The sequence below is a fragment of the Anoplolepis gracilipes genome, chromosome 3 (genome assembly GCF_047496725.1).
Source record: "Anoplolepis gracilipes chromosome 3, ASM4749672v1, whole genome shotgun sequence".
NCBI classification, from domain to species: Eukaryota; Metazoa; Arthropoda; class Insecta; order Hymenoptera; family Formicidae; genus Anoplolepis; species Anoplolepis gracilipes.
In genome coordinates, this window is record NC_132972.1 from 13,928,836 (window position 1) to 13,981,424 (window position 52,589).

The following is a 52,589-nucleotide window of genomic DNA, read 5'->3' on the forward strand; positions in this document are numbered from 1 at the left end:
ATCGGAATCAACAACAGGAGTCTGTGCCAATAAAAAAACGTGCAATTGATCTTAAAGTAGCGAACAACATTGCGATACCGAGTACTGTATTTTATAAACGAATTTGGGAATACATTAACGGTACTCGTCCTCATTCCGATATTATCAGCGACTACAGTTTTTTGAAAAATAATTCTGAAAATAATAATTCAACATGCACTGACAAAAATCAAATTACGGTTTCACAATCGAAGGATAAATTACAAGTGATAAATCCTAACATTAAACCGGAACGAGAATTTTATAAACGCATCTGGGACATAATCAATGCAACTCAGTCGACATATGAAAGTCCAAAAGTTCGTTCTAAACGAAATGCCAATATTCCGAAAAGTAATACTTCGACTCAATTATGTGGACAAGAAAGAAAAGCCAATTATGCAGAGAACAAGCAGCTACAAGCGATAAATGATAAAATAACACTCGATACCGCGGAAACGATAAATTCGCGAGAAATATCTGATCCTTATATATCAAGCTTTGGGAGTTTTACTAATAAGACTCAACAGCAACCTAAAACTACAATTCCGATAGTAAACATGATAAAATTAAATAATGATCTTCTCTCGTCGCCATATATAAATACTGCAAGCGAAGTAGCTGACTTGAATAAATTCCCTGATAATAAAACTCACATCGATTATTTATCTTCCGATAATTCAACGCAATATGAAAAACATAACAGATCACAAAAAATTATCACTGAGCCAAGATTGCCGTATTCTTCTCAAGGACAAGAAAATTCTACCATTTCGTCATCCTCCTCAATCGAGCATACGATTGATAATACTCCGGAAAAGGAAGATCAAACAAACTATACAGAAAATTATTCAATCAACACGACTCCGATTTATGATCTTTTAAAGATACCTTATGTAGAGATACCAGATTATACCGATCAACAAGAAGATAATTTAGATAAAGGTAATCAGAATTCAACTATAGAAAAGTATAAAGAATACGATGATAGCGATTATGCTGATTTGGAAAAAAAAAGCCACTATAATCCTGATAAATTCTCCTTGAAGTCTCCAAATGCTGAGATTAAAGTATTACAGAATATTCAAACCAGAAACGAGCCAGAAATTTCATTGAATTTAAATACCTCGCATTCACGTTGCACAAAAAATAGAGATTCTATTGAATGCACTGATAAGTACAATGATAAAGATACCAAATTACGCAATAATAATAATAATACCGAAACAAGCGACGACACTTCTATAGAAGATTCAGTAGAGTCTATGTTATCCAATGAACACGAAAATTCTACAGACTTCGTTGATTTTGATATAAATGAATATAGAAAACCATTCAATTTGGATGATTTTATTAAAAACGATCCTATATTTGAAAGTATACAAACTAATCGTAGCGAGGTAAACACGAAATATAACAGTAAGCAAAATCCCGCAGATGGCGACGAGGAGTCTGAAGATTTCGAAATATACGCCACGGTTCCTAAAGAAGAATCGTACAATTATTTCAGAGAGAACGGGAATTATGACGATAGAATTGTTTTTGATGACAAAGATAAGCCGAAAAAGAATACGCATTCTTCCGCGAAAGAGAAAGCGGAAGACAGTGACATAATCAGCGAAGATTACTATCATTACGACGATAAAGATTTCCTTAGGCATATTTTCGGCGAGAACAACGATAAAGAATCATCCGAATCAGTCGATACAGAGGACGAATTTTTATCTCGCTATTTTACAAAGGATGTTTTGGATCAATTGCGAGATAACTCAACAGCCGAAGAAGAGAGACAAAGAGAAGAATCGAGAAATAGAGAAGAAATACATAAAACATTGTCAAAAATTTTGGACAAAAAGAATCGTTTCTCCAGATTAGATGAGAATCTCAACAAAATGATTGAGAAAGGTGAAACGACGCCGCTCAAATATAAAAATTTCTGGAGTTTAGAATATGATTTGCCTCGTAAAAAAAACGAGACGACTGAAGAAGTAGAAACGTAAAAAACACAAATTATATTAAATCATATCATGTTATATTATGTTAAACTTATATGTTTGTGTTATTGTGTTATGCTTTGTTACATATTTATTTGTTTATGTTTTTCAGAATTAAAAAAAATAAGCAATTAATTGTATTATTATTCAATTATTATAATTTGTGATTATTATGCATTATGTTGTATAATTGAATCAAGTTATATATATATACTATGTAATAATACTCTACTATTATAATTTAATTATACTTTAGTATTTTTCATTTTAATCACACGATTTATTATATATTAAATAAATATAATGTATTAAAAATTTATAGAAACAAATATTTTTGTAGTAAGTGTATCCTTAAAACAATAATAAAAAATATATAAAGACATATAATATCATTTATATGAAGTTATATGTATATTTAAAAGTTAATAAGGTATTTATTTGTATAAGTACCTAAAACATATACCATACACGGAGAAAATTTTACAGTACAAATTATATAAAAAATACATTTTCTTTTATAACATTTATTGTAAAGTTGAAATATGACGACACACATATCAAGATATATTTATTATTATCAAATTAGAAATTACGCATTTGTGTTTTATTATTTGTTAACAATTATTATTCGGAAGTCCTCAATTTAGACGAATTATTATGCATTTGTTTGTACAATCAAAATTTGAATAAATATATACTATTCCTTTGTAAAATATAATATGTATATAATATTATTGAATAAAAATATAATATGATTTCTTTTATATATAATGTTTTGCAATTACAAGAAAATTATATTGTCATTTTTATTATAATATTTTCTTCGTGTATAAATCAAATATTATAGCAAGTGTTAAAATTTTATATTACAGTAATAAAATAGATTGCATTAAATAGATTGCTAAAAATAAAGAAAATATAAAATATATAAAAAATTACACATAGAATATGTCATATATATACTCAATTACTAAAGCAATTATTTTAAAATTAGAGATAATGCATAACTGTAATGTAAAAACACTAGTAACTAAAATAACTTCAGTGCACTAAGTGCAGGAAATTAAAGAAATCAAATTAAAGGAAGATAAGCAGCGGGGGTTTCCCTCTCGCGAGGGTTGAATCCGGCATTGGCGGATATATAAGACCGTGGAGTAGTCTGTTCGAGTGTCATTCGTTGGTGTTTAACAATTCCAACAGTTTCGCCTTCTCAAGTTGCTGTATCGATCAGGTAAATGTTTCGTATAAAGAATCATATTTTCAGAACGTTCCTTTCGAAATGCATAAAAGTTTTTTTTTCATCCCGCAAAAACGCACATTTTTCTATCAAAAACTGCATCAATTTGTTCTTTTACAAGTCTAGAAAGATTCATTCAAGCGTCGATCGATCGCATTAATCGATCAACGTCGTTGTTCGTGCAACATGTGTTAATGTCGAATGCTATCTGCGCGATCCTTGGTCTTGAATCTTTAAGTGTTTCCTGGACGGCGAGAAAGAAAGGGAGATGGAGAGGAAGAAAGAGGGAGAGAGAGAGAGAGACAGTAATGACAGTACGGAAGAGACCAAGATATCTTCCATCCATATTTATTATTTTTATGTGTTCATAATGTGGACATTAAGACGCACGCGGAAGCGCGATCAACAGAAAGATACCGGTTATAAATGACTGTATCTATTAAAAAAAGTATGACAAGACGCACCTCTTTTCGGATACGAATTATGAGGAAAACCTGGCGGGAGACATTCGACATCGCGGCAGAAATATCAGTTAAATCACGATTATATATCATTTTAATCAAATAAATAATATCATGTATCCGGTATTGAGCTTTCTTTTTCTTTTTCTTTCTCTTTTTCCTTAATATCAAAATGCAGGCCGATACAACTTCACAATTATGCGAATACGTGTTTTTAACGGACATTTTTTAATCAATTTTTTATCAATTTTTTTCATTTTTTTCAAAAAGAGAAAAACACCCGAGTTATCCCTGAAAGTTCATCGAGTTCAACTGTGGTCGTCTCCCTCTCTGTCCTTCCTCTCGAATGAGCGCTAATTGCAAACCGGAAATGCAAAACGGTGCGTATGTACGGCGAATAAAACATTTCTCGCGCTGCCTCACTCTTTTCAAAATATTTTTTTATGATATGCATATTGGCTTTAAATGAAATTAAATTGCTACACATAATGAAAAAATTCTTTAGCTTTTTATAGAAAGTTAATAAATTCTTTTCTTCTCGGTATTTGCAAATATGAGTCTTTATTGTAATATTTCGAAAGAAGCAAATAAAAAAACAGATAAATACGTATATAAAATATCAATAAAAATGAGTTATATAATATTTTTAAGAATTATCTTTTTAAAGAATTAGAGATATATTTCTCTGACGTCTAACATTATTTAACTTTGATGTTTATCTTTGGTATCATTAATATATAAACAATAAAAGTATGATAATTCCAGTAATACACCTATAATAATATATATATAAATAAATAAATAATAAATAAAGATTTATTTAGAAGAGAGAAAGATTATATATTAGATTATATATTAATATTCGAATGACATAAAGACAACTTGAATAGAATTCAGAATAGTTTTATTTTCACATCGTATAGTGTTGCAAGACGCCCCTTTATGTATGTTCAGACTCACTTTCTATTCCATCATCTGTATGCATGTATGTATGTGCGCGTAATATATTACAATTTTTATATTTTTATAAATTTTTATGTAACCTTTAACAACCTTTAAGTAAACTTTGATTGCAACAATAACATTAACACTTTGCTTAAATTTATGTTTAGAGCAAACAATGTAAGCAGTAATTTTTTATAAATTTAAAAAATAGAATTGTATCAAAAAATTGTTTTTAAGGAACTTTGATAAAAATATCTTTAACTCTTTAGCTGTCATATGCAATAAAAAGTCTTTTTCATATCAATAAAAAATAGAATTATATTATCATTATATCTACATTGACCAAGAAATATTTTATTTCTACATTAATTGACAAAATTTTATTTACTTTGCAAAAGTTTGTATCCTTATTGAACATGTACATTCATGACTACCAAATTTAAAGTATATATATTTATTTTTGTTTCAGTCATGAATTCGTCAAATCGAATCACAATTGTATTGTTCGCCGTTGTTTTCGCTATTTTTTGCTTCACGATTTCTACGGCTGATACTGATCGAAATATCGGTAAGTAAAACTTTCTATAAAATTATAGTGTCAAAAATACTGTAATATATTTATAAATCGGTTTTGTGCACACAGGTGTATGTATTCGGAACTGTGCACAATGCAGCAAAATGTACGGCACATTTTTTATCGGTCACAAATGTGCTGATTTTTGCGTGAAATACAAGGGGAAACTCATTCCGGACTGCGAGGACGAGTTTTCGATTCGTCCTTTCCTTCAAGTGCCTGAGAACGATTATTAATCCTCAAAATCAAAGTTCTCCGACTCTCTCATCTTTGCATGATAACAATGGACCACGCAATTGCAGAAAAAATGAAAATTTCGAAATAGATTTTTACTATGCGTTACAATTTATTATGACAAATAATATATCTACAAATTTTCATTATTATTTCGCGAAAAACATTTTTTAAAAGACGCATTATCGTGAGCATAATTTAAAAAATTGAAGAGAATTTGAGATAAAATCTTTCAACTTTATCACATGATAAGCTATTTAAAAATTACTTGTACTGATAAACAAAATAATTGTATAAAAATATCGAGAGATAGAGGTTAACTAATTTTTAATCAATTAGTAAATTATTAGTATTATATTAGCAGTTGTTACTATTATATAATTTTATAATATTATTTATTTACTAATGTACATATTTGTCAATATATATTATATGCAAATATTTTTTTTAATCAGAAAGAAATATTAGATATCAAAGATATTAACTTAATAAGTTTATGTATCCAGCATCTTTGAGTATTATCTGAACGAAAGATTTACTGATTTAATGATTTATAAAACAGCAAAAATAAATTTGGTTAACAAGTTTTCCCAAAAAATATATGGTTTTTATTTTGAAAAAAAAAAAAAATAACTATGAATCTTTTAATATTTATCATCTCTCCGTTCATTTAACTAGTCAAAAATATTTTTAATGCATACATTAGATCTTTGATGAAATTAATTATTTATTGCGTATACGTTATCTTTAAGGTATTATTTGAAAAAATGTTTAATCATTTAGATAAGTAAAAAAGGTTTTAGTATTTAGATAAGAAAATTAATCTCTCTTGAAAAATTGCACGCAATGCAAAAAATATATAATTATTTTTCGTATCAAGTAGACCAGAACCAAGCAAAATTGGAAAATTTCTATATTGCTGATTGTCAATAACATTGTAGTAATCAATTGATAATACAGTATGCATTGGTTCAGATTCAAGCTACATACATATATGTATATATATATAGATGTATGCGAAATATGAATTTATAATTTTAATATATATTAATTAGAATACTCATGCTGTATATTATATATTAATCTTATATATATATATATATATATATGTATATAATTAATTTTAATATATAATTTTATAATAATATATTATTAATTTTAATATATATTAAATCGATATAATATTGGAATACTCATATATATTATATATTATTTGCCCAGTAATATTACAGTATATATTAAAACAATATATATTCAAAATAAATAAGAAAATATTGAGTTTTATTTTCAAACATAAATGAAGTATATATATAGTCGTTACAGATATTAGCAATGTATCTAAATAAAGATTTATATATATATTATTATATATACTCTGCTTGTAAAATTATATATATATATAATTAAAATATATGTATGTGTGTATAAAAAATAGCGATTCGATAATATTATTTTTAATTCTTTGCGCATAGATATGCAATAATGCAAAGGATCGTATATATACTGTTCGCTCTCACAATTAATTGGCTGAACTACCACACCGGGTTCCAATTATTACGAATTACAAAAATTTAATAATGAAAATGCAAAAAGTGTAATGATAACGTCATAATTTATCATTAAATAACGTATATATCAACATACCTGGTAGTGATTAGGTATCAATCGCAGCGAGCAATCTTTCGTGGCATTTTGGCGGGAAAATAACGGCGCGAAAAAATATGCAAGAGGATTCCCGCCTATTTTAATACGCGCACACACACACACACACACACAGAAAACCGAATCGTCAACCGAAATCGCGATAGCGGTATAATAGGGATTGATACTTGGTATACTTTAGGCAACACCCAACACTTTATAAAACGTATTCCTAATAGTTTTTCGTGCAGTTCGGTCAGAAAATAACGATGGGAAATAAATATGAGTAAATTTCCACCTAATCCAGACACACGTACACATACGCGGCGAACCGATCACCGATCACCGATTGAAATCGCGACAGCGGTATATAATAACGATTACGCGATGTTTAATGCTTTAGACAAGCGTTCGACACTTTAGAAAAGATATTCGTAATAGTTTTTCGTGCGCAAGACTCTTTCAAATAGTAAAAATCGCGCAAGAAATACGGAGCGATTGGAATGCGACTTTACGATCACTACGACACGTACTGTTTGAAGTTTCTGCGAAACTTTAATTCGAGATCTATCGAGAAGAGATGTCTTGAAGTCATAAAGTATCGCAAAAAGCCGCCAATATAAGAAATAATCATTTAATCTAGAGATAAATCTCGAAATATTTTATGTATTAGAAAAATTGTATGTGTTTGAAATAATAAATTAATTGTACTGATTTATCTATAATATATAACGTTTAATATTTTAAATGTCGAGACATGCGATAGAAAAATACGGATAGCATGATTTTTACTTAGATATAAAATTGAGATTGAGTCTCTCTTTCGTTACGTAATATTGTTTTTTGTCAAAATTAGTTTTATTTATATTTATTATAATAAAATAAAAAATTTTATTTTAAATCTCTTTGTTACACATATGTAATACATGCGTAGAATATATTAATAACAGTATCAGTACGAAAATAAATAAGAAAGAAATGATATTCTTAAGACACTGTGTTATATCGATAATTGTGATGAACATTGTGCACCTACACGTACAAAAATTGATTGACAATTATATGAAATTCTATTATAAAATTATTACGTGATAAAAGTACTGAATGAATGTAAAAACAAGGCTTTACATCCACAAATTCTCTTAATGTCAAAGAACATATATAAAATAAATGCATTTGTCTCAATACAAAAATGCTTTTTTTAACATAAATCCATAAACAATTTACTTCCTGTCACCCATTATTCTGGTGTAGGTGGAGTCACATAACATTCTGGAATTGTTGATAGCGCTTGCTTCGATTCTAGTTGTTGCACCTAATAATAAAATTATATAAATAAAAATTTCTTAATTTTATCTTAAATTACGTATTGTTTAATTCTTACACGTTGCCGCAATGTTTTTTCATTGATAGCTGCTCGTGTCAATAACTGTTTCACTTTTTCTAAAAGTTCAGATTTATGTATTAATTGTTGTTTCAAAACACGAAAATCTCCATTATCATCATCCTTTTGAGCCTTTTCTAACATAATTAATCTCTGTTCAGCTAGTTGTAAGTCTGACTCCAAACTTATCACACGTTTCTGAGATTCCTCATATTGTCTTTGAAGTAAAATATTTCCATCAATAGTATTTATTTTTCCCTGTATTTAAAATATAATAACATATACTATAATAATGTATATAAAAAGACAAACATATATAATATCTGAGAATAAATTAATTTACTTGATTGATTAAAAAATGATTTTTCTTAGAATTAAGTTTCAGTCTTTTATTCTCTGCCTGAAGTTTCTCGATAATTCGCTTCAATGTAAAGATTGTTTTCTCCATTTCAAAAATAGATTTTTTATTGCCTGACTCTGGTAATTCTTTATCTGATGATCTAGGAGTAGAATCAGAAGATTTTTCTGCTTTTAATAACTTGATATATCTGTAAAAATAAAAATACGATAATATTAATAATTTTTTTCTATATTCTTACAATAGAGGATATTATTAGAGATTATTAATAGAGATATTAATAGAGAATATATATTAAACATACTTTTCCAAATGTTCAACTTTTTCTCGTAATCTCGGAGTATCCGAATTCGCTTTTTCTAACTCGAGTCGTAACTCGAAATTTTCACTTTCTAACTTAAGATTCATCTTTTCAAGAATATCTTTAGTTATTTCTAATTTCTCCAATTGACTAATTACACATGTATTACCCTGTAAGATAACATCTAATAAATATAAAAAAGTTACATATTTATTATTATATATTATTACATAAACTTGCAAAACATATTAACCTGAGAAACTGCTTCTAGAGCTGCGTTATGCCGTTTTAATTCTGCTATCTCTAGTAACAAATGTTCATTACTTTCTTTCTCTAAACGATCAGTTAATTCTTTAACACGTTCTCTCAATATTCGGCATTCTTTTTCCAAGTCTTTTTCTATTGTGTTAAGTTGGATAGTTGAAATAGGTCTTGCCGATGAATTACCAGGTGTCATATCGCTCTCAAGTTTAAGCTTGCTTCTCAAATGCCATTTTTCTCTTTCCATACACGAAACGACAGCTCGAAGTTTCTCATAATTTGTCAGCAATTTTTCATATTCATTAGTCTTCTCTTTAAGTTTTTCTTTTAATTTTTCCGCTGTTTGTTGCCACTTTTTTTGTTTTTCCCACAATGAAAGTTCCTCTGCAGTCTATTCAAAGAAAAATTAAGCTCAGTATATATTATTAAAGTATTGTTTCGTTATAGCTTATCTTTTTTATACCTTAGCTTTTTTGATTTCCTGTGCCAGGTATTCTCTATCTAATTGTGTCTTTGCTTTATGCAACTCTTCTTCTAAAGATGTTACTTTGCGTTCGAGTTGCGCTTCACGTTGCGATATTTTTTTCTCCTGAGTTTTTGTCGCCATATATCTAAAATAAATTAAGTATTATTCTTTGTCACACAATTATTTATATAAAATAAGATTAAAAAAAAAATAAAAATTAGTTAATTATATTACTTAAAAATTAATAATTTACTTGCGACTGAGTTGCTGCTTTAAATCAGTTATTTCCGATTTGTACGTTTTTTCTTTTTCCATTAGAGACTGAAGCTGCCGACGTAAAACATCTACTTGATTTTGTTGTTGCATTTGATCACGATGACTATAATGTGCTGTTTCATTTACTTTTGTATCCCGTATTGTCATTTGCTGAGATCGATTTACAGACTCTATTAATTCAACTTCATTCTATGTAAAAAAAAAAGTAATTTTTAAGAAATAGAACAATTATGTACATTATTAATTCAATACCAAATCTAACAAAATTATACCTGTAATTGTTGGCATGCAAGAGTTAGTTCATATATTTTGTCATCTTTTTCTTGTAACTCCTTCATCAGAGAAATATTTCCTTTTGTGAGTAACATACGATTTTCAGACAATTGCTGTCTAAGTGTGTCGGCTTCAGACTGCCACTTATTTGATTCGCTGCGATAACTTTCCAATTCAGTTTTATGTTGTTGTTCCAGTCTATAAGAACATAAATTATTTGTAATACATTATACAACCATTTTCCATGTTCTCTCTTATTGTGCAAAATGTCATTTATTTTCAATATTGAGAAGTTGATTAAGAATTTATGACTGAATAACATTTTATATTATCACGAAACAAACCTTTCTCTCATGCGATCCATATGCTTCAATCTTTCTTCCGCTAATTGATGCCACCGTTCACTCAGTTCCTTACTGATATTTAATTCTGCTTCGAAGGTAGACACTTTTTCACGTAGTCTTGCAATTTCTTCTTCTTGCGCGGCACTGTTTCTCGGTACTTTCGCTGTGGTTTCATCGGCCTTCTCAAAAATATTTTTCACACTTATAACTGGTTCTTCATTTTTTCTCATTTCACTTTGCATAGCTAAAATGCGATCATGCAAACTCTTAATCTCATCCTGAAAACAACTCGCTGCCCGACTATGTTCGTCCCTGTCCTCTTTCAATAAATTTTGATATCTCAAAATAGTCTCTTCTTTTTGATTAATTAATTTCTGTAAACTATTTATCGTTGATTTTAGAGCCAATTTGTCAGTACAATCGGTATTCGTGACACGCGATTGGCTAATTAATTCATCGAGTACATTTTGTTTTTGAACAAGATCCGAATCTTTTTCCTCGATCGCTTTGTTCAAAATGTCCACTTTTGTTTGATACTGTAAATCTTTCTCTTCAATCACTTTGTTCAGAGCATCCACTGTTGCTCGGTATTGCGAATCTTTTTCCATTATCGTTTTATTTAAAGCGTCCACTTTTGCTTTATACTCTGCTAATTGTGATTCACAATTGACTAGCATCACGGAGCGTTCCGATGCGAGTTTTAGCACTTGATCCAACTGCTCGTTAGAAATTACTGAACTGCCGTTCTTTTCTGTATTATTTTCCGTTTCTTGGAATGTATCTTTTATAATTTCAGTCGGTTCAATAGCTTTTGGAATGTCTTTAAACACTACAATTTCTTCCGTTATATCTTGTACTTTTTGATTCAAACAGCAAGTGTAGGTATCTGTTTGAACACTGACTACTTGACTTTCCGTTGCTGCTTGAATAGATTTTGTCTCAACATTTGCTGCATTAATTTGAGGCTGATTATCTTGTTGAGGATTCCAAGCTCTCTGAATATTTAACATGTCTTGTTCCATATTTGTTATTACAGATTCATATTCATTATATTTACTATTAGCAATTTGCAGTTCATGCTCCAAATGAGTTATTCTCCGTTTATATTTAAAATCCTAATTAAAAGGATACAAAAAATATATATAATAAAAACTTTTTATATAATACAGAAAGAATTCAATTTGAAGGCATTAAAGGCATTATTAAAATATAAACCTTTAAATAAAATATTAAATTTATATATAATTAAATAGTTCAAACACATTAATAAAAACTGTAGAATTAAAAATAAAAATTTTTTAAATGCATATTGCAATAAAAATTTTTTTGCATGTATATATTGCAATAGCTTAAATTATTTTGGTAAATTTCATTATTATAATAATTTTTTATACTTATTGTTAGTTATCATATAGAAATTTACACTAAGAGTCCGTTGTGAAGATTCAGCAAAACGTTCCACTAAAATTTGGACGCTGCCAGCGCCGATTTGTTGTTCTAATATATCCTTTAAACGTTCGATAATTTCAAGACGAGTAGATAAGAGTTGCTGTTCGTATTTAACATCTTCATAGCATTTCTTGGTTTTTTGCACTTCTGTATCAATATTTTGACGATCTATTTTCAATTTTGTAGCAAGTGTGATTACTTTATCTAAAGTGCTAATGGGAGTTGATCCTGCATACTGGCATTGTAGAAAATATATAATATCTGTGTAATACCTGTAACACATAAAAATACACACAATGTAATATAGTTCTAAATGCAATATTTAATAATATTTAAGTGTAATTTTTAATCATACATGCAACGATTGTCACATTGTTTCTGATAATCTTCTACATAATTGCGCATCTCTTCATACTTTTTTTTTGAACTATCAAGTTCTTGTTGCATGGAAGATAACTCGTTTTGCAATCGTGTTTTCTGCGTAGTTAATTCCATTTCTGATATCTTCTTACTCGTAAGTTCGAAATCAAGTCTCGAAATAGTGGCTTTGTCTTCACTTACAGCCTGCAAATCTAATATTTGATGCCTAAGACTATCCAACTCTAATGTTTGTAATGAATTCAACGAATATTGCAAACGAGCTTCGTCTTCAGAAATTTGTAACATTTTTTTTAAACTTTCACTCTCTATAACAAGTTGTATTTTTTCATTTTGCAGTTCCTGTATGCGATTATCATCTATTTGTGTAGCTTCTTGCAATACTATTTCTTTAAATAATTTTTTATGCATTTGAATCAATTTTTCTTGATTTTCAGAATTAACAATGGAGAGTTGTTTAATATTATCTTCACACTTTGCTAATTGCGTTTGTGATATTTCATATAGTCTAGCAATTTGATCAGCTCGTTGTCTTTCAATCAATTCCCTGGCTTCTATTTCTTTTAATTTTTGTTGCAAACTGTCATCGTTGTTATCATCCGTTTTTCGCAAATTTTCCACAAGTTGATACTTTTCTTGCCTTATCGTTTCTATTTCAGCTTTCAGAGATGATATTTCGCTGGAATCACGAAATATTATTGCATTTTCTAATAAAGCATAGTGACGTATATTTAATTCTTCATATTTTTCTTTCAATTCATTATGTACAGTTATGCTCACAGAATTGCATAAATTACTCTGCAAGAGCGAAATTTCTGACTGCAACATTTTATTGTATTTGTTTGCATCAGTAAGAGCTCTATTAAAATCATTCTCCTTTTTAATTATATCTTTTTGATATTCATATAACCTGCCAGTTTCTTTATTAAGCGACTGTCGAAGACTCGCATTTTTTCTATTGATAATTATTAATTTATTAGCGACGTCCGCATATTCTCTTGTTTTTACTGCAAATTCTTTTCGAACTTCGTCATCTCCGTTTTCTATAATTTGCCAATTTTCCTTATAAACTTCTAATTGCTTTTTTAAACCATCTATTTCATCTTTTAATTCATTACTCTCTTGAATTAACAAATCTTTTTGCTTTTCCCATTCTTCTGCTTCATTTTTATATGCCGTTTGCAAAGCTTTCATTTCTGCAAGGTATGTCATTATCACTTCATCTTCGCTATGTCTCTCAGACAATTTTTCTAAATCTATATTTTTAATCGCTGCTAAGTCTTGTAATATATCATCCTTCTTTTGTAATTCTTTTCTATAAATTATGAGATATTAGAATATGATTTATTAATTATAATAAAGCTGACAACAAATTGTATGTCTAGTTGTTGTGCATTCATATAACATTTAACAAACTTTATAAAATACCTCAGTAATCTAAGCTGTGACCTTAATTCAGTATTACTGCCTTGAATAACATTAAGATGTTCCTGCAATCTCATAGCTGGATGATACCAACCAGCTAAATGTCTAACATCCAGAGCTTCTAATAAACGTTCCAATGTACTGGATTGTATTTCAACTTCACTCTTTCCTAAGATACAAAAAAATATCATTTTCATTTTTAAAGCAATTATTAATAAAATTACAAAAGAATAAAACATTATTCATTGTTTGCCAAAACACAAATAAAGAATGCAGAGAGAAATTAAATAGATGTAGTGGAGAATTTTATTAATATTTTATATTTTAGACAGAAAGGGAAAAAAGAAATAAAAGAAAATTTAGAGTGTCATAGAAATGGAAATGTGTGCAATACTAAAGTACCATTAAAATTAGCGAAAACCATTCACCATCTTGATTGCGTATACTGTCCATAATCTCATGCATGCCTTTTCTAAGAGCCTCATTTTCTTCTATAATTATCTGAATATTTTGATCAACATCGAAAATATCAGTTTTAGAAGATACTTGCATATTTTCCGATTCCATCAATTTAGTTGAATGTAAAAACTGATTACTACAATCACCCAAGTTATCTGAAATATCTAGTATTTTTTCAGACTTGCTCAATTTATATTTCAACATCCTTATCTATAAAAAGAGTAAAAATTTGTAATAAATGTTCTCTTAATATGTATTACAAATCATATATCTTAAATAAGAAAGATATATATATTGTGTGTGTATTAAATTTCCATAACTTATCTTACATCTGATTTTAATTCTAAATTCTCTTCTACGAGGCTTTTATTTTGCTGAATAAGTTGTTCCATTTTTCTCGATTCCTCTTTACGTTTTGCTACAACACTCTTAATTGATATTGATTCATCTTCTGGAATCCCTAACTTTTCTCTATGATATAAAAAGGTAATATTAATTTTCTCATTTCACACAGGCCATAAATAAACAATTTTGAAAATTTTACCTAAGAGTTAAGATCTCCATTTCTTGATACGAATTTAACATTTCCAATTTATTAACAACATTGGCTAAATCTTCAATATGTTCATTTTTGTGATTCATTTTGATTTTTAATTCTTTAATTTCATTCAATGCTTTAGTTAAAGTTTGATTTCCATCTTCATAATTTTTTAAGGTAGATAATACCTCACATAACTATGTAAAAAAATATTAAAAAAAAAAAATTATTGTTTATTATATATATAATTCAATAAATTCTCTAAGTAGATTACTGTAGTATTATTGTCATTCTTTTATTTGCAGATTTATTAACATAATTAATTTGTAATTGTTTACCTTAACAAGCTACGAAACTACAAATAACAATTAAAAACCTTTTTATTCATTAAGTTTCCAGAATGCAAATTTATAACTATACTTATTTATTAAGTAATGTTCAAAGTATTTTACCTACAAAAAAAACGATAGTTGTAAAAATGAAATATTTAATAAAATTTATAATTAAAATTGCAAGTGGTAATAACTCTACAGTAATCTATAGAGTTCTTTGTAAACCAGATATGAAAATATGAATAACTAACTTTACTACTTTGTGATTTGGCATCATCCTGTGCTTGAGACAATGCATTTTCTAAATTAGAGATCTTTTCATTTGCAATTTGCATTTTTTTCAATAAATTTTTTTGCTTTTTCCACTTGTCACTTTTTACAGACCTATAAAATATAGAAAAATTGTAAACATATAACTAAAAATGAATTGTATAAAATTATAAATACATATATAGAAAATATTACTTACTCTTGGACTTCTTCCTGTGCTTTTAATTTTTCTATGAGTGCAGCACTCTCATTTATTTCAACAATTGCATCAGAGAGTTTAGTTTGCAATTCGACTATAATCGCATCTCGACGAGCTATTTCATCATTTAGAAGATTAATCTGTGATTTATTTTCTTCTTTGGCTGATGTAACAGATTGCATTAAAGACTGTGATACACTTTTTTTTAACCGTGCAATTTCCATATCTTTTTCATCCAATATACCCTTATAATATAAATAATATAAATTTATATAAAAATGTTCTTTTATTTTCTAATGTAAATGTTTTATTAAATTTATATAGTACCTTCCATTCAGATATTCTAGTATCAATAGCTACTCCAAATTCATCTAACATTTTGTCTCTATCTATTTGCTGTGCTGTTATCTCTTCAATTTGAATAATCAAAGCTTCATTTTCTTGTTCTACTTTTTTAATCTTATCTGTAATGACATAACATTTGTTTATTTATAAAAAGCATACTACATATTATATATACATATACACATATGTATGTTTATGTAATACAATGTAATATATTTCGATAAGCACCTTTATATTCTGTAAGTTTTACTTGAGTTGAATGAAGTTCTTGTGTCATCTCAGTCATTTTCTCTGTTGCATCCTCCATTTCATCTTTCAATGTCATTAATTGTCTTTTGAGAATCTCATTCTCCTTGTCCAACCCCTAAAAAATGAGAAAAATAATAAGAGAAAACATTAGTTTTTTATTATAATAAGAACACTCTAGTTTTTATTATGTTACCTCTAATTCAACCATGAGTGTCTTAACTTTTTCATTTGTATCAGTATGTTTGGGTTGTGTATCTGAATAAGCAGTGTATTCTCTTGTATCCTTTGCACAAAATAAAATTATTAATTGTAAAGTATAACATTTTATTAATATGTTATAGATAATAAAAAAAAACTTACTTTAGTAAAACCATCATTTTCTTGTTTTATTGCAGATGTATCACGATCTGTCAAGAAAATTATATAATATAAATATGTATAGAATAAAAATTGTACAAATTATCAAAGTAATTTTGTCATAAAAAAATCTTTATAAGTTTTATGTGAAAAGTGTTTTAAAGTCAAGACATATAAACAAATTTTGACAACATATACCTTTAATTTTTCGTTTCGCAACCTCTGGACGTAAAGAAGATATTGTTTCTTTCAATTCACCACACTCAAGAAGTAAGGCTTCAACCTAATATCAATAAATTAATTTTACATACAATATATTTTATGTAGCAAAAAAAGAGAGCTTATAAAAACTTCTTCCTTATATATATATATATATATATATATATATATGTAATAAAAATAAGGAGAAATATTATCAAATAAATATACATAACAATTTCTTTACTTGATTATCTTTGTAAGTCAACATTTCTTGTGATAATTTCATGAGTGTTCGCAGATTATACACATCGGTGATTTCGTTTACATCACATCGGACAACTGTTGGGAAGAGATCCTCGATTTCTTCATCTGTTAAAGACGAAGCATTTACAGATAATATTCGATCCCAGTCCGTGCGAACCATTTTTCGCGATAATAATTAAGCCAAGATAGTAAAAACAGTGAGTCATATAATCTTTATTTGCTGTAGCTACAAATTATTATTCCACATCCCAGATCTTTGTTGACAATTCTGACAATGCGTTAGTCTTAGACTAACATTTCATGTAGAGTTGCCGTCAACGAGAAATATGGACAAATGCCAGTCGGAAACTGAGCACATACAGTGGACTCTACCGCTTGCTAGCAATCAAATGTGATTGGCTCTTAGTTTTAGAACCGACAAATCAACGTCGAGTATTAGCGAAAAAATCTAGTAATATTGCCCAACTGTAGAGTCCGCCGAATGAAGTTTCCGGGGTACCCACCAAAGCAAGCGACACCTTTCCCAGTTCTCAATTTTTATAGTTCCAGATTCCCGGTTCCCGCCACTAACTGCTGCCGGACAGCTGATTGTATGTATGTACATGATTTTAATTTAGCTTGAAAATTTACGCTGAGTTAGTTAAAAGTTTTATCTAAATACAATAGTCTTCTTATAATTGTGATGTACTATCGTAAACAGCATAAATAAGCTTTTCATGTGTTATTTCACTTTTCAGATTTTTTTTCTCTCTTGGATTATTTACGGCTTGTAGAATGGAAACTGTTACGGACGATAAAACGATTACCACTTCTGAGGTTATTATATTTATTCTTTCTCACGCGTGTGAAAAACTATTAAGAAAAATGCGATGCTATAGTATGATAGTTTAAATATTATCTTTCCATTTAACTGATGAGCAAAATTATTCAATATATATATTATATATGTATATATTCTCTCTTTCTTTTTCTTAAGTATACCGTTATAAAAAATGAATATCATTTGAAAGTCATTTCATGTCCAATCTTATCTGATATATAATTTATATGAATATTTATGAGAGGTAAAATAGCAGAAAAGAGAATTTAAAGTTTAAATTACATATCTTAAAAGTAGGTTTAAAAGTTAGACTTGTTTATATATAAAAATTTAATTATGTTATTGTTATTAGTCAATTATAAATGTGTACTTAACAATTTATAATTAATTTATTGATATAGAAAATTCTGTTTTAATTTAAACTTTTTATTACTTTAATTATTCTTATTATTACATCATTTTCTGACACTATATATCTATTTATATATATTACCTATTTGATAATAAATATATTATTATTATTTATTATTATATATATTATTTTCAATTATTATGTATGATTAGAGTTAAATTTTGATACATCTATCTATATATTAAATAATAATATATAAATCACTCTTAGAAAGTATATATATATATATATATTGTGCTGTAAATAAAATAAATGAATAATATTTTTCATTTTATTGAAACAGGATAAGATTAGAAAATCTTTACATGAATTGCAGCCATCAGCCACTGACAAAGAAACTTTAGTTGGTGCGGATAGGATGATAAAATCTACTCAACAATCAAAAAAAGTAAAAACAAAAAGGTAAATTACTTTCAAAAAGTATATTTTAAAAAAATTGTAATAAAGTTGATATAAATATGTTGCATGTTTTAGGAATGTATCTCAAACGACAAAAGACAATTCTAAACACAAAAATCTGAAAACCAAAGACAAGTCTGTTCAAACTACACGAGAAGAGAAAGTACAAATTGAAGTTGAAGACTTAACAACTGAAGATTTTAAAAGTAACATTTTTCTCTGTATTGTTTGTACTTTTTAAATCAAATATGTATAAAAAAATTTTAATTTTCTTTAAAATATTCTTTATTAGATGTAGCTGGCCCGAGTGAAAACTATTGGCAACTCCTAGCTGAAAGGCGACGAATAGCACTTAAAGATGCTTTAGAGAAAAATGAGGAACTTGTACAATGTATTGAAAAGTTAGAAGAAAAAAATCGTATTTACAAAGAGATGTTAAGTGAAACAAGGTCACTTGTTGAGGTGCTACAGGTACTGTCTTCTATATTGTGAATGGATATTGTACTTAACATAGGCATAATTACTATTTTATAACTATCTTATTTTATTACAGGAGATGATTGAAGATGATGGGAGTGGCATAAATAATTCATTAGAAGATAGTACCCTTTAACATAGATATTTTAATAAGAAAATAAAAAAAAAGAATAATGTAAAAAATTTTAACAATTTCTATTACTAAATAATACTATATAAATACTATATTACTAAATAATACTATAATACTAAAATTCTTTAAAATTATGTATTTTGGAAAATATTCATATATAAAACTTGTTTAAATGAAAATTGAAATTTTATGAACACATTTACAAAAATTCACAAAAAACTTATAAATTTTTTTACATTATTCTTTTTTAAACTTGTATTATACACGACTCATCTAGGAATCATCTAGAATACATAGTTAAGAGCATTTACTTATAAAAATTAGAGATTTATAATTTGTGTGCAAAATAATAAAAAGAAATGACAATGTAAAAATTTAGATCAAAGTTGTCATTCATACAAACAAGCATTTGCCGCTGCCGACTTGTCGAAACATTATTGACGAATTAATATAAGAATGTAATTTCAAATATAAAAAAAACTATATAAATATTAAATCTTTAAAGTTAATAAAAATACGTATATATCTGCTGTAAAAATATTGCATTTTATCAATTACTTTGCGTTGTCTTACGACACATAATGTCAAACTGACATTCTTCGTCGCGATCTGGATATATCGCTTTCATAATAGATATTGGACATGGCATATTATTTGGACAACCTGCCAAATATACTGGTCGTTCTTGAAGCATGAATAGAATACTAGGACCTTGAGATGCACAACTAGAAAGAGTGAGATTAAAGAATTACATATATGTATGAATAACACAATTTTATATAATTTCAAAATAAAAACATACTCGTATAAAACAAATGCCATGTTAGATGCAAATGTATCAATAATACTGCTTCTCCAAACTCTTTTATCTTCTTTGTGCAGTGTAAAAGAATCATGCATCAAAGGATGTTTGTCTTTAGCTACTCCAAGTAAAGCCAATAATTTCAGAATAGTTCCAGAATGTGTAAAATAAGCTGTTGTTGTTGTCTTTTCTTTAGATCTGTAAAATAAAAATAATGCTTTTTTAATATATTATTTCAATGTATTACATATTTATTGACAAAACTCTTTTATTCAATAAGGCATTGGCTGATTTTTTTTTAGATCCTACAAACAAAGATCTGAACAAAATTGAATATATATATATATATATATATATATATATATATATATATATATATATATATATGCTCTTTGTAATATATAAAATTATATATATAAATATAATTATAAGCTCTTAAATTGTATTTGTTGTAGCAATATGTATAGATTTTCATACCTAAAAAAATCAAACATATCTTTTAAGGCAGGGCATGCTTGCTCATAAGTTAATGGATAACCATATCCATCAATCCAATAGAATTCTAGATCTTCTGCATATTCAAAAATCTATAAAACAAATTTAGAATTTAATGTGCAAGTAAATTCTATTATTTAGTAACTTAAACACATCATTTTACAAGGTATACAAGAGCTTTAAGGAGCAAATAACTAAAATAAGTAAATAAATAAAGTCATAATTTAAAAAAATTAAAAACGAACGCGAAATATAATACGTTAAAATGTTATAAATTTATAAAAATATTAAAATTTAATTTTATTTTAAGATCTTACCCTGAAATCATTCAATGAAAATATTTTACACCAAGGAGATACTATACTCTGATTCCAAGCAGTTTCGAAGGCACACATTGTATGCATTAAATGTACACTTTCTGGAAATATATATAATAATCACATTCAATATAATAAATAGTAAAATCTTGACAGTATAACATTGAATATTTACATGCATATGTTTAATAATAGCGCTAACCATAATCAATATTGTGGCCAATACGCTTTTCAATATTATTTAACATATCTTTAACAATTTTGCTATCCAAAAATTTCGTTTTTTCTAATCTTGCATTTGAATTTTTATCAACTTCTTGGCGCCAGCGAGGACAAGCCTTGTAAAACTAAAAAAATATATGTCAAAATAATCATCTAGAGAGAGAAAAATAGAAAAGAGTGACAAATCACCTGAGAATTTGAAAATAATACAAAATTTAAAAATTACTCTTATAACTGGATCTCGATAAATCGGCGCTGGAAACCAAATATTTTTACTATTATGCCAACCAAATAAACCAACAGCAAAGTGCTTTGCGCTCTCCTCTGTACGTTGAGTGGAAGTATATCTAAACTAAAATTCACAGTTGGTGATCAAAGGACATGAACACATATATAAAATGATTAAATATTTTATCATACATACTTTATAGGTTTGATTGTTGAAAGTTTCCGGCATCAGAGATGGAAATCTTGCCTGATATCTTTCTCCAAGATCAATCATTTCATTCTCTCCTTCTAGTGTCAATTTCATCATGTCTCTTTCAGCAAGTGACATTTTCCATTTCTTAAATAAAGCTGCATCATTTGCTGACAGACTTGTTGTATTTTGTTTATAATTTTGTAATATTATATGTTGCCACTCTGGTAACTCATTTATCATACGAGGTATATATTTCTTGCCTGGATAACGAGTCCCATGACGCAGAATTAACCAAATCTTTTTTTCGACACAATCTATAAATTATATATCAATAAAAACATATATTAGTACAAATTCAATCATATTAAATGTATAAAAAGCAACTAGCAATATTATAGAATACCTTCAAATTCCAATGCAGAATCATCATAATTAGCTACACATCTGTAAGGAGTTTTTGATCCTAGTTTACATTCATAAGTACCATTACGCCTGAGATAATTACAAGCATAAGAAACATCTATAGTTATACAAAAGATAATAAATTTAATAAACAGTTTCCAAAACATTTTGTCAATCTTGTAACTTTTCTAATCGAAAATATACATAGAAATTATTAGTATCGTGCGCATAGACATCTTGCGCATATATATATACGTATATACATATCAAAATAAAAATAAATTTTTATAACAAGAATTTGTTTTCCACATTTTCCAATATAATGTTATTGTTCATGCCGAAACACTTTCCATTTTCCAATGCTTCAAATTTAATGTACTGTTATTCCGTAAGTGGCGTTGTTGTCTTATTGGATTGATTAACAGAACTAGCACGCATATCTACTAAAGGTACAGTCATTGACAGTTATGAAGAAGGATTGGAGGTTAGAGTTGAAGGTTGATTTACTTTAAAAAAAGAAAAAGGAAAGATAGGTAAGAATCGAAAGTTTATTCAATTTAATGCTCGCTTTTTATCTGATATTTTGTTATTATATATTTAGTGATATTTAATATAATTTGTTACAGATATATAAAAGAAAAAAAATGCATCTTAAGATTTGGATGATTGATTTAAAAAGCTGATTAATTTAAATCTAATGTAAGTACTTAATTATTTTTAAATAATTGTTTTAATATGTAGTTCGAATATAACGCATTACTTTTTAAATTTATAATATATATATATATATTCTGTATGAAAGGGAGATTAAATTTACTACTGATTAAGTAGAACAGATTAATGTTATGCTAGAAATTATTTTAATAGCTTGTATTATATATTACTTTATATTTTTAAATGAACTTGTATTAATATTAATATGTTAACTTTAATAATTTAATTTGATGCTTTGATATGTAATCAGATGGGGAAAAAAAGAAATGTTCAACCTCCGCCAATAATGCCAGGACGGATAAAAGTAGAAATAAAAGATGAAATAGGTAATAATGCATGAAAATATGATAATAACTTTAAGAAAAAGTACAAATTATTAAAAATGAATAATTATTTATGTCAGTGAATACAGTTTCGATTATGTTTATGTAGGAGATAGTGATGTCTTAGTAGCAAGAGATCGTTTAAAAGGTGCTCTTCGAGAATTATTACAACATAGTGACACAGGTTCATCAGCAGACTCAGGCGAAGAAAGTTCTGCTCAGGATTATAAACATTCAATGAGAAAGATGTAAAGTTCAAAGTATCTTGTTGCAAATTCTTTCTATTCATAATGATTAATCTTTTAATAAATATAATACACAGGACCAAATCCATTACTCTCCAACAACCGCGGAAAGTCAGACGTCGCCGACAAATACAGACTGATACAGCATTTCATCATACATATGTGATGAAATTATTTGATCGCAGTGTTGATTTAGCTCAATTTCGAGAGGATACACCACTTTATCCCATATGTCGTGCTTGGATGGCCAATCAACCAAGGAATCCAAATTTGGTTCCTAAGTAAGTAAAATTATACAGATATTGTTTATTTGCATTATTTATATTCATATTACTTATATTATTTATATTCATATTTGCTTATATTATATTTATATAAGAGTAATACCTTATTTTAAAATATATTACATCACTCTTATAGCTGTTGAAAATTATTGTTTTTTTTAGTATTACAATATTTTGTATTATATGATATTCTCTCTTAAGATTCCATAGGTATCTCATTATTAATAAGAAAAATACACACAATATATATGTACACATATACACACATATATATATATATATGTATATATATATATATATATATATATATATATATATATATATATATATATTTAAATGCAATTGGAATACATTTATATAATAGCAATTCAGTTAAATTATTACAGGAGTATTTTAACTTCTCTCTTTCTCTCTCTCTCTCTCTTTCTGTGTACATAATTCCATATTCTTTTGCAAAATTAAAATAGATATATTGATTTATATACAGAGTGCGTAGCCCAAGTCCAGAAATAGTGAATGAAGTTAACATAACAAATAATTTAATTGATGCTAATGGAGAGCTAAATGATGTCCACTATTTGCCTGCTCCTTTGCCTCGTGAGGAGGCTATACCAAGAAATCGTATTCCATCTCCTATACTTGGAGAGAAAGAAGAATTGAACTTAGATTATGTGAGTCAACAATTTTGACAAATGTATAAAGTTCAAATTTTTTAATATTAAAACAGTATACACATAAATTATATTAAACTCTTAAAAGTAAGAAAGGTGTAGTGTGTATATATATATATATATATATATATACATGCACATATTGTCTATATTATTCACATATTTTAATGGATATAAATTGCATATATATATTTACAGGAAGGACAAACTCTCAAATCGCGGGAACAATTAATGAAGGAACACATCACATGGTGGAATGCTATTCGTAAAAAATGGCATCAGCGAGCACATAAAAATGAACAACGTTATATACAAAGTGCTACTATACTTAACACTATTTTTACAAAGTTTGTATACAAATTTGTTTGTTAACATAAGAGAGAAATGATCTCTTTGATAAATTATATTGATGTTACTGATTTACTAATTTTAATTACTTTAGGGCGCAAGCAGAGTTTGAATAGCAGAGATATGGCAGTCCGATGACTGCCAGTTCTTGCATCATTGATAATTTCGTTTCTGATAATTTTTATTACGTCATCAAGGAGTAATTTCTTATTTTTCTATATTCATTGGTAAGTGAATGCATAAAGGGGCTATATTTATACACGTCTTATATGTGAATGCAGTTTTTATTTATAATGCCCAGAAGAAAGTTGTAATCATCATGTTTTAATAACATTACAAAATATTGAATTCTGACTTTAATACAAGAGAACATTGTAATACTTGTAACTTTATTCTTTTAATAAAGGTAAATGCAATATATAATAATTAATTTTTTTCCTTAAAACACCATATTTTATCAAGATATGCATACATAATGTAGTATGTCAATTAAATAACATATAAAAATAAAATTTACTCTTATATCAAATACAAATAATGTATTATTATTAATTTATACTATATATAAAATCTTTCATACTCAATTTGTTTCGCATAAAACTTTGGAAGGGGATGAACACACATTGATAAATGCTTATTATATATAATTCCTAATAGTTCCTTATGTATGCCATTGTATTGAAATATTACATACAATTGTTATTGTAGATATGAAAAGGGATTTTTGTAAAAATGTTTGATTAAAGATGATGGTTATTTTTTATATTATCCTAGTTGCAATTATTACTGTGCACTTGTAAATTCATAGAAGTAGAGATTAAAACTAAGGAGAAAGGACCAGATGAATAATTTTTGAAGACTTGAGAATTACATGCTTTTTATTATAGATATTAACAGTCATAACTTACATTATTTACTTTCAATTAATAGGATTTACACAAACACTGTTTGATTGTTTGTCAATTGTGACTGTATTTTTTTTTAAAGAGCAATTGTAATTTTCAAGACTTCCCTATATACTTATTAAAATGTCTAGATTTCATTAAAGATTTCATTTCGTTTTATATAAAAATGTAGCTAAGAAATAAATAACATAATTTAAATTATTCACTTGGTTAACTATTACTATATTATTTTTATTTTTTGACCTGTATCAACTATTATACTCCGATAACAAATGTTCATAAGCAACATTATTATTCCTTAATGCACTTTGCAATCTATAAATTGTATATGAAATGATTTTTTTCGTACAGCCTCAAGAGATGAGACTGGAAGATTTTTCACATTTCTGGAAGTATGCTGTAATAAATTTGTTTTTATCACCATTGCACACACACTTTGGAAGTTTACTTTTCTGTCAAAGATAATTCTAGCACTTGACGAAAGGTTTCTTCTTCTAATAATCGCCGTTGTTCTTCTTCTATTTGTTGTTGCTCGGAAAGTTTTAACGCTAATCTCAACTGTTCTGCTGTGCCTTCGAGAGAATCACTATCTTCATTTTCATTTATACCGGCCGAATTTGTAGTACCTTCGGCAGATCCAGCTGTTTCTTGATATAATACCAAGCTAGCCTGAATTGCCCTGCATAGAAAAAAAAAGATTGTTATTTAAATATAATTCAAATTTTTATGGTGCAATTTGACGTAATTTTTTCTAGGTTTTTAAAAATATCTTATAATTTAAAGAGTCTAATAAATAAGGTTTATATTAATTACGGTACGAATAAATCTGCTGAATAATTTACCTGGAATTAATATTTACAATAAAATCACCCACCTGTCTGAACATTAATTGTAGCACGAAAACACATGCACAAAATTAATAATAAAATATATTTTCTCAATGATAACATTTACTAAAAACATAATACATTCATAGCATTCTCTTTACTATATGTTTATTGTATACCTTTGAAGTTGTCTTTCTTCTTCTGTGGTCATGTTAGGTGTAGTTGGTCTAGATGGTTTTTGCGCTCTTAATGCTTCCCATATATCAACCTGCGTAAAATAACATTCTTAAAAAATAGGAAATATATCACATATATCATATATATTACAGATACAAGAAAATTTTGAGAACTGTACAAAACAATACAGAAAAACGATACCTCGTCACGTTCACTGCCAGCTTCTAGAAGACTTTGCTGAATAGCAAACTGCAACAAATCATCTTCTTCTTCAATACTAAATTGTGTTCTGACTTCTGCACCTATATTCAAAAATAATGTGCATTAAATACAAATTGATATATCATATATGCATCAGTGTTAAACAAAAATTGACAGATTATATATGTATCAGTATTAAACAAAAATTTTACCCAATTTCGCATATCCACTAGGTGCCTCGAAACAAACATCATCGACTAAGCAAGTTACACGATTAGTTTCTTGTAAATGGCCCACATGTGGTACTTCTTGATCCAAACCAAATATATTTCCAAATGTTATTCTTGCATTGAGAATGTGAAACAGTGGAATTTCTGGAAAAAGACTCCATTATTAATATAGTTTATATGCTATCATATATGTATTCGATAATGTGTATCATATAATGAATTAAAATCTTACCAATTTTAACAGGAAAACCAGCTGGAAGTTGCATTTGAATAAAATCTTTCAATTTTGCAAAATGTGAACTAGATATAGCCATCAAATCTACAATTGGCATAATTTGTTCTTGAAGACTTAATGGATAATCCTCACTCAACCATAAAGTTGCCTAAAAATAAAAATTAGTTTAAATTAGTATAACAATTATACTAATAACAATCATAAGTATATATAATAAATTTATTGAAATAAATCAAATATTATATTTTATATATTATAGTAACCCATAAATAAATATTATAGTAATTCATAAAATTATATAATAAATGTTAGATCTGTATTTTTATCTAATTTTGTGTATAACATATTTTTATATCAGTTTATAATACCTTAAATTTTTGAATTTTTGTATTAATTTCTTTTGGTCGACCTATATCTCTTCCATTTAAATCAACAGTTGGATCAAAGTATTCTTCAATAGTAATGTTAGAGGGATTACCTACATTATTAAATTCTTCCTAAAATGTATAGTTTGATTAAAATATGTTTATATATATATATATATATATATATATATATATATATATTATTATTGAGAAAAAGATTACACTGGTGGTAATAGCGCTGCAACTCTCCTGTTGCTGCTCTGCAATACCAAGAAATGATTGCAAAGGTGTTCTCGGTGCTCGGGCTCTTGCTTTGTCTGTTTCAGATAGGTGCTCCAATCGAGTTTTAGTTATTAATTCCACATTGCTCGCGCTAAAAACTTTACATTCGTGACCATTTATTACTTCGCTCTTATCGGAACGCCATCCCCAAAGACCTGCTTTATTGCTATAAAAAATTTAACATAAATAATATTTAGAAAAATAACTTTGAAATATAGAAATATCGTATCATAAACTATTATAATTAATTATACCGTTCAAAACTAATTTTATCCGTGTCTATGTATGTCGTAACTATAGGATTAGTAAGCCGAGCTATCACGCCTTCTTCAGACGGTTCCATTAGTTGTATATTATCATCTCCTATAAGTTTCATATGTTCGATATAAACTTTTCTTGTTTCATGGTCTACTTCCATCATTGTTGCCCCATCATCTATAAAAATATTATATAAATTTCGTAGATTGTGTTATATTATATACTACATGGATAATTCATAAATGTTTAGTTTTAAAAAGAGAATCCATATTAATGTTATATTGTATACTATACAAACATATTTGATACAAAAATGCTTTATATTATTTACATATACGTGTGTATGTGTGGGTGTGTGTGTGTGTGTGTGTGTGTGTGTGTGTGTATGTGTGTGTGTGTGTGTGTATATATAGTCAATCTATTAAATTATAATTAATTCAATTAATGAAACAAAATGAGAAAAAAACGATAGAAATGAAAATTGTATAATGCTTATATCAAAGGAAAATCTCCTGTGTTTATGTATAATAACATTTTTATGTTTATACAAAAATTTCTAGTTATACAATGCCTAAATTAAATCTTTGAAACATATCACCTGTGTTATGACCACCCATACTGAACACATAACTGCGTTCACATCTAATTGCCATAGGTGGATTTGATGCAGCTTGCATTAACATATAGAACTTAGTAAAGAACAAATAAAATTGTGGCATTTCCGAAATATAATAATTAATCGCAATTTAAAAGAAAAATAAAGTTATAGAATAATCATGCACAATTAGTAATATTACAATATCTATTAGATATTTATATGCTTACTCTGTCCTTTGAAGACATAGCTACGATTGCCGCGTTGCCAATTTGCATGATCAAAGCCTAACAAAGTAGTATCTATCCTCACATTACTACCTTGTTTATAAACTTTATAGGTATCACTTGGACACATCCGAGATGCAAGAGGAACTAGTCAACAAAAATAATGGCAGTTAATCACATGTGTTATTAAAGAAGAATCAAAATATATGTTAAAATTAAAGTATTAAATTCAAATTATGGATACAATAAATTAATTAATGAGACAGCAAATGTTGAAGATTACGCACAGTTACAAAAACCAGTATTATATATAAATTATCATAAATCATTAATCATCTATTTCTCACCCCAACTTGTAAACTCCCACTTCATTTCTACATAAAAATCAGGTGCCTGAAAAGAATTTTTGTTATTAGGATCATTAAATTAACAATCAATAATAAAAGTAAATCAATATCATAAGTTCTTACATAATAATTCACACAAGTTCGTAAGTTAATATTATATAGCTTACATAATTTCTAGAAAAGAAAAACTCTTTAATCTTATTAAAGAATCTTTCAGTCATCAAAAAAGTAATATTTGTGAGAAATAAGTATATATTGAATTTCAACAATACTCATTCTATTCTTAATTAAATTATATATACACTGACCTGTTTAAGTTTGTGAAGTAATTCTGGTATACCAGCAACTCGATTACAATACCTCTGGTAATCTCTTCTAGCAAGCACCAATTGTAGCAATTCAGGATTCCCTGTACCCACCGCTTCTTGGACCACTGTTTTAAAGCAAATTAAACTGATTATTTACTGATATTCTCTAATAACAATAAATATAAATTGATCAAAAATACAAATGTTTTATTATAAATAAATAAAAGCAAATTACCACTCCATCCCTGAGTATTTTCTGTATTAACATTGGCTTCATGCTGTAATAGAACTACAGCAGAATCTGTATGACCTAAAGTTACTGCTAGCATGAGTGGTGTCCTTCCTCGATTGTCATGTTTTTCTATATCGTGCTAGAAAATATTTAAATATTACGTAATTAACATTTCATATTATATCAATATGTAGTTAACAAAAAGGCAATTTGACATGTATCTCAAATATAATTTAATCATACTATCTAAAATAATTATTATAGTGATATTACATTTTTAGTTTTTTTTAACATATTTTTTTGGTCAATATTATAAAAAATTAAAATGATATATTAAATATTAAAAATATGCCATGTTATAAAGTATAATATATTGCCTGTTGTTGTTTCAGTAATGTAATATCAAGAATTCCAGGTTTTTACATATCTAAGGTTTCTCTCTTTGTATGAAAGGTTTCAGATATTTCTTTTAATATAAGTTACTACACAAACTTGAACCAATTGTACAATCATAAATTAGAAAAATATAATTATAAAAGAATTTTTTTAAACGTAATAATATATTGTACAAAGCATTATGTACATAAATGCAATACTTTGTCACATTATAAATTTATAATTGATAAAGCTACCTCTATAGAAAATGCTTATATATATATATATATATATATATATATATATATATATATGATTTTAATCTTATCTATCTTATCTTATCTATGTATGTATAATTCAATTTATCTCAAAAGAAGTGTAGAGAGTTAATTACAGAAACAATTTTAATTTGTATTAACACTAATGATACTTCTTGTAATATCTTACAATATTATAATATTTGATTTGCATGTATGACTATTTATGACTATTTTTATCAAAAATTGATATTTATGTATAAAATAAATACATTAATTTCGTCATAACATACAAAATAACATGACTGTAAAGACAACATATTATTCCACATAGTATCACACAAACAGTACAAAAAATACCTGCAATAGCCTGACATTTATATTGCATACTTTATAGAGAGCTATAATTATCGTAATCAGCTGACAGATTCACATAGAATCGTTATTTTTAAAGTGTTGTGACAATCTGGATAAATATGTAAAAAGAATGCACTAAATATAAAACACTATGGCGTGACAAATATATTAATCAAATTATTATTATTAACAGACGAATAATATCTATCACGTGCTATCCATCGGTAGTGAAATAATTACGCAATTTTCGCTAGGATATTAATGAACGAAAAATATTCGTTATCGTTGATAACTAAACTATTAATATGGAAAAATATGCGAAAATAAAAATCACGATTGGTAAATGCGATTAAACCACACATATTTCGTTAATCACACATACACACACATATTGTACCATCTCATATGATTCATGAACAATTTAATGTCAAATGAGACGAGTTGCAATTAAATGGCAAGTCTGATGCAAACCTGATTTGTGGATAGTTCCTTGTCGAGTTCTACATAGCTGTTATGCCAGACGAGACAGTGCAATGGATAATTCTTTCGTACAGTATCTATATTCACCATTTCTACGAGATTTGATTAACATTAACATACAATGACGTTTATTATAACAAATACCACGAGTCGAGCGCGCGATACGAAATTTTGACAGCGGAATACATGACATTAGGCGAAAGAAGTATAGGTCATTGAATACACGGTGTTTTAAAGAGAGACGTCAATATCTATATGTCAGACACTGAATTTCAATTGTAGTTTAGAATTGCATTCAAGAATCTACCTATCGGATAGAGTAGCGTTCGATTGGCCTATCAGGATAAGAGATCTTTGCTTCTGATTGGTCATTTCAATGCTATTCTAGCACGACGAGTAGATTTTCGAACACAACTTACGATGTCTGAAGGATGGTGCAATGAGCGGGAAAATTTAAATATTTAAACATATATTTATAGATTTTTGCTTATAAAATCTGCGTCAAGTATTGCGATCTAATTTTAGAATTATTCTTTTAAATGTCATTTTTGCATGTAGAATGATAAATATATGCATATTTGAAAGATTTGGAAATTAAACAGAATAATCGATAACAGTAATTAATAATTAATAGCAGTATTTCGATCATAAAAATTGTTTTTTTTTATTCATAATGCCAAAATTTATATTACGGATGTTTTATAAATTTATCTAGCTTATAGAAAGCCTAAGTTTTCACAAAACATCTACAAGATTTTGCTACATCTTTCTGTGAAAAAAGAATTGATTTTGCAAAAAGCTTGCATTACATCTACATATACGTATATTTAATATACAATCGTAAAATTATTACGACAAACAATGAAAATTTGTACAATATATAGTGCTATGGAAAAAAGTGGGACGTGTATATATAATTTTAACTTTTATTTTTAGAGGGAAACAAAATTACGTAATTACACATAATAATCATGGAAATAACTTATAAAATGAAATATCACATGTATATATCTATATTTATGGGCACGTGTTGTTCAATGAGAAAAAAAAAATATTTTTACCCTCCTAGATGAAGGGTGAAGAAGGGGTGAAGGTAACAGCAGGAGGAGAAGGAAGAGGAGGAGGACGGCGATTTACAACACGAACTGGAAAAGATTGCCTTTACGAACACTTACGAGGGAAGTTACACGAATGAACGCGCCGAGCTCCCGGATCGCCGGGCAGCACCGATTGACGTCACCAATAGAGGCGGCCAAGATGGTTGTCAATGTTGATAAGTGGTTTGGTTACGCGGAGGAGCAGCAGTGATAACGTCGCGTCTCGACTGTGGAGTTCCGGGCCTGGCGGCCGGCCAGTTATGCTCGTGAAATAAAAGGGGCCCGTCCTCACGGTGAGGATCCGCGCGGTTTTCGGGTCGAGCGTTGCGCGCAAGGAATGGCGGACGGCGAGGAGGAGATACGACGTGCCCTGAAGGACGTGCAGTCTATGATCGACGTCTGCGCCGAACGACTCGAGGGCCTGCGGACCCAATGCTCCACCAGCGCAGAGCTCACCCAGCAGGAGATAAGGACGCTCGAGGTAACCGTCGCTTCGGTGGCTCGTGAAAATCAGGCCCGATTGCCGCCCGATAATCGTCCCCTCCCGGCGCTCTCTGTTGATGTATCGCGACGTGTTGATTGTCAACAAAATTGTCAAATTGTACAATCGTGACTGTATCCTTTGTACATGGTGAATTTTTAGATGCTCCTTTTTGACGGGGAGTTTGATGAAAATTTAATTTCATCTCATTACCCTTTGTCATACGCTGTATCTTGTATTTGAGAATGTTCATCCCTGCTGTTTTTGCAATCTACGAATGAGAAATTGGAAATTTGTAATGTTATGTTTTTATTATAATTTTTCTTTTTATCGAAAAACATGATATTAAGAATTTGTCTATAATTTTTCTACGTTTACAATATAATAAGATTTATGGTATATATAATCTGGAAGTTTATAATATGAAATTTATATTGGCAAATTTATTTGATTTCTGCATTTATGTTTAAACATTACATGCTTATCTTGAAGTATTATAATTAACTGATAATTATATCAGAATAAACAAACTTAACAAAATATGTTTAAGAGAAATATATATATATATAAATAATGTATATTATAATTTTCTTTGTGAATTGTGACAACATAATCTATGGCATAATAGCTAGAACACAGAGAGTAAAATCTATCTATATTTATTATTTATAGGGGAAATTAATAAAATTATACTCTAAACAACTTGTGACAAAGGCCAAATTGGCCCACTTGGCAGAGATGAGACAATATCCATCATTACAACAATGGTTGCGGGTAGTTGGTCTGACCCAGGAATCAATTCAGGTAATAATACATGAGAACATGTGGTAATATTTCCAACAAGTTCTCATCCATGCAAGAAACATCAAATTGGTGTGCAAAGTAGCACTATACAACCTGAAGTGTTTCCATTAAAGTCATAATTTTTCTTTTTAATATCTTATTGTAATAATTTTAGATGATCTGTAACAAAACTAGTTCCCTTGAGGCCCTGAAAGAGAAATCTGAGCATGAATTAAACAGCATGCTAGGTGAAAATAATGTACGCCGTGAGGAGGAACATCGTAGGCTCTGCAGAGCATTACATAATTTACGGCGATATATGGGTGAATAGAACTTATTTTAGAAGAATATATATATATTCTTTTTTTTGTTGTATAAAACTAAATAGCATTATATCTTTGGTATTACATGTTTTGTCAGATGTTCTTATAAGAGGAGATATGGAGAATAGTGATATGAATTTATATTGGGATTCTTGGGATAGACATCACTTACGCACGGGACCCTCTCCTAGGCCCATTCGATCTCGCACTACACGAAGTTCCGTTCCATCAGAAGATAGCATTCCGTATCATAATAACAATAATGTCAACAGCGATATATTGGCACAAGCTTCTTCTGTAATATCTTTGATGTCAACTAGTCCTCCTTGTACCCCTCTATTACAAAGACAAAAATATGGTAAGTATAAAATAACCATCTTTTTAACTATATCTTGTGCTCCATTATGTTTTAAAAATTATATTTAGTAAATTTTTAATATGTAACATAAATACTTTTGAAGATATATATTTGATGTTCAGGCATCTACGAAATGTTTTTTTCATATAAAGTTAAGCATTTGAAGTATATTTGAATTCGTTCATTCACATATTTTCTTCTCAAATATATCTAACTTTTACTACATGGAAAACATTTCTGATATCTAGTGTACTTCAGTATCTAATTTGAAATATAAGCAATCATATCTTTATACTGTACAATAAATTCTTTTTTATTATAGGAACTAAATTTCCAACAACTCCTCCTCCATGCAAGAAACATCAGATTGGTGTGCAAAGCAGCACATCACAACCTGAAGTGTTTCCATTAACTAAGTCAAAATCTCATGAATCACAATTAGCAAATCGTCTTGAGAATATACAGCTTGATAATGATAAAGATGATACATCATCTAGGTAATACTTTACTATATCTGTTATAATCTCTTTTATTAATTTAATATTAAATATTGTTATTTTATAATATATAATAAATACTAATTTTACAGAGCTAGTTTAATATAAAATATATATAAAAACGTTAAAGATTCTAATATATTATCTTTTAGTTCTGGAAACGACTCTTCTGCAGGAAAAAAAAGTGATTCTACTATAAAAGGAAGAAATCGTCTACCAACAGAACCAAGTTCATGCTGTAGTACGACAGATTTTGTGAAAGCAGAGAGTCTCTTGCCAAACAGTAATAGTCCTATTAAATCTCCACCTTACACTAATCCAGAAAGTGATGATCACAGTTTCAAGGGAACAAGTACATGAAAGAAAAACTATTTTAGTATTATATGTATACATATCATAAACATAAGTTAATGTAATACTTTCTTTTATTTTATCTTTAGTAACAAGTCTCCAAGTGCCAAAATCTCCACGTACTCCAACTGTGACTCGAACCATGGGTCATATGATTGCTCATCGCTTTACCAAAACTTTTAACATGATGGCAACTAGATGTGACTACTGTGAAAAGCCAATGTGGGGATGGGGCACCATTTTAAAATGCAAGGAATGTAAATATAAGTGCCACCGAGAATGTGAATCCAAAGTACCCCCCTCGTGTGGCCTACCTCAGGAACTCTTTAATGAGTTTAAACGAACTGTACAAGGTGATGGTATGTACAAATTATGCAACTTTAATAACTAACTTTTTCTCTTATATTTCTTTTAAATTGCGGTACAATAGATTTTTAAAAACGATATCTGATATGATATACTAAAAATTTCATACATTCTTACTAAATTTTAAACAAATTCTTTTAGGTATGAGTGCTTCCCCGATATTAAGCAAGCCTGGCATAACATCTCCGAATCATCAGAATCCAAATTTATTAAAGAAAGATCGAAGACGGTCATATGTACATCCTTCTATGAATATACCTTTTCAGGTATGTTACAATCTACAATTAATTAATTTTTTTAATGGGTTATTTTTTACAGTTTTTTTAAATAGATTTTTTTTATAGTTTTTTTATATAGATCAAATAATAGAGAGTGGTGCAAAATTTTATATATGTAATTATTTATATTAGACTGCAGATTCTAGTTCAAATACCTCGAGCTGTAACAGCTCAACGCCTTCTAGTCCAGCATTGCTACCTGTCAATACTAGCCAGACTCCACAGGCGCCTGTCAAACAACAGTTCCATTTTCCAGGTAAAAAAAAGTGAATAAGATTAAATTGAATAGGCATGAGCTCAATGATAAATAATCAAAAGGAAAAAAGGCCGAATATGAGCAAATTGCAAATTCAAGTGTGTGTGTGTGTGCATGAATTCGTAAGATAAAATAATTACAAATAAATTATGACATTAATACATCCTCACACACTTGAATCTGTGGTTTACTCATATTTGACCTTTCTTTCTTTACTTAAAAAAAAGTAAAAGTTATAATTTGACTTTATCAGACCAAACATGTTACTTATTTTGTTTGCAGATGTAGCGAATGAAAAAGGGGTGACACATGAAACGCACAGATTTGAAAGTACAACTATGTCGAGTGATAGTGACAGAACAGTAAGCGTTTCCGGATCTGGTAGCGTTAGTACAGATTCAGAAAAAACACCGGTGAGAGTTGATTCTCAGGATTCTCAAGTTTCCGATAGCGAAATACCTGGGGACATAAGTCGTTGGCCTCGACAGAATAGTGTATGTGTGTTAAAGAAAATCTTTACAAGAATATGAGATGTCTAAAATGAATAAATTTTGTTTTATATCTTGTATATTTTTTTAATCGCAGTTGTCGATGCGAGAGTGGGACATTCCATACGATGAATTAAAGATTGGAGAAGCAATCGGCACGGGAAGGTTTGGAACAGTATATAGAGGCAATTGGCATGGAGATGTTGCAATTAAAGTCATAAATATGGATTATTATTTAGACAATGATAAGATATTAGAAGCATTCAAATTAGAGGTAAGAATATATACATTTACAATTAAAATTAAATTCAGAATTTGGTAATAATGGTAAATATTTTATCTTGATTATCATAGGTAGGCACATTCCGAAAAACACGACATGAAAATCTAGTTTTATTTATGGGAGCTTGTATGAAACCTCCTCGATTAGCTATAGTGACTAGTATGAGTAAAGGCATGACACTTTATACTCATATTCATTTGCGAAAAGATAAATTTAATACGAATAAAACTACTATTATAGCTCAACAGATTTCTCAGGTATGCAGAATTTATTTATATGCATGTAATTATACTAGTATCTGAATAAATATTATGTTAAAAAGGATATTAAAAATATATAAATATATGTAATATGAAATTTATAATATAAAAAAATATTATCAAACGTTATTGTAATTTTTTCATTATATTATATATATATATATATATATATAGAGCAATACATTATCATATTCAAGCAATAACTTTATCTTGTAGGGTATGGGATATCTCCATGCTCGTGGCATAGTGCACAAGGATCTTAAGAGCAAAAATATATTTTTAGAAAATGGAAAAGTTGTAATAACAGACTTTGGTCTGGTCAGTGTTACAAAGTTGTGTTATGGAAATAGGTAAATTAATGTCTCGTAGAATAAAATTTATTTTTTGCTAGATAAATTATATTTTTATAATACATTACATTCTTTTGAAATATAAGCTCATTCCATATATGTATTTAGGAAAGGAAATGGACTGAATATACCACCTGGTTGGTTATGTTACTTAGCACCTGAGATTGTTCGACGATTGAGACCGCAACAAAATCGAGATCAAGAAGAGTTACCATTTACAGCTGCTTCTGATGTTTATGCATTTGGGTTAGTATATTCTCTTTTATGATATTTTTAATTATGTAAATCTGAGTTCTTATGTTCTAAATATATAATTCTATATACTGTGTAGAAATTATGAAACAATATGTTTAAACATTTTTAATGCCTTGTTTGTGATAAAATATTTCAATGATGTAATCATATATTTTATCTTATAATTAATAAATAAGTTTCAACAATTTCTAGAAAAATATATTATAAGGATTATAGTATAGCAAATGTGTAAGTATACAATTTGAGATTCTTTAAAAAAATACTTTCTGATAGGACTGTCTGGTATGAGTTATTATGTGGTGAATGGCCATTTAAAGGTCAACCTCCTGAAGCTATTATTTGGCAAGTTGGAAAAGGAATGAAGCAACCTTTAGCAAATTTGCAAGCTTCTCGTGATGTAAAGGTACATACACGTTTAAAATGTATATATCTATACAATTGTTTCATTATTTTATCAATTTTATGCGCCATCTACAAAAGTTATAGAATTATAATTTATAACTTTTTTAGGACATTTTGATGCATTGTTGGTCATACCATGCAGAGAAACGTCCTGATTTTACAAAGCTGTTAACTACACTCGAAAAGCTGCCTCGCAAAAGGTTAGCGCGTAGTCCCTCTCATCCTATACATCTTTCTCGTTCTGCAGAATCTGTGTTTTGAACATTAAGTCTATTTAAATATGCTGTTGTTCTTGTAGTGTAAATATAGAACTGTGCAATTATTGCCAGATCTTTGTTCGTGAAGAGTAAAATAAAAGTCACTAAAAGGGTTTGCTCTCGTTTGTATTATTAATTTATTAAAATGTGCAATGAAAGAATATTGATGTTAATAATTGAGATTGTTAATAAATTGTTTCAAATTAACTATGTATCTTTTATTGTGAATAGAGAACACGATATTTAAAAAAAGAAGTCTAGGAGTATGCACATTTATACTTACAATTAGATGTATGTAAATCTATACATTTCTGAAAACAAAAAATCTGCAGACTTGTAAACAAATATATAATTTTCAACAAATTTTATATATATATATATTCTATGGCAAAAATCTTCAGTGCACGTTTTAAGAAATATAGGTTTAACTTTTTTTTCTCAGGTAATATTGTAAATATACTTAATTGAAAATAGTGTAGATGATAGATAAATTATTTTAAATAAATTCTGCATTATAAATATATATTATAAATATAGAGGAGAGAATTGTCAGATAAATGTCTTTAAATTTAATAATTTTTCTCTCAAATATATTAAAAAAAATATATATATGTAATTCTACAATTTTAAATTATTTAAGCCATAATGTACATCAAGATCACTTATCTCAAATATTTCTTTCATATTTATATGCATTTCAAAATCTTTCTCTGCAGAAATCTTATTGTTAGATATTAGTTTTATATTTTCTAAAAATTAATCCTTATAGACATAAAAAGTATTTAATTTTTTATCTAAATATTATTATTTATGTCTGTGTATGGATAATTCTGATAGGAGCATATGTTATTACTTTAAAATTTTTTAAATTTTCTAAATTTTTTCTTACTATTCTCTTTTTCTCTAAAAAAAATTACAAGTTAAAACAACTATTTTACAAATTATAAACTGTTGTGTGTGTGTATATATATATATATATATATATATATATATATAAAATATAGATTTTTATAATATATATATGTATATATACATATATTTATAGTTTCATTTATGCCATTATTATTATATTATTTATGTTCTTTATTTAATATTATATTTTATAAATATTATTTTAATGATAAAAATTTTTTTTTGTTTAAAATAAGTGAAGAAATAGAAACAGCAGGAAGTATATACAACAAAATACTTATTGATATATTGTACTGCTTGCAAAAGTTTGTCTTATTTTAATTAATTAGTAAAAAATTATACATTCATTGTCACACAATACATTAAATCTATTAACATTAATCAAACTATTCAAATATATTTTTAATTTAGTAAATACTTATTCAAAATCTTATATTTATTACTTAACATAATAACAGGTTGTTTATCAACTAACTGATTATCATATTCACAAATAAATCGTAATTTATATCACGTTTTTAACTCTCATACTTTCTCTTTCTAAAAAATTTTTATCCATTACACATTTTCTGTAACTCTTGTAATTGTCTTTGAAGATGCATAGCGCGTAATTTATTCAATGCTATTCTCTTTTCAAATGTTTGTACCAAAGGTTTTGTAATAATATCTGTTATGTGAATCAACGCCCGTGTTCTGACTGTAAAAGAAAAAAAATCCATATTCCTTGATTTATTATTTTCATATTGTCAAATATTAGATAAAAGAGAGATAGTTAAATGAATTATTTATTAATCTAAACACATTTTTAATATATTTTAATATAAAATAAATGGAATGATACATACCAGCATTATTATGAATACTGGCAAGGACATCTGGATGATCTTTACAGGCCTCAGCCATATCTTCTTCTTCTTGTACCAAAATTTTTGACAGGTCTGTCATTGTCTGCAAGTATTTATTTTTAAGTAGAAGGCAGTTTTTGTAACACTTAATTTTTTCTAATTTTTTTTTAACAATAGATTAAAATCTTACTCTCAAACATCTGTCCGAAATATCTGGAGTATGTACTATCTCCAATGGTATTTCTGTGGCTTCACCATTATCTGATTGAAAGCAATTTAAAAAGATCTCATGTTCCTATAAAATAAAAAAAAATCATTACATTATTATAATTTATCTATGTCAAGTTTTAATATTACATGTCACATAGTCCATTATATCTCATATATATATATATATATATATATATATATATATATATATATAAATTTAAAAATTCTATAATGCCATGCAATTATTTATAATAACGACTAGATAAAATTAGATGAATTTCTTTTTCAGTGATATAAGCCATTGCAGTAATCACATATTTTATGTATTTTATATATATTGATGTAAATATTAAGATAAGAAAATATACCTTTGATTCTTTGCCTTCTGAAAATACTGAAAATATTAAGCCTACAAAACTGTGATCCATTGTTTGATAAGTAGCCTGAGTTCTAACATCTGCAAAATAAAAATAATGAATGTAATTTAACAACTTTTTTATATGTAAACATTTTGACAAAAGAAATATTTTTAATACATACCCACGTGTGACGGGCAAACTGTAATATGTGGATGAGAATGATACCATCCAAGAACACGCATGGGTCGATTTAATTCCACTGTTAATCGTTCAGCTTCAGCAGCAGCTTTCAATAATTGCTCAGAAGAAATTTCTACCCTATCTTTCTTTTTGTCTAAACGTCGTAAAATGATAACAGCTGATATTTTTGCTATTCCACATGCAAACTAAAATATGAGTAATTAATGCCTACTTGTCTCATTAATTTAAAAAAATATTAAGAAATTATAAAATATTTAAAAATCCAACATACATTGCCAATGAGTAAACCCATCACCTCAAAGTTTTCTGTTGATAAAGCATGTTGCAAACATACCATGTATACATCTGTTTGCAACTCTACTTTTTGCAATGGGGAATCATCCATTGTTTATATAAAGATATTAAACCTGTGAAAATAACACGGATACAAATTATAAGTTTACAATTACAAAATTTAATTATTGCATTTGACACATGTATATAGCAAAAATACTTTTTATTTTATATTATAGATACTTTATTAAGTTTATGAGGCAAAACAGGAATATAATTCCAAAACAATGACAAATGATAGATTAATATATATCTGAACTCTGAAAATTATATCTCTCTATGGAAATATTAAAAATCTCATATATGTGTATGTACAATTGTGTATATACTCACATATATACAAGTGATTTATTAAAGTAACCTCTCTCCTAATTCTAAATTGACCCTCATATGTCATTATTTATTCATTGACGTTGGCTTATTGAATATATTTGATATATGACATATATATATTGAAAGCCATTCTTAGTCTACTTCTGGATTAAATATTATTAAAAATATAAGAGTATATATGTGTATTTTACCTATTCACTAATATTGTGAAGTTAAATGTAGTTTTTTTCCTTTCCGTTGACACAATTGGTTTCTTCAATAAATTTTTAAATCCTTCGTTTTTGACGTTCGCCAAAAATAATAGTGACTTAATTATTTAATACAACAGTGTTGAATCGCGATTAATTAACAATTCATAACAAATTGGCAATTTCTTTTATTGCTAAAAACACATTCGAAAAGTGTGAATCCAAAGACAAATTTTTCTCACGTGAATAAATAAACAGGTTATTTTATATATCTGTTAATATGTGTGGGCTTTGCGATAAAAAAAAAACTCTTATTGACAGATCAATGTTTATCGATTCCACCGATTTTATCTGTACTTCGCTGAAATACACACACGTAATATGTAGTTATTATATGCTGTCGCAATTTGCCGCAGCGGCGTCTGAGTCTGAGACTGAAATAGGTATGTATATTTTATTACGCACGACACACACACACAATGAAAGGTAATATTTAGCGCACATCCCATGGATTGTAACATACGTCTATACGTGAACAGACAGGTGCACACATACGTATACCAGAGTATACTTCTGATTGCTTTCGATCCCACTTTGGAGTTTGGAGTTCAATTAAGAGGTGGTGTGATGCGCGTGGTGTGATGCTCAAAAGATGCCTGTAATCAGTTTTTTGTCATCTTACGGCGAGGTAATGTCAATAAGAGCTACGCGAGGTTATGTCGGATGTTACGAGAGCAGTTAGTTATCGTTAAATAATTTGTTAACTTGCAAATTATTATATATTATTTATGTATTACGCAGATAACGACGGCAATGCCAAGGAATTTGTCACGTCATGGTAGACGATAAAGCGTCAATTACTACGGAAACCAAGTATCGTATAGTAAATGTGGATCGGGATAACTCAAGGGAGACGCAACGTGTAAAAGCAACGATGCCTTCGGAATTGAGATCAATCAGCACGAGTGACTGGATTACAGTCATCGTTCTCTGTTTCGTAAATCTTATAAATTATATGGACCGTTTTACGGTCGCCGGTGAGTCTTGCTTTATAAATATATTGGGATTAATAAAGATATCGAAGAATATTTGTCATTTAACGAAAGATTGTATAAACATAAATATGTTATTTTTTTAAATATATATTTGCAAATAAAATTTTCTTTTTTTTTCTATAGGTATATTGACTGACATCAAACAGGATTTTAGTATTGGAAATGACATGTCTGGGCTTCTACAAACTGCATTTATCTTGAGCTACATGGTGTTCGCGCCATTATTTGGATATCTGGGAGATCGCTATAGTAGAAAATTGATTATGAGTGGTGGTGTATTCCTATGGTGCTTAATGACATTTATTGGTTCTTATATGAAGGTAAATATAATTTATTCTATGTAAAGTATGAATCTCGTATAGATAGAATAAATGTACAAGTACTGCACGTAATAAATTGGTTTAATAAATTGGTCACTCTATATGAAATAATATTACATAAAGTATATAATATTTTTAATTTATTTCAGCGTTTTGGATGGTTCCTATTCTTTAGAGCACTTGTTGGTATAGGAGAAGCAAGTTACTCTACAATTGCCCCAACAATAATTAGTGATTTATTTGTGAAAGATGTACGTTCCAAAATGCTTGCTCTATTTTACTTCGCTATTCCAGTTGGAAGGTATATTGATTTTATACAATTAGGGTATATATATATATATATATATATACATACATTGTGTAATATACTTATTTTATGTACACATAAATTTTTTATTCTAGTGGTTTAGGATATATCATAGGCGGTGAAACAGCTCGTATCACTGGCAATTGGCAATGGGGGTTACGGATTACTCCTATATTAGGTATTGTAGCAATTATACTGTTGCTCACTGTAATCAGAGATCCTATCAGAGGTGAGCGAGAAGGTGGCGTTCATTTGACGACTACCACATGGTCGCGTGATATCAAGGAATTATTGAAAAAGTAATTAGCTGTATATATTTTCATCATTAGAAAACTATAATTAATTCTCATTGGTCTTTTTATTTATTATATTTTTCTATTAAAAAGCTTTGATCTATATTGTGTCAATTGCTCTATCATTTATTGTTCTGAAAAAACAGGACAAATTCTAAACTAATTTATCATAATTTAATACTAAATTTGTTACATTTACATATAATATATATTTTTTTTTCAGTCCAAGCTTTATGCTGTCTACTGCCGGATTTACTTGTGTGGCGTTTGTCACTGGTGCTCTGGCATGGTGGGCACCAACATATCTACAATATGGTTTTAAATTACTTCCTTATGAAATGAAAATGGATCCAGAGGAGTATGTTTTTTAAAATTCGTTGTAACAACATGAATTTATAAAAAATTCGTTGTAACAATATGAATTTATAAAAATTGATACATAGTAAGAGAATATGTGTCTTAAAAATACTACATAAATGTATCTTAATGTTTTAGCGTCGCATATAAATTTGGATTAATTGGTATGGCATCTGGTCTAATAGGTGTACCATTAGGTTCAACTATAGCACAAAAATTACGAAAATATTGGCAACAAGCTGACCCTCTAATATGCGCCATAGGTCTTCTAATAAGCGCTCCTTTATTATTCTTCGCTATGATTACTGCCAATACAAACTCTACTCTCTGTTATGTATTAATATTCTTTGGTCAATTGTCATTAAATTTGAATTGGTCTATCGTAGCAGATATGTTATTGGTGAGAAAAAGGACTTAACTAAAAAAGATAATTATTTTTTATGATTATTTCTATTTTAATATATAATTTAATAATTCTTGTATATATATATTATGTCCAGTACGTAGTAATTCCTACGAGGAGGTCTACAGCAGAGGCATTCCAAATACTTATTGCACATGCTCTTGGAGATGCAGGCAGCCCCTATCTTATTGGACTTGTACGTAGAAATAACTTCATTACTAATTAGACAAATAGATTCATTAGTATTGGAAAATTAATGTTTTATTTTTGTTTTAGATATCAGAAGGATTAAAGTCCACTCTTCTACCAGATTTAGCTATAGGAGGACAATCTACTGTTCATGACAATCAAAACATCGTCGAGTTTCGTAGCCTGCAATACGCGATGTTTCTTACAATGTTTGTAGAAGTAATTGGTGCTCTGTTTTTCTTCCTGACAGCACTACATATACAAAAAGATAAAGCATTGGTCGAGCTTGCTATTGCAGGTAAGTAAAAGACTATGGCTTAACACTAGTTAGGACAAAATTTATATTTAATAATTTATATTTAAACAACGCACTTTGTTTTGCATGTCCACATTAAAATCATTACTAACACTGATTACTAAAGCTTGATATATGTTTGACATACACATGCATACACCCACACTGATAAAAACAATGTAAAGGTTCTTAACTCACTCTAAAATTACTTTTTATATGCAAAATACATTAACACAAGTGTAATTCTTCTAATTTTTTTAAATATTTAATACTAACCACTCTATAATGCTATAGACACATAACCACTATTATTAAATAAAGAATCGGGACAGTGTTCACACATACAATTCACAATATAATTTGGTAAGTGCAATACACATAAATATATATGTAATTGAAATATTGAAAAATCTAAGAAGATGATCTGAGGAGATGTATTATATTTGTTGACGTCATTATCACATATAATGATGCTGTATTAATAAATTAACATATATTTACATACACATATAATAAATACATATACATAATATAATGTATATTACCCCTATAGTATATTCTGGTTGGAATGTGAAATAAAAATTTGCAATTCTACTAAAACATTCTATTTTTATACAGTACATGAATTGTTCTCAACTTTGGAGTTACAAGCACAAGTTTTGGGATCAAAAAAAAGGTAGTATGCAAATTGCAGTATTATTTAACACGTTAAGCGCCAAAAAATTTTTATTTATTATATATTGAAATATATCGTGCAATAATAAAAAATATAAAATTAGAGAGAGTGTTTCAAAAAAGATATATTCTTAGTATTAAATATAATATGATAATATATAATAATAGAGAGAGAGTAGAATATAAAATATATACAAAGTATATATGTATGTGAACTAGTCTATAAGATTACAAGGATAGTTAAAAGAATATTTTATTCCTTCTCGTATATTTTTTTTTGTCTTACTACATTTATTTTTATTAATTAACGAAATTATCAAGTATGTTAATTAATACTTAACAAAACTTATTAAAGAAGATACATTAGTTTTAATTTTTCTAGAAATGATAAAAGAACTTTTAAACATGAGCTCTTTAAATTATTTTTTTTTAATTTTGTATTTATTAAACATCGTGGCGCTTAACTTGTTAAAAACTTAAGATTGTTTACATTAATTTTTTTATTATTGTAAATCAATTATATTATATTGTAAACAAATTCTATATACAATCATTAATCTTGAGATTATTTTTTACATATAGTTTTAAATCTTTATTTTATGTTCCAACATTTTTAGAATGGAGTAACATTTATATATTTGTACATACATTAAATCCAATTTAATATTAGAAATATGTAATGTCTATGAAAAAGATGTTTTAATCATATTTCATGAATACCTTTATTTATACTTGTGATATTAATCTATTAAAAAATGGTGCTTAACGTGTTAAGGAATGCAAATTAAAAATAATAATATTAATAATAATTTTAGCAAATAACAATTAAATGTATGTGCGCACGGTTGACGTTCTTTTGCAGATATTGTATAACCCTTTTCATATTTTTTACTATCATTATTTTCATTTTTATTTTTTATATATAATTCCATATATGAATTATTACAATTAGTCATATCTATAACAAAAATCATCATATTGTCTTATTACACACAACTAATAGTTATATTTTTTTATTATATTGAATTTATTTTTATAATTTTTCGATTTATAGATGAATGATTGAGACATTTTTCACATACACTCTTATAAAAGACATAAAGCTTTATGTCTTTCATCTTGAAATTTTTTTAGTTTCAAATATATAAAAAGTTATATTTAATATTTACAAAAATACATTTTGTATACAATTTTATTTTAATTTTTAAAAATATAAGTGTTAAATTTTTTAATTTACAAAAATACATGTATATTTGAATATTTCAGTAATTATTAAATATAGAGAAAAATTGATGGAAAGAGAGATATTTATCATTTTTGTTATTTTATACATTTTGCTATATTAAATTATTGAAACATTTTTCAGAAACGGACTTTATTTATTGTAGACAGTACATGGTCTAGTATGGAATGTGCATGTGGTTATTTTTATATAACATACAAACATCTTTCTTACAGACAAATTTCTAGATACTAAGAATAATGGGCAAGCTGAATCAACGCATTTATAGATCATCATTCACTGGGCCTCATCTGATAGTGTGCTGTGTATCTGGTACATAATTTATTTTCATGATTTCATTGTTCTTTTTTTATTTAATTTGGTAATCAATTTAATCGAATCTGATTCTCTATACAGATGAAACAACCTTCTATTCTATATCTAACTATACTTGTTTGTAATTGTGTCTGTGTGTGTGTATATATGTTTATGTAAAAATTCAAAAACTTGGCATTTAAAAAGAGATGCTATAGTTTTATTAAATTATAAAACTTTATTACATTAGGATATATTTACATTAAGATATATTCACAATATATGTGAAAAATGATGCTTCACACATATATAATATACACACATATGCATATATATATATATATGCTATCAATAACTTTTATTTTTTATTCTTAAAAAATTCTTAAGAATTTTGTGTGAGATTTAATAGCTGAATATAATATATTGATGTATATATTTAGCTATTGAATCCCCGTCCACGTGCGAAGAGAATTTATTTTATTTTAAAAAATATATATCGATTGATTTTATAATAAAATTTACGTAATTTATTTGATTAAATTGATTATCAATTATATCATTTCATTATTTTTATTTTACATTTTACAATGAGGTTTACAAATCATATTTTTAGTTTAAATTTTTCGATATTTTTTTTTATGAATAATGTATTGAAATTATTTAAAAAAATATAATTACTTTTTTCTCTTGTTTATTTATTTCGGATTTATAAGGATGCATGAGGATGCTTAAATTTAGAAATATAAAGCTTTTTTTCTCCTTACTTACACTATTTTGGTTTCATATTTTGCCCGTGGATGTCATAAATGGGAAAAGTGTATTAAGCAATTTTAAATTTGGCTATATTTAGACACTTTAAAGAATTGCAAAAATAATATAAAGATTATATTATTTTTTTTAATAAGAAATTATAATAAAATAGGGAATATAGGCTTAATTCTTCTAATTACGATTGATATTAACGTTAGAATCTCAACATTAAAATGGTTTACTTTTACAAATATGTTTTACGAGGAGTGAAAAATTATATTATGCAAACAATTATGACTAAATTTAATATATTGATGTGATATGATATCATCCTTTGGACTGATGAAGCTTGCCTACAGATTTTTGTATGTAACATGACTAGGTGTAAGACTATGTTGTGAATGTATGTGTGGATACGGTATAATATTGCATGTATATTTTTAAAGAATTAGATATATTGCAATCAATATAAAGAACGGATTAATGCAATATATAATTACATGATTTGTTCTTTTAGATTGTTTTATATATATAATTTTATCTATATGTTTGTATTTCTATCTCTGTATGGTTTTGCTTTAGAAAATTAAGAATATAAATGGTATAGCTACACTGACAGAAAAATGAGTAGATGATATTTTGAACTGCATTTTTGCACAATTTATGTTTGATGTTGTAAAGATTATTGTCGCTATAATATTTTGATCACAACAAATGGATTTTAGCATTTTTAAAATCGTAATAAATGCTTTGAAAGACTTTTAGAATACTGCTTACGTATATCTGTTGCCTTTTTATTAATGGACATATTTGTTGCATGTGTGTGTTTTATTTTATTCTACTATATTCTATAAATTTCATGTCTCCTTATACAGAAATGAAAGTTTTTTCAATATTTAATGTTATTGCTTTTTGAATGTTACTTGTTAATGGGGTATTCTGATATATATTATGATTGGGGTAATATACTTCATATAAGAATTAATTAATTTAATTAAACATTATAGCACAAGTTTTTCTAATGATATTTTAATAATACTACGTATTTAACATTTGTAAATATATTTATATGTATATGATATTTATATATAAATTAGTATACTATTTACACCTGCCGAAATTTATCTCTGTGTGTGACTGGATCTATATAAAAATTATGATATGTAAAAGATATGCATATACAATACAATAGCTTTTTTATATTATTTTCAGGTGGAAGTATTTCAGACTCAGTATGTATTTGCAATGACGCAGTTGACAGTGAATTACAAAATGATAGAAATACAATATTAGAATATAATAGGCATTACGACGACGAACCGTCTCATATATAAGTCTTGTATTCTTATTACTTTAGATGTTATGGTTATTACGAGTGTACAGTATAGTACAATATTAAATATCAGATATTGATTTGGTTTTACAAAACAAGATGTGTCATATATTGACACAGAAATATATATGTTCTGTATACAGAACGTATTTATGAAGAAAATTTGCATATAATCATAATGAAGAGTATCCTCAGAGAGGTAGTTGTGTAAGTTACCACTGTTAATAGTGTACAAAACATTTGATTCGCAAACAATGAAATCTTAGGATGTGAATAAAATGCCATCTTTATAAATTGTACAATATTTTTAAATATTATATTTTTATAATCTCTCATTGCAAATTCACATATGTAGCATATTACTGAAATCATTACATAATATGTAGCATATTACTGAAATTATCACATAATAGATGCAAATTGTATGAACAATAATACATTAATATTTAATACAATAATGCTATATTAGTAAATAATTAATTTGCATGTAAAATAGATTAGTATTTTTTGATCAAATTATCAGTAATATTCACACTTTCGGTATTAAATTATAAAAGTTTACTAACTAACAGTTACGCGATTCTTTATAAGAAATATTGTCATGAACTGTGCTCTGTAAAATTAATTAATTATATATATATATAAAATTAATTAATTAATATGTATTACTATTAAGTTTGTCAACTAAGAAGTGGATATACATTTGGATAATTATAAGTATGAATATGACTATATTTTTTCTTAAAGTATTAGAATTTTTATCATTTTTTTTAAACAATACATCACATTAGCAATAACTGCAATGAATTGAATTGAAAAAGTTATAATTGTTATAGATCTCAGACTTGATATTATCCTCTTCTTTCTTTCAATGACATAAAAATATTAAATAGATGTAATTTTTTTTACACAACAAATTCTTTTAAAATAGGTATTTATTATTATATGTGGATTCTCTCTCTTCCTTTAATATTTACAATATATATTTTTTCTGTATAATGTGCTTATTAAAAATATTTATAACTCTCAATCAGAAATTTAATATTTTGTTATATAAAATGTAATTTACAGACAATATTAAAAGTTGAGTATATAGATCTGTCTATAAAATATATATATTAAAGTCTAATATCTATAAAATATTATTGTATAATTATATTATTGTATAATTAAATCTTTATATCTGTACACTTATATAAAAGGAAAGTAAGCACAGAATTATTATAGAATTGATTAATTAGGTAAGATTATTAAATTAATAACTCCAAATTAATGAATTATAAAATTCTTTATCACAAAATAAATGCAGCTAACAAACTATAATTATATTGTATGCGCTTTTATTTAAATCTATATTTAACATTTAGTTAAGTAAAACGCATGATAACAATATAAACAAATGCATAAATACTTTTAGCACATTTTTATATTAAAAAATGCAATATTTATATGTATAAAATGATAAGTAGAAATTATATACAAATTATAAAATTAATCTACATTTAATTGTTTTAATTATAAGAAAAAAACTTCACACACACACATACATTACATTATGTATTAAATCTGTTTGTATGTAATCGTCCACAGTAATATATATCTTTTATTATATCTTATATGATTTAGAGACAATCTTTATTGCAATCATCTCTTTCGTTAAAAACAGGATTTTATAAAACAAATTCACAAATTTTTTTAAATTTAATTTTTTACCGACTTTTCATAAAAATATATATTTATTTTCAATAGTGCTTATTATGAATGTTTATTTACCATATGAATATTTTTGCCTAATATTTCGTGAATACTATATATTACAAATACTTTGATCGTTTTCTTAGAGCACTCTGTATACGCAAAATACGTCGCAGCCTCGTGTAGCACATATATACAGATCGCGATGCGTCACAAATAAGCGAGCGAAACTGGTATTTTTAATGGGAAGTCGAAGACAGGCTGAATAGAGTGAGTTATCGGAGAGGGAAGCGACACTCGGTTTCTTTGATCAATAATGAAACTTCTCTTTGCCTTCCTCACTGTCTCCCCCCATTTTCCTCCTCTCTTTCTTTCTCATATTGTGCCTTTTTTCCACGGGGGTCTGTCGCTCGATCCTTGTTTTCTCACCCCCTGCACACTCTTACGCGGTCTCTTGTTCACCCCTTCTCATCTCCATCTTACCGCTCTGTCTTATCTTATACATTTTTAACCCTTACTTCGGCCCCCGCGTAGACAAGGAGAAATGCTCAAAGCGAGAGCCAAGTTTTAACAATCCTTAAGATGTACCCCCAAGGCCGCTGGTCCTCTTTCTTCTAGATAATCCACTCGGCGATCCGTTCGCGCGTGAGCCTCTATGCAAAAAGACTTGATAGCCTGCATCCTTCAAAGAGTGACTTGAAATCCACGAGGAATTTGGGTCTTCTGAAAAAGACTTTCTTGGTAATCAATAGTTAAAATTTCGTCTAATGTGAAGTACATCAAATCTATCGAAAAGGAGAGCAAATTAAATTAAACTTAATTTAGTCAAAGAAATGTTATTTGATACAATTTTTAAAGTCAATTTATATTTCGTATCAAAAAGCATAATTTTGTTTCATTAATTTTTTAAATTGAAATATAATCTCTTAAAACTCTCTCTATGTTTTTATATTTCTGTCATATCTTTGTAATTTCATTAAAAAGAAATTGACTTTAAATTGATTAAAAACCTTAATTTAGAAAATTAATGGGATAAAAATAGAACAATACTATGTAGATATTTAAAAATAATAAATAATTTTTATAAAACTTTTATGAAACTTTTAAGTTTGATGTTTCTTTATGCTTTCTTATTGTAGAAATTCCTATTTATAAGTATAATTAATTATAAAACATTTTTGCAAAAACAGCTCTGTTTTATATATATATATATATATATATATATATATATATATGCATACAAATACTTACAATTAAATTTAATGAATTATCGACAGATTTACTAATTAATATTTTCTTCTTTAAAAGATAGTGAAGGAAAACACTGTAAACACAATGATAAATTAATAGAAGAAATAGATCAAATTAATACATATTATAAAAATATCTGATAAGTATATCAGTGTAAAATATAAAGTGTAATATAAATTATAAAAAATGTTTTAGTTTTGTTATAAATATACTTATAATTATATATATATATATATATATATATATATATATATATATATTTTTTTTTTTACAAAGGCTCATGATAA

General features: G+C 27.4%; 9 protein-coding genes across 18 annotated transcripts; 5 read left to right on the forward strand and 4 right to left on the reverse strand.

Annotated features, from left to right (window-relative positions):
* Positions 1-3,194: 3,194 nt before the first annotated feature.
* On the forward strand, positions 3,195-5,651 carry Eh (Eclosion hormone). Its single transcript, XM_072888474.1, has 4 exons — positions 3,195-3,243; positions 3,981-4,090; positions 5,125-5,223; positions 5,299-5,651. Exons 2-4 carry the CDS (start codon positions 4,057-4,059, stop codon positions 5,463-5,465), a joined length of 300 nt encoding a protein of 99 aa, XP_072744575.1. The 5' UTR covers positions 3,195-3,243; positions 3,981-4,056; the 3' UTR covers positions 5,466-5,651.
* A 2,338-nt stretch (positions 5,652-7,989) lies between these two features.
* Positions 7,990-17,508, reverse strand: Cep290 (Centrosomal protein 290kDa). 2 transcript variants are annotated; one of them, XM_072887688.1, is made up of 23 exons: positions 17,214-17,508; positions 16,967-17,051; positions 16,772-16,818; positions 16,605-16,694; positions 16,391-16,526; positions 16,145-16,281; positions 15,818-16,062; positions 15,600-15,732; positions 15,023-15,213; positions 14,808-14,949; positions 14,448-14,688; positions 14,023-14,188; positions 12,632-13,909; positions 12,191-12,488; positions 10,768-11,882; positions 10,423-10,621; positions 10,128-10,339; positions 9,872-10,019; positions 9,401-9,799; positions 9,151-9,317; positions 8,832-9,036; positions 8,489-8,746; positions 7,990-8,419 (listed from the first exon to the last, which is right to left on the reverse strand). In XM_072887688.1, the coding sequence occupies exons 1-23, from the start codon at positions 17,391-17,393 to the stop codon at positions 8,345-8,347; spliced, it is 6,147 nt and encodes a 2,048-aa protein (XP_072743789.1). In that variant the 5' UTR covers positions 17,394-17,508; the 3' UTR covers positions 7,990-8,344. The 2 variants fall into 2 exon arrangements, with proteins under 2 accessions (XP_072743789.1, XP_072743788.1); XM_072887687.1 differs by having other exon boundaries at positions 12,572-13,909.
* A 191-nt stretch (positions 17,509-17,699) lies between these two features.
* LOC140663487 (uncharacterized) lies at positions 17,700-19,931 on the forward strand. 3 transcript variants are annotated; one of them, XM_072887695.1, is made up of 6 exons: positions 17,700-17,827; positions 17,971-18,049; positions 18,749-18,867; positions 18,940-19,070; positions 19,157-19,335; positions 19,418-19,931. In XM_072887695.1, exons 1-6 carry the CDS (start codon positions 17,715-17,717, stop codon positions 19,475-19,477), a joined length of 681 nt encoding a protein of 226 aa, XP_072743796.1. In that variant the 5' UTR covers positions 17,700-17,714; the 3' UTR covers positions 19,478-19,931. The 3 variants fall into 3 exon arrangements, with proteins under 3 accessions (XP_072743796.1, XP_072743797.1, XP_072743798.1); XM_072887696.1 differs by having other exon boundaries at positions 17,758-17,823; XM_072887697.1 differs by lacking the exon at positions 17,700-17,827 and adding an exon at positions 17,850-17,868.
* A 93-nt stretch (positions 19,932-20,024) lies between these two features.
* LOC140663485 (multiple inositol polyphosphate phosphatase 1) lies at positions 20,025-22,457 on the reverse strand. 2 transcript variants are annotated; one of them, XM_072887693.1, is made up of 8 exons: positions 22,135-22,451; positions 21,735-22,045; positions 21,537-21,662; positions 21,291-21,435; positions 21,089-21,189; positions 20,754-20,863; positions 20,277-20,474; positions 20,025-20,199 (listed from the first exon to the last, which is right to left on the reverse strand). In XM_072887693.1, the coding sequence occupies exons 1-8, from the start codon at positions 22,298-22,300 to the stop codon at positions 20,025-20,027; spliced, it is 1,332 nt and encodes a 443-aa protein (XP_072743794.1). In that variant the 5' UTR covers positions 22,301-22,451. The 2 variants fall into 2 exon arrangements, with proteins under 2 accessions (XP_072743794.1, XP_072743793.1); XM_072887692.1 differs by having other exon boundaries at positions 20,099-20,474; positions 22,135-22,457.
* A 110-nt stretch (positions 22,458-22,567) lies between these two features.
* Positions 22,568-25,144, forward strand: Mip40 (Myb-interacting protein 40). The gene is made up of 8 exons (XM_072887694.1): positions 22,568-22,666; positions 22,760-22,832; positions 23,098-23,173; positions 23,280-23,418; positions 23,493-23,696; positions 24,187-24,370; positions 24,569-24,717; positions 24,813-25,144. The coding sequence occupies exons 3-8, from the start codon at positions 23,098-23,100 to the stop codon at positions 24,832-24,834; spliced, it is 774 nt and encodes a 257-aa protein (XP_072743795.1). The 5' UTR covers positions 22,568-22,666; positions 22,760-22,832; the 3' UTR covers positions 24,835-25,144.
* Positions 24,984-31,597, reverse strand: LOC140663484 (ankyrin repeat domain-containing protein 13D). Of its 2 annotated transcripts, XM_072887690.1 has the most exons (14): positions 31,368-31,597; positions 29,911-30,046; positions 29,676-29,800; positions 29,368-29,413; positions 29,024-29,167; positions 28,797-28,868; positions 28,195-28,375; positions 27,881-28,106; positions 27,662-27,790; positions 27,291-27,441; positions 27,041-27,202; positions 26,829-26,929; positions 26,630-26,718; positions 24,984-26,302 (listed from the first exon to the last, which is right to left on the reverse strand). In XM_072887690.1, exons 1-14 carry the CDS (start codon positions 31,464-31,466, stop codon positions 26,068-26,070), a joined length of 1,896 nt encoding a protein of 631 aa, XP_072743791.1. In that variant the 5' UTR covers positions 31,467-31,597; the 3' UTR covers positions 24,984-26,067. The 2 variants fall into 2 exon arrangements, with proteins under 2 accessions (XP_072743791.1, XP_072743792.1); XM_072887691.1 differs by lacking the exon at positions 28,797-28,868 and having other exon boundaries at positions 31,368-31,595.
* A 988-nt stretch (positions 31,598-32,585) lies between these two features.
* On the forward strand, positions 32,586-38,668 carry Ksr (kinase suppressor of ras). Of its 2 annotated transcripts, none has more exons than XM_072888369.1 (16): positions 32,586-32,954; positions 33,627-33,758; positions 33,913-34,060; positions 34,158-34,418; positions 34,741-34,915; positions 35,068-35,267; positions 35,356-35,625; positions 35,774-35,898; positions 36,043-36,166; positions 36,449-36,660; positions 36,752-36,928; positions 37,009-37,194; positions 37,414-37,547; positions 37,656-37,793; positions 38,076-38,205; positions 38,313-38,668. In XM_072888369.1, the coding sequence occupies exons 1-16, from the start codon at positions 32,811-32,813 to the stop codon at positions 38,463-38,465; spliced, it is 2,709 nt and encodes a 902-aa protein (XP_072744470.1). In that variant the 5' UTR covers positions 32,586-32,810; the 3' UTR covers positions 38,466-38,668. The 2 variants fall into 2 exon arrangements, with proteins under 2 accessions (XP_072744470.1, XP_072744471.1); XM_072888370.1 differs by having other exon boundaries at positions 35,068-35,198.
* Positions 38,669-39,762: 1,094 nt separating this feature from the next.
* On the reverse strand, positions 39,763-42,498 carry LOC140663777 (lys-63-specific deubiquitinase BRCC36). 2 transcript variants are annotated; one of them, XM_072888236.1, is made up of 8 exons: positions 42,366-42,498; positions 41,846-42,276; positions 41,260-41,395; positions 40,969-41,173; positions 40,797-40,885; positions 40,409-40,513; positions 40,219-40,321; positions 39,767-40,070 (listed from the first exon to the last, which is right to left on the reverse strand). In XM_072888236.1, the coding sequence occupies exons 3-8, from the start codon at positions 41,371-41,373 to the stop codon at positions 39,925-39,927; spliced, it is 762 nt and encodes a 253-aa protein (XP_072744337.1). In that variant the 5' UTR covers positions 41,374-41,395; positions 41,846-42,276; positions 42,366-42,498; the 3' UTR covers positions 39,767-39,924. The 2 variants fall into 2 exon arrangements, with proteins under 2 accessions (XP_072744339.1, XP_072744337.1); XM_072888238.1 differs by lacking the exons at positions 41,846-42,276; positions 42,366-42,498 and adding an exon at positions 41,655-41,825 and having other exon boundaries at positions 39,763-40,070.
* On the forward strand, positions 42,391-49,649 carry Spin (lysolipid transporter protein spinster). Of its 3 annotated transcripts, XM_072888235.1 has the most exons (11): positions 42,391-42,530; positions 42,644-42,879; positions 43,021-43,217; positions 43,367-43,518; positions 43,620-43,823; positions 44,041-44,175; positions 44,313-44,574; positions 44,675-44,773; positions 44,854-45,064; positions 47,195-47,291; positions 49,236-49,649. In XM_072888235.1, the coding sequence occupies exons 2-10, from the start codon at positions 42,678-42,680 to the stop codon at positions 47,245-47,247; spliced, it is 1,515 nt and encodes a 504-aa protein (XP_072744336.1). In that variant the 5' UTR covers positions 42,391-42,530; positions 42,644-42,677; the 3' UTR covers positions 47,248-47,291; positions 49,236-49,649. The 3 variants fall into 3 exon arrangements, with proteins under 3 accessions (XP_072744336.1, XP_072744334.1, XP_072744335.1); XM_072888233.1 differs by lacking the exon at positions 47,195-47,291; XM_072888234.1 differs by lacking the exons at positions 42,391-42,530; positions 47,195-47,291 and adding an exon at positions 42,548-42,579.
* Positions 49,650-52,589: the final 2,940 nt, after the last annotated feature.

Excerpts from the sequence above, each read along its gene's own strand:
- Eh (XM_072888474.1), top strand. The coding sequence starts at position 4,057 with ATGAGCGCTAATTGCAAACCGGAAATGCAAAACG. Across the intron at positions 4,091-5,124 it reads CAAACCGGAAATGCAAAACG|TCATGAATTCGTCAAATCGA; the intron begins GTGCGTATGTAC and ends TTTTTGTTTCAG. Across the intron at positions 5,224-5,298 it reads TGATACTGATCGAAATATCG|GTGTATGTATTCGGAACTGT; the intron begins GTAAGTAAAACT and ends TTGTGCACACAG.
- Cep290 (XM_072887687.1), bottom strand. The coding sequence starts at position 17,393 with ATGGTTCGCACGGACTGGGATCGAATATTATCTGTAAATGCTTCGTCT. Across the intron at positions 16,527-16,604 it reads CACTCATGGTTGAATTAGAG|GGGTTGGACAAGGAGAATGA; the intron begins GTAACATAATAA and ends CTCATTTTTTAG. Across the intron at positions 15,214-15,599 it reads CCAAATCACAAAGTAGTAAA|TTATGTGAGGTATTATCTAC; the intron begins GTTAGTTATTCA and ends TTTTTTACATAG.
- LOC140663487 (XM_072887695.1), top strand. The coding sequence starts at position 17,715 with ATGAAGTTTCCGGGGTACCCACCAAAGCAAGCGACACCTTTCCCAGTT. Across the intron at positions 18,868-18,939 it reads AAAAAAGTAAAAACAAAAAG|GAATGTATCTCAAACGACAA; the intron begins GTAAATTACTTT and ends TGCATGTTTTAG. Across the intron at positions 19,336-19,417 it reads CACTTGTTGAGGTGCTACAG|GAGATGATTGAAGATGATGG; the intron begins GTACTGTCTTCT and ends ATTTTATTACAG.
- LOC140663485 (XM_072887692.1), bottom strand. The coding sequence starts at position 22,300 with ATGTTTTGGAAACTGTTTATTAAATTTATTATCTTTTGTATAACTATA. Across the intron at positions 21,663-21,734 it reads TCAACAATCAAACCTATAAA|TTTAGATATACTTCCACTCA; the intron begins GTATGTATGATA and ends TGTGAATTTTAG. Across the intron at positions 21,190-21,290 it reads TGGCCACAATATTGATTATG|AAAGTGTACATTTAATGCAT; the intron begins GTTAGCGCTATT and ends ATATATTTCCAG.
- Mip40 (XM_072887694.1), top strand. The coding sequence starts at position 23,098 with ATGGGGAAAAAAAGAAATGTTCAACCTCCGCCAATAATGCCAGGACGG. Across the intron at positions 23,174-23,279 it reads AGAAATAAAAGATGAAATAG|GAGATAGTGATGTCTTAGTA; the intron begins GTAATAATGCAT and ends ATGTTTATGTAG. Across the intron at positions 23,697-24,186 it reads AATCCAAATTTGGTTCCTAA|AGTGCGTAGCCCAAGTCCAG; the intron begins GTAAGTAAAATT and ends ATTTATATACAG.
- LOC140663484 (XM_072887690.1), bottom strand. The coding sequence starts at position 31,466 with ATGGTGAATATAGATACTGTACGAAAGAATTATCCATTGCACTGTCTC. Across the intron at positions 28,107-28,194 it reads GATAAAATTAGTTTTGAACG|CAATAAAGCAGGTCTTTGGG; the intron begins GTATAATTAATT and ends AATTTTTTATAG. Across the intron at positions 27,791-27,880 it reads GCAGCGCTATTACCACCAGT|GAAGAATTTAATAATGTAGG; the intron begins GTAATCTTTTTC and ends TATACATTTTAG.
- Ksr (XM_072888369.1), top strand. The coding sequence starts at position 32,811 with ATGGCGGACGGCGAGGAGGAGATACGACGTGCCCTGAAGGACGTGCAG. Across the intron at positions 33,759-33,912 it reads TGACCCAGGAATCAATTCAG|ATGATCTGTAACAAAACTAG; the intron begins GTAATAATACAT and ends TAATAATTTTAG. Across the intron at positions 37,548-37,655 it reads AAGTTGTGTTATGGAAATAG|GAAAGGAAATGGACTGAATA; the intron begins GTAAATTAATGT and ends ATATGTATTTAG.
- LOC140663777 (XM_072888238.1), bottom strand. The coding sequence starts at position 41,373 with ATGGATGATTCCCCATTGCAAAAAGTAGAGTTGCAAACAGATGTATAC. Across the intron at positions 40,514-40,796 it reads CAGAAGGCAAAGAATCAAAG|GAACATGAGATCTTTTTAAA; the intron begins GTATATTTTCTT and ends TTTATTTTATAG. Across the intron at positions 40,071-40,218 it reads CAGTATTCATAATAATGCTG|TCAGAACACGGGCGTTGATT; the intron begins GTATGTATCATT and ends TTTCTTTTACAG.
- Spin (XM_072888233.1), top strand. The coding sequence starts at position 42,678 with ATGGTAGACGATAAAGCGTCAATTACTACGGAAACCAAGTATCGTATA. Across the intron at positions 44,774-44,853 it reads GCCCCTATCTTATTGGACTT|ATATCAGAAGGATTAAAGTC; the intron begins GTACGTAGAAAT and ends TTTTTGTTTTAG. Across the intron at positions 45,065-49,235 it reads GGTCGAGCTTGCTATTGCAG|GTGGAAGTATTTCAGACTCA; the intron begins GTAAGTAAAAGA and ends TATTATTTTCAG.